Source organism: Bradysia coprophila, unplaced genomic scaffold (assembly GCF_014529535.1).
Source record: "Bradysia coprophila strain Holo2 unplaced genomic scaffold, BU_Bcop_v1 contig_248, whole genome shotgun sequence".
Taxonomy (NCBI): Eukaryota; Metazoa; Arthropoda; class Insecta; order Diptera; family Sciaridae; genus Bradysia; species Bradysia coprophila.
In genome coordinates, this window is record NW_023503509.1 from 887,045 (window position 1) to 947,992 (window position 60,948).

General features: G+C 37.8%; 6 protein-coding genes and 3 long non-coding RNA genes across 10 annotated transcripts; 4 read left to right on the forward strand and 5 right to left on the reverse strand.

The window, feature by feature from the left end:
• Positions 1 to 30: 30 nt before the first annotated feature.
• LOC119078266 (cytochrome c oxidase assembly protein COX11, mitochondrial) lies at positions 31 to 1,131 on the reverse strand. Its single transcript, XM_037185764.1, has 4 exons — positions 755 to 1,131; positions 542 to 697; positions 307 to 474; positions 31 to 246 (listed from the first exon to the last, which is right to left on the reverse strand). Exons 1-4 carry the CDS (start codon positions 980 to 982, stop codon positions 94 to 96), a joined length of 705 nt encoding a protein of 234 aa, XP_037041659.1. The 5' UTR covers positions 983 to 1,131; the 3' UTR covers positions 31 to 93.
• Positions 1,132 to 4,805: 3,674 nt separating this feature from the next.
• On the forward strand, positions 4,806 to 19,348 carry LOC119078276. The gene is made up of 4 exons (XR_005087971.1): positions 4,806 to 4,930; positions 6,747 to 6,753; positions 6,926 to 6,930; positions 19,339 to 19,348. It is a non-coding gene; the product is annotated as an uncharacterized LOC119078276 (long non-coding RNA).
• Positions 10,167 to 13,585, forward strand: LOC119078232 (kinectin). The gene is made up of 8 exons (XM_037185692.1): positions 10,167 to 11,587; positions 11,670 to 11,930; positions 11,997 to 12,190; positions 12,247 to 12,353; positions 12,419 to 12,544; positions 12,618 to 12,791; positions 12,849 to 13,004; positions 13,060 to 13,585. Exons 1-8 carry the CDS (start codon positions 10,254 to 10,256, stop codon positions 13,564 to 13,566), a joined length of 2,859 nt encoding a protein of 952 aa, XP_037041587.1. The 5' UTR covers positions 10,167 to 10,253; the 3' UTR covers positions 13,567 to 13,585.
• LOC119078263 (aldo-keto reductase family 1 member B1-like) lies at positions 13,624 to 16,249 on the reverse strand. Of its 2 annotated transcripts, XR_005087963.1 has the most exons (7): positions 16,075 to 16,249; positions 14,787 to 14,929; positions 14,393 to 14,729; positions 14,171 to 14,317; positions 13,903 to 14,111; positions 13,730 to 13,831; positions 13,674 to 13,698 (listed from the first exon to the last, which is right to left on the reverse strand). XR_005087963.1 is itself a non-coding variant. In XM_037185761.1 (6 exons), exons 1-6 carry the CDS (start codon positions 16,147 to 16,149, stop codon positions 13,789 to 13,791), a joined length of 954 nt encoding a protein of 317 aa, XP_037041656.1. In that variant the 5' UTR covers positions 16,150 to 16,249; the 3' UTR covers positions 13,624 to 13,788. The 2 variants fall into 2 exon arrangements, 1 of the variants encoding a protein (XP_037041656.1); XM_037185761.1 differs by having other exon boundaries at positions 13,624 to 13,831.
• Positions 19,349 to 21,835: 2,487 nt separating the features above from the next.
• On the reverse strand, positions 21,836 to 41,582 carry LOC119078275. Its single transcript, XR_005087970.1, has 3 exons — positions 41,073 to 41,582; positions 27,485 to 27,487; positions 21,836 to 21,866 (listed from the first exon to the last, which is right to left on the reverse strand). It is a non-coding gene; the product is annotated as an uncharacterized LOC119078275 (long non-coding RNA).
• Positions 29,402 to 31,066, reverse strand: LOC119078249. Its single transcript, XM_037185727.1, has 2 exons — positions 30,232 to 31,066; positions 29,402 to 30,169 (listed from the first exon to the last, which is right to left on the reverse strand). The coding sequence occupies exons 1-2, from the start codon at positions 31,015 to 31,017 to the stop codon at positions 29,465 to 29,467; spliced, it is 1,491 nt and encodes a 496-aa protein (XP_037041622.1). The 5' UTR covers positions 31,018 to 31,066; the 3' UTR covers positions 29,402 to 29,464.
• Positions 33,207 to 36,439, forward strand: LOC119078235 (puromycin-sensitive aminopeptidase-like). Its single transcript, XM_037185693.1, has 7 exons — positions 33,207 to 33,455; positions 33,568 to 33,854; positions 33,920 to 34,341; positions 34,402 to 34,524; positions 34,589 to 35,904; positions 35,969 to 36,091; positions 36,176 to 36,439. The coding sequence occupies exons 1-7, from the start codon at positions 33,339 to 33,341 to the stop codon at positions 36,389 to 36,391; spliced, it is 2,604 nt and encodes an 867-aa protein (XP_037041588.1). The 5' UTR covers positions 33,207 to 33,338; the 3' UTR covers positions 36,392 to 36,439.
• Positions 41,583 to 43,090: 1,508 nt separating the features above from the next.
• Positions 43,091 to 43,370, reverse strand: LOC119078273. Its single transcript, XR_005087968.1, has 2 exons — positions 43,307 to 43,370; positions 43,091 to 43,257 (listed from the first exon to the last, which is right to left on the reverse strand). It is a non-coding gene; the product is annotated as an uncharacterized LOC119078273 (long non-coding RNA).
• A 315-nt stretch (positions 43,371 to 43,685) lies between these two features.
• Positions 43,686 to 46,031, forward strand: LOC119078254. The gene is made up of 2 exons (XM_037185748.1): positions 43,686 to 43,819; positions 44,158 to 46,031. The coding sequence occupies exon 2, from the start codon at positions 44,159 to 44,161 to the stop codon at positions 45,470 to 45,472; it is 1,314 nt and encodes a 437-aa protein (XP_037041643.1). The 5' UTR covers positions 43,686 to 43,819; position 44,158; the 3' UTR covers positions 45,473 to 46,031.
• Positions 46,032 to 60,948: the final 14,917 nt, after the last annotated feature.

Below are 60,948 nucleotides of genomic sequence, written 5' to 3' on the forward strand. Positions count from 1 at the left end.
CACGACAACAGTGCAGTCAAAAGCGTTTCATCAACTATTTCGCTTTAATTAAAACATTAAATAATAAAAGAAAACTGTAACAACATTCGGCATCTAGTGACTTTTCGCATAGCTTGGTGGCATCGGAACTGTGAAACCCTCTTTCGATTCGAAAAATGTGTACGACAAAGTGATTTCTCTGACAAATTCCATTTTCGGATCGGCTACGATTTCTGGATCTATGTAGAAGAACACTGGCATGTCGACCTGGAAGAAAGATTGTCTAAAGCATTAGTACTGAACGCACGAAAGTAAAATGCGCTTTACCTCTTCGTGAGGATTCAGTTGCTGTTCTTCGAAACAGAAACATTGAATTTTATTGAAATAGGCTCCGGCCTCGAATGGTATAACGTTGTAAGTGCTTATGCCGACTACTGGTACATCGGTGGGATTTTTGGCCGTATAAAACGCTAGAGCAGTTTCACCAGGTATCACCTAAAGAGAGTCGGTTCGGGTCATTAATCTGATAAAATGCATGAAGTTGAGCACTCTGTCAATCTACCTTGATTTCATATTGTTGTGGTCGAAAGTTCCAACGCATAGACGCTCCCAGATCCGCATTAAATTTTATGGTCAAAACTCGGTCCTTAATTTTCTCCATTGTTTCCACTTTGTCGCCATCGTGACCTACCCCAGTTGTTCCACCATAACTGTAGGCCTGCAGATAGAATCATTGAAAATGAACCGTTTCCCACATGTTGTGTTGTAAACATACCTGACAAAACATTCGATAGAGTGGCACGGCTGCATAAGTCAAACCAACGAACAAGACTCCAGCTGCGGTTGCATAATATAGTGTTGAACGGTTTTTCAGTTTTTGTGATGCATTGTCCGGTTGGCCACTGCTTTTGAAGCGAACGAATGTGGATGCACCGGTATTACTTCGGCTCAGTAAACTAAGCCTGGCCACAGGCGTTCGCAGAGAATTAATGAATGACAACATACTCGTTCGTACGTTGGTCAATGCAGTGTCATTTCGGTCACAGAATTCCAAAACAAATACGAATTATTTGCTCGTCTTTAACATAATTTTCTAAATTCGAATGTTCTATGGGTTATGTTTACGAAAAACACAAAAATATTTTGACTGAAGGCAATTTTCACTGACAGTTGTGACAGCTGTATGCGTAATATTTCCTCTATCGTTGTACAGATGTCGGGCATGACGAAATATTTTGTGTGGAATTTGTTTCTATTTACAATATTTGATGCAATTCGTAAAATAGTTGTTTTCAAAACTGATGCCGAAAACTGAATAAATATAGCTGTGATGGATTGTTATGCATCTATTTGCTGTAAGTGCATTTACGTTTGCAATTGACATTCTATCTCACCACATACGCACCAACTTATCATTTCTCTGATAATGAGAGAACCAATTCCTTTTACTCGACCCTAAGTACTCTTTTCACATAAATCGAGTAAATCTCAACCGATTTTGCTAGTTTTTGTTTCATTTGAGAGGTAATTGAATACCCAATGGAAAGTTGGCAAAAAAGTTTGGGTTTCTAAAATAATGTCGTAAATTGTTGGTTTTATTTGAAAGGTACTTCGTACGGGCTTTCGTAATTGCGCTATGCGCAATTAAAACAAGGCATCAGAACAGTCGGAGCGTTTGCTGCGACTTAGCCCCGTACGACCCGTAATCCTATTTTGTTCGTAACCATAATACGTCCGTAGCCGTAATACGCCCGGAACCCTAATACGTCTACAACCCTCTAATGCGTCTGTTACCAAAATGCAAGTCAAGTTGGGCATGGTCAAATTTACTGAAAGTGTTCATTTTTAAAATTGCGCAAATTACGAAAGCCCGTACGAAGTACCTCTCAAATAAAACCAACAATTTACGATATTATTTTCTATTGGGTATTCAATTATCTCTCAAATGAAACCAAAACTAGCAAAATCGGATGAGATTTACTCGATTTATGTGCAAAAAACACTTAGGGCCCAATAGCGGCCTTAGTCCAAGGGCCCAAATTTGAAACTTTTTTCGCCACGTTCTTTTCGGTATTCAATTACCTTCCATAAAAACTAAATCTAGCAAAATCGGATAAGATTTACTCGATTTATGTGCAAAAAACACTTAGGGCAGAGTAGCGGCCTTAGTCCAAGGGCCCAAATTTGAAACTTTTTTCGCCACGTTCTTTTCGGTATTCAATTACCTTCCATAAAAAACTAAATCTAGCAAAATCGGATAAGATTTACTCGATTTATGTGCAAAAAACACTTAGGGCCGAGTAGCGGCCTTAGTCCAAGGGCCCAAATTTGAAACTTTTTTCGCCACGTTCTTTTCGGTATTCAATTACCTTCCATAAAAAACTAAATCTGGCAAAATCGGATGAGATTTACTCGATTTTATGTGGAAAAAACACTTAGGGCCGAGTAGCGGCCTTAGTCCAAGGGCCCAAATTTGAAACTTTTTTCGCCACGTTCTTTTCGGTATTCAATTACCTTCCATAAAAAACTAAATCTGGCAAAATCGGATAAGATTTACTCGATTTATGTGCAAAAAACACTTAGGGCCGAGTAGCGGCCTTAGTCCAAGGGCCCAAATTTGAAACTTTTTTCGACACGTTCTTTTCGGTATTCAATTACCTTCCATAAAAAACTAAATCTGGCAAAATCGGATGAGATTTACTCGATTTATGTGGAAAAAACTCTTAGGGCCGAGTAACGACCTTTGAGCCCTACCAACAAGCTCGCGTTGCATCCTACACAAAAACAATGTTCAGCAACTTTGTTCTACTCGTCAATACCTTTCATTTGATATATCACAAGCATCTATTGCGTGCGTATTTCGGTAGATATCGTCGAAAGACTGAAAAACACCTATAGGGCCCTAGCTCTGGAAGGGCCGACCCTACCATGCCCATTTTCGAACTTGACCTTACTTTTGTCGATACCAATCGGGGAAAAAAAGAATTTTGAAAAAAGGTTGTGATTTGCTCAAGCTAGAGGGGTCACGGACGGACGGACGGACGGACGGACGGACGGACGGACATTTTTTAGCCCCGTACGAAGTACTGGGGGCTTATAAGATTAATATGCCGTTTGTAACACGTCGAATTGGAAGCAGACAGTAAGGGCAAAGCTTTTGGTTATGTTCATAGATGACGAATCCGCAATAAAAAAAATGTCCGTCCGTCCGTCCGTCCGTCCGTCCGTGACCCCTCTAGCTTGAGCAAATCACAACCTTTTTTCAAAATTCTTTTTTTCCCCGATTGGTATCGACAAAAGTAAGGTCAAGTTCGAAAATGGGCATGGTAGGGTCGGCCCTTCCAGAGCTAGGGCCCTATAGGTGTTTTTCAGTCTTTCGACGATATCTACCGAAATACGCACGTAATAGCTGCTTGTGATATATCAAATGAAAGGTATTGACGAGTAGAACAAAGTTGCTGAACATTGTTTTTGTGTAGGATGCAACGCGAGCTTGTTGGGAGGGCTCAAAGGTCGTTACTCGGCCCTAAGTGTTTTTTCCACATAAATCGAGTAAATCTCATCCGATTTTGCCAGATTTAGTTTTTTATGGAAGGTAATTGAATACCGAAAAGAACGTGGCGAAAAAAGTTTCAAATTTGGGCCCTTGGACTAAGGCCGCTACTCGGCCCTAAGTGTTTTTTGTGTTGTGGTGGGGAATCGTTTATAAATATAATGTATATTATTAAAGTTAGTTCAGTTCAGCATAAACCACGGTCGTTTCTACTTCTCGTTCTCCAATAGGTTATGGGCCCAGAAACGCCTACGTAAACGAAAAATAATATCGTGAATTTGCAAAATAATTCTATTGTGAAATTGAAAGGCCGGGAGAATTTCGACCAGTGGAAAATTTCAGCACAATCATACTTGGTTATAAAAGGATTATGGAAGTTTGTTGAAACGACGTTGACAAGTACAGCTACTGAAGCGGATAAGGAATCCGACTTGAAAGCTAGATCTGAACTCATTTTGCTTATCGAACCGGATAATTATACCTACATAGCGGGCAAAAAAACGGCAAAGGATTGCTGGGATGCGTTGCATGAAGCTTTTGAAGACACTGGAACTACTCGCAAGGTGGCCTTACTTCAACAATTGGTCTCACAAAAATTGGAACAACATGACTGCATGGAAAGTTATGTCAACAAAACTTTACTTTTGTCGATAAAAGTAAAAAAGGTTGGTTTCAATTTGGACGATGAAATCCTCGGTTCACTATTATTGGGAGGACTCTCGTCAGACTACCGACCAATGATCATGGGTTTGGAAAATTCTGGTAAGAAATTGACCATCGATTACGTGAAAAATATTCTTCTTCAGGAAGTCGAAGATAATCAGATTTTTCGAATGAAAACGAACTTGCATGTGTTAATATTGGAACAAGAAAAAAAGGCATGAGGAATGCAATTTTGATGCATCGTCGGTTGGGACATGCTAGTTTCAGTAATGTTTTTCTTATGAACAATTTTGGACAACAGGTGAAAGACCTGAAGTGTGTTACGTGTGTCAAGGGAAAGCAAAGTAAATTGCCATATCTGAACAGTGATACTCGTGCTACGAGAATTCTTGAGTTGATACATAGTGACGTATGTGGTCCGATGTCAGTAAATTCATTCGGAGGGAAGAGATATTTCGTGACTTTTATCGATGATTTTTCAAGAAAATGTTTTGTTTATGTAATTGCTCAAAAGAATCAAGTTTTCAAATGTTTCAAAGATTTTAAATTGCTTGTCGAAGGACAGTTGGAACTAAAAATTAAAACATTGAGATCTGATAATAGATGTGAATACAAATGCTGAAATAATTGTCAATCGAAATAAAAGGTAACAGCGAGTAACGGCGCTGGGTCAAGAGTTTATACTCAAGACGAAAATCCGTCCAGATAACTTGAGGAAATGCCAGTTATGTAACGGTTGGACAATTTAGAAGCCTATGGTATATCATGTTTTAGGAAAAAGGTTGACTGGTCACTCAAGTAAGTGAAGAACCGATGTGGTCGCTCAAGCAAGCAAAGAACCAAAGAACCAGTTTCCAGTGAAAAATGGTCAGTGACGTACCAGTGGCGGTAAGCTACAAAACGTTGGCTATGTGCCGTAAAAATAGGTTATTGACGGACCAGTGGCTGTGTGCTACAAAGACGTTGGTTTTTACGCAGTAAAAACAACTTTGAGATGGATCATTTACGTAAATTCTAAATGGCTGATCAAAAGAATGCTGAGGAAATCGTCATCAGAGTTTCGCATTAAGGTCCAGGATGGATGTTGCGTGAGAGGGATTCAACAGACAAAAGGGTTAAAATCTGGCGTGATTTTTGGAAGTTTTAGTCAAATGAATGAATCACGAGCAAGGATCAAGGATACGGCAATGCAAACGGTGAATTGGATTTCGGCCGCTCAGTTGTTCAACGTGGAGATTTGGCTGTTGGCATGGAAAACAAATTAATCAAAAATTGTCATCTATGGCCTGTGGAATGGTCAAGAAGGTTGGGACAAAAGGATAGAAAATTTGTGATGCTGAAACAGAAATTTCATTGAGGATTGCCAACCGTAATGTAGAATGCGCTGGTCAAAGTGCATGGTGTAGCATTGGAGGTGAAAAATCTGGACAGATAAAGAGAAATCTGAGGAGATATAATCACTGAGCTACAAAAGGAGTTAACTTGTCTGGACAGTTACATGAAATCTGTAGAGATAGTCATCGAGGTCAATAAAAATGCTAACCTGAAGAAGTCATAGAAATGACCATGTTGCAAGTGAACGTACATGGAATGGAACTAGATCAGGACGAGCTGGACATAAACGAGATTATTGGACAATGGCTGTACAGTGGGGTCAAACGTTATCCTGAAATGGGGAATAACGTGGTAAAAAAAAAAATAGCAGCGAGCTCAGGCGCTGTGTTAAAAAAAAAAAAAACCTGCAACGCGACTAAAGGAAATGTTAGTTGTGAAATAGTGCTGTTCCAAAAATTGGTTGGTCGTCGGACGCAACACAAAAATTAGCAACAATGGGTTTGTATGTACAAGCAACAAATTGGTTGGCACAAGCAGCAAAATTGGTTGGTACAAGCAACAATTTAGTTGGCACATGCAAAAATTTGATGATAAAACAAGAACTGTGTGGACGTCGAGGTAATTGAAATTTATTAATTTAATACATTGGTGTATCGTTTTAGAAAGCAAGAGAATGTCTACTATATCTAGTATATGGGGCGAGAACGAACATTGAGTTTTACACCAGACACACTAGACATACAGATAACATTGGTCAAATGCAATTGATCGAATCAACAGTGGGCAGGTCAAAGACATTGGGCTGTTGTGTTTAAGCTATCCTGTTGAATGATAACTGAGGATAGTAATGTTGCATCTAATAGTGTACTGAAGATTAAATGAGTTTAATATCCATTATGGGAGACGTATTGATATGCAACATTTGTTGAGGTATTCGATTAAAGGGCATTAAATTGATGAAAATTCGCGTAATCGAATCGATTGAAAATTGAAAGCGGGAAGTAAATTCGTAGAAATTGTATTTGATTCAGGGAAAGTGATTGCAGAATGGATCTGGGAAAAATTGAGTTTAAATTTGTGAATCTGAATCACTGGAATCTAAAGTAGTTCTAAATTTTGAATGGTATCAGATTTTCTGTGAAAATAATGAAATATGTTAGAACTGATATTTGCATTGTATAATGAAACATTTTGAAGGATTAAAATATTCATTAAGGGAAAGTGTTGAAATATCAATCGTGCAATATTTCATTGTAAGCAAAAGCTATATGAAGAGTGCCAAAGAATAGTTCTGAGTGGAAACCGGTATTGAGTCTAATGGAGTTGGTTATGATTTTATGAAAAGTTTTATGAAAAGTTTTATATTATCATTATTGTTTGTTACTCACGATTCAGGGAAAGTGTTGTGGTGGGGAATCGTTTATAAATATAATGTATATTATTAAAGTTAGTTCAGTTCAGCATAAACCACGGTCGTTTCTACTTCTCGTTCTCCAATATTTTGCACATAAATCGAGTAAATCTCATCCGATTTTGCTAGATTTTGTTTTATTTGAGAGATAATTGAATACCGAATAGAATGATGGCAAAAAATGTTTCAAATTTGGGCCCTTGGACTAAGGCCGCTACTCGGCCCTAAGTGTTTTTTGTACATAAATCGAGTAAATCTCATCCGATTTTGCTAGATTTTGTTTCATTTGAGAGATAGTTGAATGCCGAATAGAATGATGGCAAAAAAGTTTCAAGTTTGGGCCCTTGGACTAAGGCCGCTACTCGGCCCTAAGTGTTTTTTGCACATAAATCGAGTAAATCTCATCCGATTTTGCTAGATTTAGTTTTTTATGGAAGGTAATTGAATACCGAAAAGAACGTGGCGAAAAAAGTTTAAAATTTGGGCCCTTGGACTAAGGCCGCTACTCGGCCCTAAGTGTTTTTTGCACATAAATCGAGTAAATCTCATCCGATTTTGCTAGATTTAGTTTTTTATGGAAGGTAATTGAATACCGAAAAGAACGTGGCGAAAAAAGTTTACAATTTGGGCCCTTGGACTAAGGCCGCTACTCGGCCCTAAGTGTTTTTTGCACATAAATCGAGTAAATCTCATCCGATTTTGCTAGATTTAGTTTTTTATGGAAGGTAATTGAATACCGAAAAGAACGTGGCGAAAAAAGTTTTTAATTTGGGCCCTTGGACTAAGGCCGCTACTCGGCCCTAAGTGTTTTTTGCACATAAATCGAGTAAATCTCATCCGATTTTGCTAGTTTTTGTTTCATTTGAGAGATAATTGAATGCCAAATAGAATGACGGCAAAAAAAGTTTCAAATTTGCGCCCTTGGACTAAGGCCGCTACTCGGCCCTAAGTGCTTTTTGCACATAAATCGAGTAAATCTCAACCGATTTTGCTAGATTTTGTTTCATTTGAGAGATAGTTGAATGCCGAATAGAATGATGGCAAAAAAGTTTCAAGTTTGGGCCCTTGGACTAAGGCCGCTACTCGGCCCTAAGTGTTTTTTGCACATAAATCGAGTAAATCTCATCCGATTTTGCTAGATTTAGTTTTTTATGGAAGGTAATTGAATACCGAAAAGAACGTGGCGAAAAAAGTTTAAAATTTGGGCCCTTGGACTAAGGCCGCTACTCGGCCCTAAGTGTTTTTTGCACATAAATCGAGTAAATCTCATCCGATTTTGCTAGATTTAGTTTTTTATGGAAGGTAATTGAATACCGAAAAGAACGTGGCGAAAAAAGTTTACAATTTGGGCCCTTGGACTAAGGCCGCTACTCGGCCCTAAGTGTTTTTTGCACATAAATCGAGTAAATCTCATCCGATTTTGCTAGATTTAGTTTTTTATGGAAGGTAATTGAATACCGAAAAGAACGTGGCGAAAAAAGTTTTTAATTTGGGCCCTTGGACTAAGGCCGCTACTCGGCCCTAAGTGTTTTTTGCACATAAATCGAGTAAATCTCATCCGATTTTGCTAGTTTTTGTTTCATTTGAGAGATAATTGAATGCCGAATAGAATGACGGCAAAAAAAGTTTCAAATTTGCGCCCTTGGACTAAGGCCGCTACTCGGCCCTAAGTGCTTTTTGCACATAAATCGAGTAAATCTCAACCGATTTTGCTAGTTTTTGTTTTATTTGAGAGGTAATTGAATACCCAATGGAAAGTTGGCAAAAAATTTTGGGTTTCTAAAATAATGTCGTAAATTGTTGGTTTTATTTGAGAGGTACTTCGTACGGGCTTTCGTAATTGCGCTATGCGCAATTTTAAAAATGAACACTTTCAGTAAATTTGACCATGCCCAACTTGACTTGCATTTTGGTAACAGACGCATTAGAGGGTTGTAGACGTATTAGGGTTCCGGGCGTATTACGGCTACGGACGTATTATGGTTACGGACGAAATAGGATTACGGGTCGTACGGGGCTAAGTCGCAGCAAACGCTCCGACTGTTCTGATGCCTTGTTTTATTGCGGATTCGTAGTCTATGAACATAACCAAATGCTTTGCCCTTACTGTCTGCTTCCAATTCGACGTGTTACAAACGGCATATTAACCTTATAAGCCCCCAGTACTTCGTACGGGGCTAAAAATGAACAGTTTCAGTAAATTTGACAATGCCCAACTTGACTTGCATTTTGGTAACAGACGCATTAGAGGGTTGTAGACGTATTAGGGTTCCGGGCTTATTAGGGCTACGGACGTATTATGGTTGCAGACGAAATAGGATTACGGGTCGTACGGGGCTAAGTCGCAGCAAACGCTCCGACTGTTCTGATGCCTTGTTTTACATGAAATCGATATTTCCTCCGGCTTGTATGGACAGACCATCTGGTTTGTACATTCATTGATACCGAGTAGGTAGAACAATTTTCTGTAGAGAAATAGAAGTTGTACCAACTAAATACACCAATCAGGATTGAAGGAAAAAGCTATACCAAGTTGTACCTAATTTATAGTAAAAAGAGCTGTACTAAGCTAACTTCAGGCACATCAGGTAAGGGAAACCGAGTAAAAAAGAAACATCGTCAAGGAAGTAATCATATACGTTATTTTACGCTGCCGTGATTTTAATGAGAAACATCCAAACAAAATAAGAGGTAGGACAGTTCAGTTGTTGTTTACATGTCGGCAGCTTGTAAAAATGTAAAATCAAAACCCACTGCTGACCGGTGGCGACTCGCTTGACGAACGATTAATGAGGAAACAAATTCCTATAGTAGCATTTAGTCACATATGCGTCTAGTTGCAAAACCACATTAATCTAACTTTTTAATTTTACTCAGCAACATGAGCTATAGCTTTTAAAAGCTTCTTTTATACCAACAATGAGACTTTACATTTTGAACTACACGGTTTTCGACCACCCATTATTACCCATTCATAAATGGTATGATGTATGCTTTGCTTATGCTATACACCTTGAATACCATACCCTCAGAACTGTTTGTTAGCGTGTTATTACTTGTTTTGAAGAATATAACGATTTTTTATGTGACAACGTGCATATGGCATGAATGAAACTGTTTCATTCATCGAAACGTATAAGTTTCCATGGCGACAAGAAATCGTAAACAAATTTTGTTTTGGAGACGAGACTATTAAGTATTTCAGTCGGGACGCAATGTTAGAGTTGAGTGACTGTGTGTGAAAGAAAATTGCGAATGTTTTTTAATAAAATATGACCTGTGGTAACTGCTGTGAATAAACATAATTTCCAAATGGTTGATTTCAATCTCGACGATCCTCTTGGGGATCTATTGAGCGATGGAAGCAACGATAGTTTCTTCGAGACAAAACCAAAAATTGCTCCGCCCAAACCAGCTACAACCGGCTCAAAATCTGCGTCTAAAATGGAAGATTTATTTGGAATCAAAGATGAAACCAGATCAGTTCCAAAACCAGTTGAAGTGGCACCACCTCCAGCTTCCAGCGTTCAGCTAATAAAAAAACCAGAGCCTCTGCCGAGTACCACATCAAGATCGGATGCGAAACGGGTTCCAGCTACTACGAAAAAACCGACTCAGAAAGAGACCATCAATTTCGACGATGATGACGATCCGCTATTTGATTTAGGCTTTGACCCAAAGAATGTGAAGTCCGCAAGTAAAAAGTCCAACATTCTGGACGATTTGTTAGGTATAAGCGAAAAGGTCGCCGTTAAGCCTAAAACACCGGTTTCTCGACCGAATACTAGTGTTTCACGACAGTCAACCATCGAACAACCTGAACCAACTGACGGGCTTCAATCCGGTAGTTACATCTCATCTGTAAATCGTCAACGACCATCTTCGATCAAGAGACAAGGAAGTGCCACCGCTAAAGATCCTTTGGGATTTTTCACTAGTAACGAACCCGATAGGGAAATCAAAAAGGAAGCAAAACCAACGAAGAGCTTAACTACAGATTGGCTCGGTATAAATACAACTGCAGCAAGTTCTGTTGAAACAAAAACAAGTGAAGCGACCCAAAATGTTTCAGTGGCAGGGTCTCAAACACAGCAAGCCCAACCTATAACAGAAACTCCAATCGCAAATCTTCAGAACATTTTCCGGCCTGATATCCAACAAACTTCCCAACTAATTGCCACGGTGAAGGTAGACCAAGACAATGCTTTGCAAAGCTTACGTCAACAGGAAACGCAACTGTTAATTGCCAGCCAAATGAAAAATCAAGAAACAATACTGATGGATATGCAGAAGCGACAGCAGAGTCTTCTAGCACAGCAAGAACAGAATTTTAATGAGTTGCTGCAGAAGCAGCTACAGCGTCAGAGTGTACTTGAGGACAACATCAAAAGGCAACAGGAGCGAATAAATTCTCATATTCAAATGTTAATGGTTCAACCACCCGATACAGCATCTTCGGTGTTAGTGGATCATGAGGAGAAGGAAGAAGCGACAGTCAATTCAAAAGTGAGCAAAGGGAATGTGATCATTGAATTGAGTGCTGATGTTAAGAAGCTTGAGCTGGAGAAGCTTCGGTTGGAGGATCTTTTGCAAAATATTAAAACTAATCACGAGCAAGAGTTGGAAATATTAGAACACAGTTACAAGTTAGTATCGCGCATATTGATGATTGGGTTACAGATTGGATCTCTTCTCTACTCTATGCTAATTTCACTTCAATAATTTCAGAAAGCAAATCTCATTGTTGGAAGAAAATCTGGAAAAATTAGAAAATCGTTTGCGTAGCGAGAACAAGAATCTCGAGGAGTTCTACGAAAAGAAAATCGAGACTTTAAATGAGGAAAAGGTGAAAGTCTTGGAATTGTACGAAGCGAAAATAGCGGAATTGAGTTTGAGCAACGAAAAAAACTTGGCTAAAGTTCGATCTGACTATGAGGATGAGTTGAAAATTGTCCGGAACGACTACAAAGTTTCCATTGAAATTATGCGGTTGGTGTGTCCACATTCTCAATTAAAAAAGCAAAAAATTTCAGGCCAAAAATTCGATTCTTTTAGACAATCAAAGTTGCTGGAGTTTGGCGTAGTCCAGGAAAACTCATCGTATCTTCAGACGTTGCAATCAGCATCGGCTTACCTAGAAAGTGCTGGTGGAAACATTGAAGCAATACGTGACGACTTGCATAAGAAACTTGAAATTGCTCACGCAGAAAGGGAAAGGCGTATCAGCGTTGAAGAGAAAAAAATCGAAGGTAACTTCAAGCAAAGCTGGCCCAACGGGACTCTTTAAAGTTTGCATTTCATTTAGAACAAAAGACCCGATTCGAGAAACTGAAAGAAAATACTGAGGCAGAACGTATTCAGTTGCTGGAAGTTGTCAAAACTTTGGAAACAAAACTAAATTCCATAAGTCAGGTGCTGAGAATTTCTTGCCCACCTCACGATTCCCATTTGATTAACGGTACAACTTATGCATTTAGACATCCGCAGAAGAACAATGGTCACTGAGACAGCAGAAAGCTTCGCTTGAAGTGGAGCGCACCTCATTCGAAAGAGAACGGAACTTTGCTCGAGAACAAATTGCAAGAGACGAAAAGCGTATTGAAGTGAGCACCTGTGCCCTCCATACTATGGAGTCCATAGAATCGAATCCGTAACCAAAACTTGGCTGTATTTCAGGACTTGAAAATGTTCGAATCACTTGAAGTCCAAAGAAGATTGAAACAATTGGATGACGATCGCCAGGAATTGTTAGCAGAGAAAGCGAAATTCGAGACAATGGCTCGGCTGAATCGACCTGTAGAGTCAACAATATCACGAACGGAAATCGACACAGCCATTAAAATTGCTCAGGTTAGTCGAGTTATCCCAATTTTCAATTATCTTTGGTCGCATGTTTCGTTCCTCAAGGATGCTGCTCGCCAGTCTGATGTCGAAAGAGAACGTTTCATGGAAATGCAACGACAATTTGAAGTGAAGAGACGCGAATTGGTCGATCTAGACAGTAATATTCGAGCGAAAGAAGCTGAACTTGAGCGTCTGAAAGATCACGCTTTTGCGCGAGAGGTAAGGAGTCGGGTTGGAATCTGAAGCGGATGATATTTTTGTGTCGTTTTCTTAGAAATCTGCCGAAGCTTCTACAAAGGCAACCAGTGTCCTGCAGCAAAAATTGAGAAGCAAACTTGAAATTCTGCAACAACAATCCAGGGATGTTATGCACCGTGAGCAGAATTTATCGGCACAGAAGCTGGAATTAAGCAAAGAACGACTGGAATTGCAGTCCATTCAGCGAAAACTCTACCAGTCCCGGTGCAGTCTCTGCAAAATCGGCGATCGAAGTAAGGAAATATCGAACCTGTTGTCCCAGAAAGATCAACAAGCCGAAAGAACTGCGTTTCAAGTGCCAAACACAATCGACGAGATAGCTGAAGAACCATTCAAAGAATTGTCGAATTTCGATGAGATAATCGACGCCGAATTGGCTCAGTCATTGGATCATATCAACGATATGAAGCCGTTTGAAATCAACTTGAACGACATACCAAACTTGACCAATACCTCAGATCATCTGCTGGACTCGGACTTATTGATGTTGAAATTTGACGCGCTGCATTCGAATTTTTTGTAAGTTTCCCTATTGGAATAAACTCGCGCCTCTGTCTGTAAGTCTGTATGCGTTCGTTTGTTAGTTTAATTGTTTCGCTTTATTAGGCTGAATGAATACTGGCATCAATACAAATGAACTTATAGTTTAATCATAGCACTGTCGAGAGTTCTATGGTTTAATAATAAAATGACAAGGCTAGGTGCTACCACGATAAAGTCAGAAAAACCACCTTCGATTAAGTGCTTAGTACTCATCGTTGAATGGCCAGTCTGGGTGCGTTTTGTAGCTGAAAGGATTCAAAAAATGTTTGTCTTAGTTTCGCAGCAAAAGATTTGATTTGATTTGCAATCGACTCACTCAGTTAATGGACAAATTCTGCCGTTGCAGTCAAAGCTATCGATCTGCGTGATGTCATCTTCACTCAGTTCAAAGTCAAACACATTGAAGTTTGAAATGATTCGAGCCTTCGTCACCGACTTCGGGATGACCACATGTCCCCGTTGGATTTGATAACGGATCAAAATTTGGGCTGCCGTTTTCTTGTATTTGCTTGCAAGTGCAACGATCTGTTAGAATTTTTTGTTGTTAGTGAAATTTCAATGAACTCGTTGTCGGAAAAAAGTACCTTCGGATCTTCCAGTAAAACGACATCATCGTTCGTAACCCATGGACGATTCGGCGAACCCAGCGGACTGTACGCTGTGACTGTAACTTTTTGTGACTTACAATACTCACTGAGTTTTCGTTGGGGTAGATAGGGATGACATTCGAACTGAATAAATTTTCACAAAAAAAACCGTTGAGTTCAATGACCGGTAACACACAAAAAAAAGTACCCAAAATGTACCTGATTGGTAGCTGGTGGAATGCGACAGTTGGAAAGGATCTTCTGCATTTGATTTTTACTGAAATTGCTGATTCCGATGCTTTTAGTAAGGCCATCATCAACACACTTTTCCATAGCCTTCCAAGTGTCCACAAAATCAACGTACGAGTACACTGGATTGCCTTTGTCGTCCTGAGGAAACAGCGAGTCCCCTTCTTTTAGAGCGAACGGCCAATGTATCAGATACAAGTCGAGATAAGAAGTTTTCAGATTTTTCAGAGTGGTTTCCAGAGCACCGCGTACCAAATCAGGTCGATGAAATGTATTCCAAATTTTACTTGTGATGAACATTTCTTCCCTGTTTTTTTTGGCAATGTTATACGAGGTGTTGAACTGTAGAAAATTTGTCGCTTACCTCTTAACGACTCCTTCCTTGATTTTCGCACTTAAACCGTCACCGACCTCATGTTCGTTTCCATACACATGAGCACAATCAATGTGGCGATAACCGGCATCAATAGCATCTGCAACAGCCTGTGCAACTTCTCCGGGTGGAGACTAGTAAATATTGACTTTAGTGTTATCCAACAATCTCCAAAAAAATAGGCAAAAACCGACAGAATTTTGAAACAATAAAAGGGTAGCCAAGGCAGTAAACTCCAAGGTTATAGCCTCGAGAGAGGGAAACATATCTAAAGATGAAGTCTTTTATGCATTGGCATTTTTAAACTAATTAACTGCCCAGCTCGTTTTGACAATTAGGACTAAAGTCGTACATGGAAATTATGTTTTCTTCCAGGAAATTGACCCTGGGTCATGCGTCTAAAGGATTCAAGGTAAATAAAAAAAAATCGATTTCTCAAAATGATTCCTGCTCTGGCTGGGGTGTTCTGTTATACTATCAAAAGTATGTTAAAACTAAGGAAGTAACGGATTTTGCAACAATCACTACAAAATCGTTTAAATAGCAGAACTTAATTATTCAATTTTAGAAATTTCTTGAAAATTCTGCAGGGACTACATGAATCGTTAAGAGGAATTGCCTTTTTGCATATTTGTAGCCTACATTTTGACTGAAAAATATTTGTTTTTTGATGATTTCTCTGAACCAAAACGTTTTTTTAAAAAAGGGAAAAGGCAAAAATGTGTTACTTTTAAAGGACAAATTGGTTTGTGGGTGATAAATTATCCCACTAGGAAAAACCTGTGCAGATTACACAAATTCACACAATCTGCAAAGGTTTCTCCAAGTGGGAAAAGTTATCACCCACAAACTAATTTTTCCAACGGTTAAAGATTGTGAGTCAGAGAAATCATCAAAAAACGAATATTTTTCAGCCAAAATGTAGGCTACAAATTTGCAAAGGGTCCATTGATCTTAACTGTTTTTAAAACGAAACATCATGATACCGAAAATTAAGTTTCACTTTCAAACCAAGGAATAAGCATTTTAATTTCAAGAGACTTAATTCCGATGTAATTTGTGGAATTTTTTCAAATGCAACCCGGAAAAGTATTCAAGGATTTGTTCAAATCGAAAATTTTCCACTTCCCTAAAGCTTTGACATAGCGAAACTGAAATAAAATTCAGAGGCTTTTTTAGCGTTACAATTTGGCAATTTGGCCATTTCAAATGAACGAAAAAAAATCGAACTTTTCACAACATTAACTTTATTGCTTTGCAGACAAATAGAAATACGTACACCCCATGTTCCGAGTCCTAGGATCGGCATACTTATGCCATTATTCAGTAACACATTTGGCACTTTCGATAACATTTTTTTAACGGTTTTAGGATAATAACGATAAGTTAGGCGAATTTAATGTTTTGATATCCGTTCACAACAACTCTTCTCGAACAACTGAACCAACTGAGGAATATTCCATCTCAATTTATAGAGTCGTCGACCAGTATAAAGCACTTAATATATGGATGCATATACATTGGATGCTTAAATCATTCAAATATGTTTATATACACTGATGGAAATTGTGCAATGCATAGAACGAATACATACAATTTATAGGTAGACCACATGTTGACAACACGTGAACTCACAATGTAAACGATTTATGTTACTTTGGTAGTGGTTGTATAGCTTATGCAAAAATTTGCCTCAATCCAGGTGCTTGATGAATGTGTTTCTAGTGGTTCGCTCATATCGACCTAAAAGAGGACGTTTTCTGTCCTAAAAATTTTATATGGACAAGATCCTCTAAATCATCTCGAATCATCTCAATATACTGTTTCTGACTAGCATCACCTTTCACAATTGATTTAAAAGGAAGAATTGAATGCTTATGCTGACCTTTTTTTTACTTTCTTGATGGACTTTGCAAAACATTTTGGCCAATTGCTGCTGGTCTGCTAATTTTTCGTAACATATCTGAAACAAAAATTGCATTATGCTTCTGATACTAATAACATCTCACAATTTTTGTTTGTCTCACAAGAGTTTGCTAATTGTATACGAAGTGAAATCGTTCTAATTAATCTATTATGGTACTTCGTATTGGGCAGCTAATTGCGTTCTAATGAAACACGAAACTAGATCCAGAATTATCATCAACAAAACATATTGGGCTGGGGTTCTGTTAAAGAATATTTTCTTGCGTAATACCAAATACACTGCATTTCAATGGCATTGAAATCAAAGTAAATGTAAATCAGCAATTACGCACGGATCACTACTTTCAGGTGAATAAATGATGGAATTTGTTTATGTACTGTCCGTTTGACAAGAGGATCGCCACGGTTCAGCAGGGGGTTTTGAACATTTGTCTTTTACACGTGCTCTTGTCAGATTCAAGATTCTTTTTACGAAGGTTACGTTGATTATACTTTGTGAAAAAGGCCAATACCTTGCAAATATGTCACTGCAATATCTGCAACATGAAAAAACTAAATGTTCGAAACCCCCTGAAACCCCGTGCTTCCACCTACGTAATATACACAAACTAGGTGAGCCAATCTTAATTTATTTAGTTTATTTGTTAAGAGGCTCCGAGCGTTCAGCTCAGACACAAACCAAAAATTGAAGAAAAAATAGCAATATTTAGGAACATAAATCTGTAAGACTAAAGTAGGAAAACACATTCTGATGAGGGGAAATACTTAATTTGGCCTTACTTTAACGAAATGTGGTCTCACATTATCACTTTTTAGAGTTCTATTCAATTAATTTTGCTATTTAAATCACCTCTGCAAGAGGACAGAATTTAAACTTTAGGTACACACTTCTATGCATTTAATTAAAAAATTCACAAACTAGTAACACTAATACGTTGTTGCACACATTTTTCACTGAAATTTGGTTCGACATTCTTAAAATTTGAGCATTTACCGTCACTATTAAATTTAAAAACTGTTTATTGTGTTAAAATCAGCCATTTTTCAATTTCGACACCGCGTCCTTGTTCACTTCGAAAAATTTCGTGAATGCTTGATGACATATTAAAACTTCGAAACGTGAAAACTAACCGTACTTTTAAAAAGAAAAACGGAAAAATAAAAATTTGAAAATGACAACAAAGAAATACATAAAATCTCATGTTTCAAACGTACGACGGATGAATGTGCGGTGATATCCGAGTTTTTGCTTAAACAACCGTAAAAATTGTTAAAATTTCTAGAAATCCTAATTAAGACAATAAAGACATATGAGCACGACACAGAAAATTCCTCGTTTACAATTTCCGGTCGGCATATAGTTGATCTGAACCTTATATTGGGCGAGGTTCAGAGAATGAACTCGCATTCGTCTACATGCAATCAACTATTTTCTTCTTCCCCATTCACTTGCATGAAGGCCATGTTACCGATTCTTCGTTCGTAACTAACATTACTTCAATATTCCGAAGATACAGAACTTTATTTTACCTGGAAAACATACTAATTCCAGAGGTGGTGTTATCAGAAAAAATTAAGTGAAAACGAATATACCAAGCCAAACAAACAGAGTATAGAGCATAGTTACTCTTCCCTTTCCCATGGATCGCGTGAAGCGAGAGTGGAGATAAAATGCTGTTTCGACCTCCGCATACAGTCGCGGACAGAGGTTAGCGTGGTCTAACCATCTTCAGTCCATAATTATCCAAAATTGCTAAATTGTTCTTTAGCCATGAAGGCCATGTTATTAATTTTATTTTAGTCAGTTTGCCCGTATATAAAGTGAGGCTCGAAATACCAATTCATTTTCGTAATAATCTAACTAGCATTGTTATATAGATTGAACGCATTGTAATTAATCTAATAATTTTTTAAATTCCTTTCAATGGCTTATTATTCGAAACTATCCGCGCAAAGTTTTAAACTTCGAAATACATAGATGGAACTGGGAGCCATAAAACTAATGTTCGAATTTTTATTGTCATTAAGGATAACCCATAATATTATTAAGAATAATCACAAGCGTTTCATTCGAATGAAACGAGATGGCGACATAGTATTTGGTTTGTATCAAAACTGAAGACTCGGAACCTCTTAAGATACCCATACATTGAATTAGTTTGCGTTAAGTTGCGGCTAGTGGTGATTTGAATTCGATTCCATACAAACTTAGCACGTGCAACAACATTAGTCACAATAAAATATGACGATGGCAACATTACAAAAATGAATTCACCAGAAAGTCGGGGTCCGTATTTCCAAGGTAAATATAGTGAGGAGGTAATGCCATTCAGACGCGCGGCCTAGCACATAAGTTCGATGCCACTGACATCTTTTTTTTTAATTGGTTGACTACGATTTACTTGTATTTCACAAAAATATTTTCGCTATCTCACAACAGATGGTCCGACTTTCTATTCCATTTTTTGCTTTCAACGATGGCGTTTCTATCGAACTTTCGTTCCACCGCACATCTGATTCGGTTATATATGGCATTACTTCCTCACTATATTTACCTTGCGCATTTCCAAGGTAAATAAACATACTGAAGGTAACGCAAATCCGCGAGAACTCACAGTTGTTGGACACAGGTATAATTCACTTTTTGTTATGTTGTAGCACAAGCAAAACTCAATACTATACAATACAGGTCCAACAACATTATTATGTTAAACGTCACTGTTGCAACATAACAAATCTTATATTCATCCGAAACTTGGGGTTCGTATTTCCAAGGCTGTATACTTTGGGGAGGTCACGCAGATGCAGATACGCGCGTTACACACCACGTTTCATACAAAAAATTCACCACGCCATACAAATTTAATTTTGGTGAATTTGTTTGTATGGAAAAGGTGGGTTCCCGCGTATCTAATAAAATGATGATCTGCGTGACCTCCCCAAAGTATACAGCCTTGCGTATTTCTTGCGATTCCTTGGGGGTATGCGTTACCTTCAGTATGTTATATACCTTACCTTGGGCTTAACTCAGTATAACTCAGTATAACTCAGTTTTTGTGTGTTTCCTTTCGGCTCTGGATCGAATCATGTAAATGAAAATTTCCTAGTTGTGTAAATGTTTCAGCTGATGAATGAACTCTTATCGGACTCAAAACAAGTATCGAAAAAAATGTACCAACCGAAATGACTTAATTGGCTGATATATGAACAAAAACAAAATACTTAAGAAAGAGTAACCAAAGTAACCATCATTGCTAAAAAGAGCCGAGTATGTCTGTTAATTCGTTGATCATTCATTTGATACATGACTGAAGCGAACAAACAAAGCAAAAGTGTTCTCATTTGCATGAAATATATATAAAAACGGTTACAATACACGCAATGAACATAGATTAATGGAAAACTCCATTCGCTGAATCAACCACCGACGACCACGAGTACCAAACATGTTGACAATATTTTTTAGTCGCTTAACGATTCAGAACATCTATTATGTTAACCTTGGTCATTGAATTCACTTTGGAAAGTTTTTGATGATGATGATGATGATGATTTCCATACACCAGCATATCAGTGCATGCAAAACATAATTTGTTACATTGAAGAGTTCTATTAAATTAATTAATTTTGATTAGTCTTGAAAGTGTAACGCGTCTGACAATTTTCGTACACACAGATGCAGTGGATGGGGTCATCAATTTATTGTTTAGAACTTGGTTGAAAATTTAGTTTGTTGTTTGTTGTCGATTGTAAAGTGGAAGCGGAATATTTGCCGACAAAGAATACAAATATGAACCAGTGCTCGTATAACCGCATAATTAGGATTGGTTGCTACTAAGAAAGAGGAAACGAGAAAATATTTTGCGTTCCTGTTTCTGCATGTATTACATATAACATGTTTTGACTCTTTTGGCCAACTGTTAATGTTCGGAACCAACTTTTACCTGATCTGAATCTGAAAAATGACAAATTTTCTAATCTGAAATATTCAGATCAGTTTCAGATTCAGATTATCTGAAATTTTCATTCAAATATTTCAGATAATCATATCAGATCCGTTTTTACCTGAACTGAATCTGAAATTGGGCTACCTGAAATTTTCAGATTCAGATCAGATTGAACTCAATAGTAACCTGATCTGAATCTGAAATTTTCAGATTATGTTAAATGCAAGAGATATATATTTTATTTTAAATGCGACAAAAAAGACTGCTCACAATTATGGCGCAGCCGGTAAAACATCGATCTTTTCTCAAAAATTAAAAACTACAGTAAATAAATATCATCGATCTTCTTCTTCCCTAATGTTCCCAAAATACAAGCAGCGTTACCACGTTGAATTGCGATGGAAATTCTTTGCAGAAGGTATTCTTTTGATTTTACCTCACCCGTTGCCTTTTTCATTAAAGAGCCCAACTTATCAATAAATTTCTTCGTTTCCGGACCCATGCAACCTAAAGTCTCGAAAGCAAGTGGGGTTAGCAAATAGTTTTGTTTCAAAGAAACGTAATGGTTATGCTTATGTCTCTCTGCTTTTTCAGCAATGGACCGTGCTTTCTTTGATGAATCATTAATATATGATGCAGCCATGGTATCCCGGACGGTAACATCCCACAAGAGTGATCTCCCATGACTCCATGGTATGAAAGTAATACCGTCAGGTCTTTTACCGTCATCTTGAAATACCTGGAGGCTGTACTATATTTGGAACACCTGCACTAGAGAAAGCATATAAGCGAATATGTTATTCATAATATCATGTCTAACGTATTTTCCTTCTGCGCATTTCACAAAAGATAACCATGCAATCCATCTTTTTCGACTGTTTTACCGCAAAGACATTTATGTTCCTCACATATTTGAGTGCCTAATCGAAGACCAACAGCAATTCTAGCAGAATTGTTATCCAGTAGTAATCCTAATTGACTCGATGCACTTGCAACCACGGCAGAGTAAAATAAACCAGGCAGGAGCGGTTCATTTTCGAAACGTCAAATAAGGGACCTAATGCATTGTATGAAAATGAACTCAAATGAACACTGACATAAATTGAAAAATTTTGTTCGCAAAAAATATTGGACTACTAGATTATTCAGGTCCCTTGTCAAATCAGCGCTCCTGCCTGGTTAACTTTACTCTGTCGTGCTTGCAACCACTTTGAAGATTCTTTAGTCGATGATGCAAGTAGTCTGGCACGAGTTTTCAGGTCACCATTTTCAAACAATTCATTAAATTGATTTTTGATCTTCGGGATGTCCCAATTCTTTTGTTCCTTTTTAAGAGTATCGTTTTCTGGAACAAATTCTTGAGGAATTTCATTAATTAATTGTACAATCTGTTCATCAATTACTCGTAAATCAAATCTTTGAAGAATCACGTCACACAAATCTGATGAAGAAAAGACTGACGACAAGTAGGCCGGTATTGCTAAATCCACAACTTTTCTAATACCCGTACCTCCGAAAGACAATGGAAGCGACGCTTGATCCCAAGAAAGGCCTTCTACCCTATTATTAGTAATCGACTCCAAAGCTGACCTAAAAACTTCGTCAACAGACCTCAGCTTATCCGGAAGCAAGTAAGCTCTAGAAGCGCGCATCAAATAACTGAACCTACAACTGCTCAAAGATTTCCTAAAAACACACAAAGCAGGATGTACGTCCATCAACTTCAATCAAACACCGGCGAGCCTAACAACTCAAGGGTAGACTCATCCACCTTCTTAATACCCGGCAACAAAGCTGATATCTCAGCATACATACGAGCTTCTTCATCATCAGTCGCATTGATAAAGAAAACCTCGCACTTCTTAGCATTAAGCCGCAAACCTGACACCTCACAAAAAGACAAAACTTTCTGAATATCATCTAACACTACAGACAACTCATCACCTATAGTACCGTCATCCAAATACCAACCATTAAACCGAGACAAAAGAGCATGCGTCATCTTCATGATACCTATACAAAAACCTGGCGGACCTAACGGATCTCCCTGCTGAAATCCTCTCTGAGACAATAGAGGATCACCAACAAAGTACAGATTCGACACGAGCCTATACGCTTGTTGCAGCAAAGGAAACAGCTCAGGGCAAACATCCCGCACTTCACCTAACATAAACTTCCTAAACAGCATATTGAACGCATTCTCAAAATCAAGCTTAACAAGAGCCATCGGCCTATCATGATCAGCTTTACAAAACTTACGCACTGAATGAACTAAAGCCTCCGCTCCTCCCTGAATACCGTAACCAAACTGAATTGGTTTCAGCTTCTCAACCAAAGATTCCCTAACCTTAAAATTCGATATCTTTCCCGCCATACGCCTCCAAACAAGACCAACCGCTATTGGTCTTACATCTGCTTCTCCCTTATTGAGGGCAGTCAAAGAAGCACCAAAAAAATTTTTCGCAACATCTTTTTCTACCTTACCCGACCTAATCACATCCACCAAAGAAGAAACAGCTTTAAGCAGATGACTCAGGGTGCTTAGCCCGTAACTTCACTGCCGTCTCAATCGTCTGAGGAGCCACAGACTCGTTAGAGCATAAAACTCTAATCGCACCACTAATATCTCCCTCGCTAACTTTTCTAGTAGCCGCCTTAACAACAACACTATCTTTATCCACAGATTCCTTGATCCTAAAGGAATTCCCTTTAGTTTCCAAAACATTATTCAACGTATCATTAACATTGACACAATCTTTGAAAACCTTCAGATTAGACCTAATCACATTAACCCCATCAGTTCCCTTAGACTTACTACCCAGAACAATAAACGGAAACGCAATCAACCTCATCCAAGAATCAACGTCATTCTTCATCACTAAATCCTGAATCACCTTAGTTAGTTCCTGACATACAACAGTTCTAACAGACTTTTGTATCACACGCGTCAAAGGAACCGATAACCTACACTGATTAAGCAGCAATCCAAACTCTTGCAAAACCGTCGAAATATCAGGTTTCACAGAAGAGTCTGCACAACCACTTTCACTATCTACAGGGACAGAGCAAACCACATCCTCAACACTAACACGCTTATGCACCCTCATGTGAATGCTCAGACCACGACTATTTTTAGCCAAAAATCCACACACATCACATGATACTCTATCTACATCATCCTCTTCTAAGTATACCCCGGTACTATCTTTAGGCCTCTCTTTACACTTCCTACCAATACGTCGTCGGCCTGATTTACCATTCCCATCCTCAGTCAAACACAAACCAGACAACTCCTGACACTCGCAGTCTATGCAATACCAACTCTCCTTGTTATTTTTTTCTTCACGCATTAAAGTACATAATTGATGAAAATACTTGTTACATCCCTTGCATAATGTCCAATTTTTCGTGTCTATGTTTTGCGCATTCTTGTCATTTTCTTTAACTGGGCAGAAACAAACATGATCCGGATTGTCAGACATTCCACCAGACGCCTGTCCCATAATGTTGCTTTGTATTTGTAAATTCAAACAATTAAGGCTCAATTTCCATCAATAAATTCAATTTTTAGCCCCGTACGAAGTACTGGGGGCTTATAAGATTAATATGCCGTTTGTAACACGTCGAATTGGAAGCAGACAGTAAGGGCAAAGCTTTTGGTTATGTTCATAGATGACGAATCCGCAATAAAAAAAATGTCCGTCCGTCCGTCCGTCCGTCCGTCCGTCCGTCCGTGACCCCTCTAGCTTGAGCAAATCACAACCTTTTTTCAAAATTCTTTTTTTCCCCGATTGGTATCGACAAAAGTAAGGTCAAGTTCGAAAATGGGCATGGTAGGGTCGGCCCTTCCAGAGCTAGGGCCCTATAGGTGTTTTTCAGTCTTTCGACGATATCTACCGAAATACGGACGTAATAGCTGCTTGTGATATATCAAATGAAAGGTATTGACGAGTAGAACAAAGTTGCTGAACATTGTTTTTGTGTAGGATGCAACGCGAGCTTGTTGGGAGGGCTCAAAGGTCGTTACTCGGCCCTAAGTGTTTTTTCCACATAAATCGAGTAAATCTCATCCGATTTTGCCAGATTTAGTTTTTTATGGAAGGTAATTGAATACCGAAAAGAACGTGGCGAAAAAAGTTTCAAATTTGGGCCCTTGGACTAAGGCCGCTACTCGGCCCTAAGTGTTTTTTGCACATAAATCGAGTAAATCTCATCCGATTTTGCTAGATTTAGTTTTTTATGGAAGGTAATTGAATACCGAAAAGAACGTGGCGAAAATTTTTTCAAATTTGGGCCCTTGGACTAAGGCCGCTACTCGGCCCTAAGTGTTTTTTTGCACATAAATCGAGTAAATCTCATCCGATTTTGCTAGTTTTTGTTTCATTTGAGAGATAATTGAATGCCGAATAGAATGATGGCAAAAAAAGTTTCAAATTTGCGCCCTTGGACTAAGGCCGCTACTCGGCCCTAAGTGCTTTTTGCACATAAATCGAGTAAATCTCAACCGATTTTGCTAGTTTTTGTTTTATTTGAGAGGTAATTGAATACCCAATGGAAAGTTGGCAAAAAAATTTGGGTTTATAAAATAATGTCGTAAATTGTTGGTTTTATTTGAGAGGTACTTCGTACGGGCTTTCGTAATTGCGCTATGCGCAATTTTAAAAATGAACACTTTCAGTAAATTTGACCATGCCCAACTTGACTTGCATTTTGGTAACAGACGCATTAGAGGGTTGTAGACGTATTAGGGTTCCGGGCGTATTACGGCTACGGACGTATTATGGTTACGGACGAAATAGGATTACGGATCGTACAGGGCTAAGTCGCAGCAAACGCTCCGACTGTTCTGATGCCTTGTTTTATAATATTTTGATGGAGCAAGAATTTTTCGTGCCGTTCACTTGCAGAGCCTACTTACTTTCAGATTATTGATTTTCAGTTTCAGATCAAATCTGATCTGAAAAGTTTCAGGTCAATTTGAAAATAATTCAGATTGATCTGATCTGTTCCGAGCTTTACCAACTGTTGGCTTTTCTCAAGAGCTGGTCAAACTGCAGCCAACAAATCTATTTTTGGTTTAAAACTAACATATTCCCGGTCGTTTATGGTTTCATATTTTTCAAAAACAATTTTTGTAAAAAGCTATTAAAAATTCAATGGAAAACGCACAAATGTAGGCTTTTCAGCTGAGCATCATTTACTCTTGGCTGAAAAGCATACATTTGGGCGTTTTTTTTAAATACTGGATTTTAGTTTACTTTTGACGTTATCTTTCCAACAGAATCCTTTTTCAAAAATGTAATAGTGACCCCGAATGTGGTAGCTTTGAATGAAAATTAGTTTTGGCTATAGCAGCTATACCAGCCCTGAGAAAACTGAGCAGTTTATGAAAATTTCGTTAAGACGATTCTACACATGGCTAAATTGTTGTCTACATTTCGGGGCAAAATTATTATTATTTTGATGATAATTTTGGACTCGAATCCTTTTTCGAAAAAGTGCCACCGACGTTTGGAGTTAAAATGTGTTAGTTTTCTGCAAAAATGTAAATGTTTGTGGTTATGTAACTCCGAGACATGTCTAAATTTTCGTGAGTTTTCTCGGACTGAGGTTACATCATCACAAACATTAAAATTTTTACTGAAAGTTAACACATTTTAACACCAAAGATGGTCGTACTTTTTCCAAAAAGAATGCAGGTCCAAAATTATCATCAAAATAATAATAATTTTGCCCCGAAATGTAGGCAAAAATTTAGCTATCTGTAGATTCCTCTTAAACTGCTAGCGTTTGTCAGAGCCGGTCAAAAGACTCCAATCAAAATTTTTATTTAAAGCATTCGTGGTCGTTATTGCGGTCGTACATTTTTCGAAAAGGATTCTGATGAAAAGATGTCATCGAAAATTAAATACATGCAAATGTAGGCTACAATTTTAGCTAAGCATCTATGCCTGTTAATTACCTTTAGAAAATATGATGGTATCATTTTGGTAATGTCTTTGGGTACCACTTATTTTAATTTCATTTTGGTAAGTTGGTTTTCCCCGCGAAAATTTTCTTGAAATGTGTGATGCGAAGAAGCTGTGACACTCCTCAGGTCATAGGTTGTCACATTTCTGGAGGTAATGAGTGCTAATCTTTCAGTACCGCTGAATTGGAATTGCTTTTTCCTCCACTTATCGGAACCTGCCAATCTAATTGGAGATGTAACTTTGGATGCCTTTACTGCTGTATCAATATGTGTATTGGAAAGTTCAGGTCTGGGCAATCGATTTTTTTAACGTTCAGCTGTAGCAACGGACCATTAGAATACATGAGTGAGTACGTCGGCATGTAATACAAAACTATAAATTGGTACCCACCCAGACCCACAATCTTCACTTTGATGTAAAAACGAGCCGTCAGAACTGTCGGAGCGTTTGCTGCGACTGAGCCCCGTACGAACCCGTACATCTATTGCGCACGTGACCCTAGTTCGTCCGTCGCCCCACTCTTACCGTAAGTCTACTGCGCCCGTAAACGTCGGTAAAGTAAAATTCTTATGAAATTTGTACGTCTTAAAAATTGCGCATAGCGCAATTACGAAGCCCCGTACGATGTTCCTTTCAAACGTAACACAAATTTCAAATTGACCTAAAATTTCCTCAGCTCTATATTAACCTATATTTACCTATAAATAAACAATTTACTGATAAATATGCTAGTATATAGCTCAAAATAACTATCTATACCGTTATATAGCTCAATATAGCTAGATATATTTATATATAGATATCCATATTTGGGATCATTGAAACACCCCACATACGTAACCACTCACTTCCCACTGATCAGTGACTTTGTAAGTATCATTTTCACCGATTTATATTGATTTAACAAAAATCCAAAATGGCGGTCGACGGCCATTTTGTTAGGAAGTGGAAAATAGGTAGTACGACTGCTTTACATTCGTTAGTACCTTTCAAACAAAAAAAAAATCATGAAATTCGGTCAAAGTTTACTCGAGATATTAATAAACGAGCCGTCAGAACAGTCGGAGCGTTTGCTGCGAAAGAGCCCCGTACGAACCCGTACATCTATTGCGCACGTGACCCTAGTGCGTCTGTCACCCTAGTTGAAGTCAAATTATTATGAAATGTGTACATCTTACAAATTGCGCATAGCGCAATTACGAAGCCCCGTACGAGTATTGAGTATAAATACACATAGGGCCTAGTATCGGCCTCAGTCCGAGGATCCAAATTTAATTTTTTTTTTCAACTACATTCTATTCGGCCTTTGATTACCTTCCAAATGAAACAAAAAATACGGAAAACGGATGAAATTTGCTCGAGTTATATGTAAAATACACATAGGGCCCTAGTAGCGGCCTAAGTCCGAGGACCCAAATTTAATTTTTTTTCAACAACATTCTATTCGGCCTTTGATTACCTTCCAAATGAAACAAAAATTACGAAAAACGGATGAAATTTGCTCGAGTTATATGTAAAATACACATAGGGCCCTAGTAGCGGCCTTAGTCCAAGGACCCAAATTTAATTTTTTTTTCAACAACATTCTATTCGGCTTTTGATTACCTTCTAAATGACACAAAAATTACGAAAAACGAATGAAATTTACTTGAGTTCTATGTAAAATACACATAGGGCCCTAGTAGCTTTTCACTTCTAAGGCCCTAACTCACGGTCCACTCACCCGATTTAAAAAAAACTTTTTTTTCCTGGATTGGTATTGACAATGCCGTGTCATTTACATTTCCATCGTTTATTTTGCCATAAATATCACCAAAAGACCTTAAATCACGTAGGTGGCCCTAACTCACGAAGGGCCGACCCGAATATGCCCATCTTCGAACTTAGCCTCACTATTTTGACTATCTAAAAAATTTTTGAAATCGGATTTGATTTACTCAAGATATCGACGTGACAGACAGACGGACAAACGGACAGACGGACAGACGGCCCAAATTTTTATTGCGGATTCGTCATCTATGAACATAGGCAAACACTTTGCCCTTACCGTCTGCTTCGAATTCCATCAATTACACACGGCATCGTAATCCTATAAGCCCCTTCGTACTTCGTACGGGGCTAAAAAGTTTTTTAAAATCGGGTGCGTGGACCATGAGTTAGGGCCTTAGAAGTGAAATGCTACTAGGGCCCTATGTGTATTTTACATAGAACTCGAGTAAATTTCATTCGTTTTTCGTAATTTTTGTTTCATTTGGAAGGTAATCAAAGGCCGAATAGAATGTTGTTGAAAAAAAATTAAATTTGGGTCCTCGGACTATGTGTATTTATACTCAATAAATTAAAATTTTTGAAATTTTTGTTTCATTTGAAAGGAACGTCGTACGGGGCTTCGTAATTGCGCTATGCGCAATTTGTAAGATGTACACATTACATAATAATTTTACTTTAACTACATTAACCGGCGCAATAGGCTTACGGTCAAAGTAGGGAGACAGACGCACTAGGGTCACGTACGAAATAGATATACGGGTTTGTACGGGGCTCAGTCGCAGCAAACGCTCCGACTGTTCTGATGGCTCGTTTTATTCGATTTATTCGATAAAATCGTTCTATTGAGTTTCCAAAACCCTAAGAGTTTAGTTTCTTTTTCGATTGCTGAGTAGAAGAAATCACAGCGTTGGGTGCTTCAGCATCTTTCAAAAGATTCGGTAAGATTTCCTGTGTGTACTATTACAATATTATAAAAAACGATCGTTTGGTGTATTCAAAAGAGGGCTCGCTCCTCTATATTTATTCACTCTATGCTCCCATTGTGATGAGCGATTCACTTTGTTTTGTGTAACTCAATGTATCTGGCCATTTCATCCTCGATCCCTGCGACGAAATCGTCCAGAAATCCGGGCAATTTTCTTATTACTCGATCTGGCATCACCAAACCTAACGTTACTTCCTCACCATAAGTGTATGAGTCGATAGCGACCACTTCTTCGATAACAATTGGACTGAACACATACATTGCAGTGACTAAATCACCGCCAAAAATCGTGAAATAGTTCTGAGGGCCAACCATATTCGAAATGTATGTGGATTCAGTAAGTGATCCTGACAGTTCAAACAGTTGTGGAATGAGAGAAATGACTGCTCCCACGAGATTAGTGGCAATCTTCAAAAGACGCATTCCCAAACGAGTCGTGGCATGCCTTATACGTGTATCAATTAGCTGAAGTCTCTCTTGAAGAGGTTTGACATTCAATGGTAAGTCGAACCATAGCGTGTATACGTTAACGCAAAGTTCTAAACTCTTATACGGATAGTCTGCTTCAACCGTGCCTGCCAATATTGTGGATGGTTTTTCCAATTTCGATGAACTGATAGCTCGTTCAAATGCTGCTGATACAAATGCGAATAGTACTGATACTAGGCGGACCGGATTCTCTTTACTTAGTTTTCGTTGTATGGTCTTCAGTTCAGTCAAATTAAGTGTCACAGCGCGACAATGACTCCTTCCTCGCATTTCCGTCAGGTCGTTCTAGAAAAGGTGAAGGTTCATTTCGTTATGATTATTCAGGATCACAAATATTTTTGCCTTACCTCTCTCACATGTGCCTGACCAAGACACTGACCGTAAACGCTAGCAAACCATCCAGAACCAATACTACAGAGCAGAAGTGTTTCAATCACAGTTGTAATTTTGCTGCAGAAACTCGGTTCCTTTCTGTTCCACTCTAATGCATCTATCTTAATCGGAAACAGATCATCAGCAAAAGCGTATCGGATCGCTTGTGTGAAACTGGTTCCGTCAGTATAAGAATGATGAACGCTCCAAACGATAGCATATTCCTTCGATTCATCGCGGTCCAAAATATGCATTTCCCACTGAGGCTTGTGATTTGCATAAATTGTGTCTGTCAACACCTCGCATCTCTCATGAATCTCGACATCCAAACTCCTGTTCACCTTATCAATCACCAAATGGTCTTCTGCTCGAAAGTTGTGATTGACATTCCAACAGAAGGTCCCAAGCTTTTTAACGATGCGGTAGCCAAGTTTCTCAAACGGTCGGTACGGTGTGTCAACACGACCACCTGACACTAACGTTGTTTCATAGTTTACGAATCGGTAAAGTTTATCCACAATTTTATCAACATTTGGAGTTCCCGTGCATTTCAAAACGTACAGAACATTCGACCCTTTTGTGTCTTCAGCCATGATTGTCTCAGATCCCGGTTCCATCATTCGGTACTCATTTTTGTCCAATAGAAAGTTTACTATAAATCGCGATGCAACGACGATCAGATATGCCCCAATGGAAATCAGATGGGCTACAAAGCCAAGGAATAAATAATAAAATTTGTCGAATAAGCCGTGCAAATTCATGATGACTTCGATGATTTTGAATTCCAGCGGTGAAGTATATTCGTTAGTGATGCGCAAACTGAAATCGAAAAGAAAGTACTCAAACAGTGACGTCATTCGGCTGATGTTATTTACACGCGCGTGCGAATAGTTATTTCACAGTGGATGTGACTATTCGCACTCGCGTGCGAATAGCCAAAACAACGAGTACTGTCTATTCGTGATCGAAAAGGACATTTTAGTTTGTCGATTCAATGTCAATAAAGCTATTGTTGTTTGAGTTTGACCACAACATTTACTTAATGGATAGGTTGGATACTAGAGATGTGCGGACCGCTCGAAAATGTCGGGCTGTTTGAGTTTTTATCCGGCCCGACCGGACTCGGGCCGGACGCGCTTTGAAAATGGAAATATTCTGTTCGTGAAATAACTATCATATGCATGCATATACCATCATCGACTATCAAACACGAACTTGACTACAAAAACGACGACGATTTCATCCAACCTCAATTTTTTTTGTCGAAAATTGTGACGGATTTAACAAATTTTGCAAATTAAAGCCGCTTCGCGCTCATTTAGGTGGCTCATTTGACATAAAAAAATTGTTCAGGTTGTTATGTCCTGTGGATGAAATCTGCCACTTCATGTTTCCTTGGAACAGACATATAACACAATACTGACAATACTCCTTCTTGTTCTTATTAGAATATACAGTTTGATATGATATTTGTCATAATTTGTATTATTTTTTCTATACCATTGCGAACATTGTAAATTTGTGAAAAGAAAAATGCAACGTACCCGCAGAATTTTTCTTTTCACAAAGAATCATATTATATAATCTTAGTGACATATTTCTGGCCAAAACATTCTTTAAATCGATTTTTTACCATGAAGCCATGATGGCTAATTTTTGCCCAAATGGAGAAAAATGTAGATCTGGTTCTGTTCTACATTTAAAGAATGTCTTGGCCAGAAATATGTCACTAAGCTTTATGATTCTTTGCAACTTCTTTGAAATTTTTCGTACGTTTCGTTAACATTCAGTTGAACTCATTTGAACTTGTAGAATGTAATCAAAACATATCCGACTAACGTCTAATGCTACTTGAAAGTGCGACGATGGTATATTTGATATACGTCTGCTTTTTCAAGGACTTTTTCAAACAATTGAAAATTTTCGGGCTTTTTCGGACGGCCCGGAAAAAGCCCAGTCCGATCCGGCCGGGCTCGGATCGGGTTGGGCCACAAATTGGTCGGGCCAGTTTGGATCGGGCTTTCAAAGTGAATTTCGGGCCGGGCTTCGGGCAGAACGGGTTTCAAAAAAACCTCGGCCCGCACATCTCTAGTTGGATACTACAGTCGATCTCAAGGGCCCTCTCAATAGAACAAACTGACAAATTAAAATGAAAAATCATATATTTAAATGTGTGTGTGACAGCTTCGTGTACAGACAGTAAGAGGAACTCTTAATGTCAAAAGTAAAGGTACTCAAAATGTCAAAAGAATACTAAGGTTGACGTTTTCGTTTTATTGGTGTGTGTGATATAATTTTTCAATGAATTTCGAGTCATAATTCCTCTAGGTAGTCTACCTCTATGGTCGATCTTACCACTTGGTTTCCAATGTCATCATCAAATTGCAATCCCACGTAACATTGCGGAACGACGAGAAACATTTTAGCCTTTGAAAGCTCAAGTTGTTGTTGAACCTTCCCTCGATCCCATCCCTGTACGGTTAAGTTACTAAGAGTTCTTGCGAGTGATTCTTCCCTTGCAATCCCAGTTAGTCAGAACTGTATGGATGCAATCTACTTCAGGTCAATTCGAGAAAAAAAGTTTCTCAAAACTTCTCTTACATCGGAACTAAATAGTGCCTTCAACCATGTCTTCTGTCTTGTGAAGGGATACTACGGAACAACTGATGATGTGCAGTTCTCTACTGCCCTATACCAAAGTATCCTGAGTCCAAAACAGTCTTGTGGGGCAACGAACTCGTGTAATTACAAGAAATTTTGAGTCGGTCTTCGGGACGAAAACATTATATTCACGCCCGTTGAGCTCACCAATCACACTGTCGCGGTTCATTTGAAATCGAAACACGAGCGTGTATATGGCTCAGTATTATGGCATGACTGATATTCTTCTTTTTCTGATAAAATCATATGGAGACGTCAACAATTTTGACAGTATACGTTTTGAATAAAGTGTTTGAAAACAATCATTTTCTTTCCGGTTACCCCTAATAAACCGATTTCGGACATTCAAGAGTATCATTTTTGATCAAATTAAAATCGATTTGTCGTCAATCAAATTGATTAAAAAGGTGAAATCGAAGAAATGAAACCCGAATTCAAACGGCTGCCGACAAATGTCGTACCAAAACACTATAATTTGGAACTGACACCGTGTTTGACTTCATTCACATTCGATGGAAAGATATCGGTTCAGTTTAAGGTTGGTTACAATCCCAAATAGAATCAGTATCAAATGCAAATCAGATCAAATATCAAGAGTGATTCAGAGCTCTCTCTCGCTCATAAATAACGTCGTTCAACAATAATTCTAGATCCGAGAAGAAACGGACACCATTGTTTTAAATGCCGTTGATTTGGCGATCAAAGATGCGTCAGCACGATTAGATGGAACGGATGAATCACTTGAATCGTCCGGCATCGCATTCTGTTCGGAACAAGAAACGGTTACCCTGAAATTTCCTAAAAGCCTATCCACTGGTTCAGAAGGGGTTCTCGATATTTTGTTTAACGGCTGTTTGAATGACAAAATGAAGGGTTTCTATCGGAGTAAATATCACGCACAAAGCGGTGAAGAACGTTACGCTGGTGTCACGCAATTGTAAGTCATTCAATTCAAACGACATTTCAAAATATTCATTTGTGTCGGTTGTTGTTTTATTGCAGTGCGGCTACAGATGCACGACGATGTTTCCCATGCTGGGATGAACCAGCGATCAAGGCAACATTTGACATAACACTTGTCGTTCCCAACGATCGAGTTGCACTGTCAAATATGCCAGCGGTAGCTGAACGAAGCGTTGGCGATTCGTTACGTGAAATTCGATTTGATACAACACCAGTCATGTCGACGTATCTGGTGGTGGTTGTTGTTGGCGAATATGATTATGTCGAGACGAAATCAAACGACGGCGTTTTGGTTCGTGTGTACACACCGGTTGGAAAGAAAGGACAAGGTCTGTTTGCCCTTGAAGTGGCCACGAAAGCATTGCCATACTACAAGGAATACTTTAACATTGCGTATCCGCTGCCGAAACTGGATCTTATCGCAATTGGTGACTTTGCTTTTGGCGCTATGGAAAATTGGGGTGAGTCTCTATCTGTTGCTGCGGCAGTCCATGTATTAAAGTGTGACAAACTCTTCGTAGGACTGATTACTTATCGAGAAACCACCGTTCTGGTTGATCCCGAGAACACTTCGTCGATTCGGAAGCAAATGATTGCATTGACTGTTGGTCATGAGATCGCCCATCAATGGTTCGGGAATTTGGGTATGAGTCGCCGTTTTATTCACCTTTCGTCATCGCCTTAATAAAACAAAAATTCTGCCCTTAGTGACAATGGAATGGTGGACGCATTTATGGTTGAACGAGGGATACGCCTCGTTTGTTGAATTCCTGTGTGTCAACGAACTGTTCCCGGAATACGATATATGGACGCAATTTGTGGCTGACGTATATACACGAGCCCTTGCATTGGACTGTTTAAAGAACTCCCATCCTATTGAAGTTCCCGTTGCGCATCCATCCGAAGTAAATGAAATTTTCGACGTCATCAGCTATTCGAAAGGTGCCAGTGTGATTCGAATGTTGCATGAATACATTGGTGACGATGATTTTCGCAAAGGAATGAACATCTACCTGACACGTCATCAATATCGCAACACGTGCACTGAAGATTTGTGGGAGGCATTGAGCGCGGCGAGTAACAAACCGGTTGCTAATGTTATGTCAACGTGGACCAAACAAATGGGCTATCCGGTAATCACAGTATCGGCCAGGCAAGATGGTGCTAAGCGACGAATTTTAACATTAAATCAAAGTAAATTCACAGCCGATGGTGTTGAACCAGCCGAAGACTACTTTTGGATGGTACCAATTACTGTTTCAACATCGAAGGCACCACGGGAAATTGCTGTCGCGAAAATGTTCGATATCAAGACCGTGGACATCGAGGTCGATGATGTGGGCGACAATGATTGGGTGAAAATCAATCCGGGAACAGTTGGATTTTATCGGACACATTACACACCGGAAATGCTCAATTTACTAATGCCAGCCATAAGGAATCAGTCGTTGCCACCGTTAGATCGTTTAGATTTGGTCGACGATTCATTTGCACTGGTGCAGGCTGGTCGTGCATCTACACGTGAAGTGCTTGAACTGATCGACGCTTACCAAACGGAGACTAACTACACGGTTTGGTCGTCGATCACGAATTCAATGATTAAATTACAGACACTGCTGTCGCACACAACCGTTGACGAACGGTTCGACAAATATGTGATTGCACTGTACGAACCAATTGCCAACCGATTGGGTTGGGACTGCAAAACCGGCGAAAATCATTTAGATACACTGTTGCGGAGCCTGGTTTTAAATCGGCTCGTTTCGTGTGGATGCCGTGCGACCATCGACGAAGCAAGAAGGCGCTTCAAACTACACGCAAGCGGTGAACAACTTTTAGCCGCTGATCTTCGTTCAACTTGCTATATGGCTGTCATGCGGAACGGTGATACGGCAATTTATGAAGAAATGTTACGTTTGTATCGGCTGCACGATTTACAGGAAGAGAAGGATCGGATTTCGCGAGCTCTCGGCTCGTTCCGTAATGTCGAGATTCTGAAGCGTGTGATTGACTTTGCTGTTTCGGTAAGCGAAATTTTCCATCAAAACCGTCTGTCAGAATTGAATTTCCGTTTTCATGCGATTACAGACGGAAGTGCATGCACAAGACACAGTTTTCGTTATAGGATCCGTGGCAATGAATCCGAAGGGACGTGAAATGTGCTGGGATTATTTCAAGGAGAATTCAGTGAATTTGGCGGCACAATTTAGGGTATGTTTTGCTATTACGTAAGCCATAATAACCAATCACTCTCTCACACTCTCTCTCTCTTATCCTGCACTATCGCCATTTTAGGGTGGTGTTTTGTTGGCACGTCTGGTGAAATTTTTGACCGAAAACTTTACATCCGAAGAAAAGGCACACGAAGTGGAACAGTTCTTTAAAGAGAACAGTTTCGCCGGCACCGAAAGAACCGTATCACAATCGGTTGAAACGATTCGTTTGAATGCAATGTGGTTACAGCGCGATCTTCAAAGCATAACTGAATTTTTGGACATCGCATCCAACTAAACGATCGATAATGGAGAAAAAAATTAAATAAAATTTGACTGAACAATTTACGTGCATCAATGTTTCACAAGAGAAATTATGTTTACTTCGCGAGCCCGAAACAAACTAAAGAAAACTTCCATTATTGGGTGGAACGCATCAACGATTTTCTTTGTCGGAGACTTTTTTGACGAAAGTATTCAAAACAACAGGAAAAATAAACAATTTCCATTTTTCGTTTGGTTAATATTCAACGAATCCGAATGGGATATAGAATTCGATTTTCTTGTAAATAGTACTCGTAGGATGGACCGATTTTCTCCGGAAAATGCAAAATTATATGGTTTTTCAGGCAGCACAGAGTTGAGAAACAGGGTGAATACATAGCCTGTGATGTATCATGAGATTGTAAGTTGGATGGACTCTTCAACATTGAGCTCGCGTATCTGTAAGGAAATGCTACGTAAGAAGCCACGACAACTACATAGGATACGGAACAGCTCCTCGTCATGCCTCAAGACAACATCTTCAAACAGCTTATGGACCCAGACGTCGCTATTTGTTGCAAATATAGTGAACTTAGTATAAAGCGCTCAAGACGGTTTCTTTTGTGAAACAGCCCACCGAAATCGGACATGTCTTCCTGTGGATTTTTTTTGTGTGCCTCGATAGGTGTTAGTCAGTAGAAGACAGGTGGAAATTTCTCCTAGGTCATGAAAGGTATAAGGTCGTGTGGGGTGTCATTAGAAAGGTTATTGCATGTACTTTCGGGGTAAATAGGTTCTTGTTGGGTCTAGAATTCATCTACACTGAGTTATGGAGAACTCCTAACGGCTTCTGTGCACCTGAAAAGCACCTAAAAATCAATAATTCCCCCTTATTGCTACTGGTCTTAGCTTTCCAATGACACTAGACATGCATGGGGAGAGTATCGATGAATGTGGTTTTGGAATGTAAATTTGATGCTGTTTCGCTACTTGTTTTAGATAAAACTACTTCAAAAAAGTGTGAGAGAATTCGGAGGAGGTGTTTTACATTTCCCAGTTTTAACAAACAGTCTATACGGTCTGCATTCTATAAACAGTATAATTTATATTTATGTACGTAAATTAGCTACATGCGATCTGTTTTAAATTTTTTATAAATCATTTAGCTTTGTCATAAAATACACAACTTTTGTCGTCAAACTTTATGTCTGAACTTTCAGAGCTAGTTGAAACCACTAAACTCACCGTATATTTTTGTTAATAGATCAGCTCACGAGTACTACGTATCTATATGTATAGTAGGTTCCGACAAATTCACAGTATAGGCAATAAAGCGTCACTTTTTTTTGCTCAACCTCAAACTGAAGATTTTGCAGCTCAACTGAAATAGAACATCATTGTTCATTAAAAATTGATAAAAACAAGGCATCAGAACAGTCGGAGCGTTTGCTGCGACTTAGCCCCGTACGACCCGTAATCCTATTTCGTCTGTAAACATAATACGTCCGTAGCCGTAATACGCTCGGAACCCTAATAAGTCTACAACCCTCTAATGCGTCTGTTACCAAAATGCTAGTCAAGTTGGGCATGGTCAAATTTACTGAAACTGTTCATTTTTAAAATTGCGCAATTACGAAAGCCCGTACGAAGTACTCTCAAATAAAACCAACAATTTACGATATTATTTCAGAAACCCAAAATTTTTTGCCAACTTTCCATTGGGTATGAAACAAAAACTAGCAAAATCGGTTGAGATTTACTCGATTTATGTGCAAAAAACACTTAGGGACGAGTAGCGGACTCAGTTCAAGGACCTAATTCTAGAAATTTTTCCACAACACGCTATTTAGTGTGCAAGTACATCTCAGATTTTACAAAAATTGGCGAAAACGGATTAATTTCACTTCATTTTTACCGATTTATATTGTTTTTAATAAAATCCAATATGGCCGTCGGCAGCCACTTTGTTAGGAAACCGGAAATATTAGTAACGCTTTGCATTCGTCAATACGTTCAAACAAAAAAAAAGTTCATGAAATTCGGTCAAAATATACTGAAGATATTGGCAAAAAACACCTCGTTCACTGTACGGCCGAGTAGCCGGATATGAGCTCACTCCAAGGGACTCACGCTCCGGTCAACCAAATTTAAATCCTGATTGGTACGTCCAATACCTATCTAATAAAGCAAAAGTAGTCGAAATCCGTTCAAATTTGGCCGACCTACAAGCAAAAACTGCTTCCCGCCCTGTACCTGCAATGAAAGTGAATAGATAGGTATGGCCAAACGTTCAAATTTGTTCTAGCCGGAGCACATACGGATTTGCATGGCGCCACCTCAAACGAACTCATTTCTGGTGCAAATTTCCACTAGAAATGAGTTCGTTTGAGGTGGCGCCATGCAAATCCGTATGTGCTCCGACTTGTATGGACTGGCCATACCTACTTAAATTTGATTTTCGTACTTAAACGCACTCATTTTCATATTATTTTGACATAAAATGTGAGTGCGTTTAAGTCGAATTCGCCGATCGACCATACCTGTTCTAGACTTTCATTGTCATTAACAACTTCAGTGTTTAAATTTCCGGAGATATCTTCGAAAAACCCTTATGACAATACCAAACGGGAAAAAAAAAGAATTTTCAAAAAAGGTTGTGATCTACTCAAGTTATAGGGGTCACAGACGGACGGACAGACAGACAGATGCTTTGCCCTTACCGTCAGCTTCCAATTCAACATGTTATACAAACGGCATATTAATCTTATAAGCCCTCAGTACTTCGTACGGGGCTAAAAAGTTGCAAGATTCGATATAGAAACAAGTGTAACGAAAAATTCGTCATTTTCATTAGAAAAAAGTAGCGATACATTTGAATTAAAACCATTTATTACTAACAAATTGCTGACTGCTGGTTTTTCATTAGATCTAGAAGGAGACAATTTTTGTTAAATTTGGAGCATCGTTGCGCCTTGCATCATTGAGCGGTTAAAATGATACGGAGATTGAATATCATTATTTGTTCAAGTGCATCTTAGTTAAACACATTCATTACGGATTGATATTTGTGTGAAAGTTGACGTCACGAAAGTGTTTTTAGCCCCGTAATTTTATCCGTTTGTAATATGTGGAATTCGAAGCAGACAGTAAGGGCAAAGCATTTGTCTTTTTTCCTGATAGGTAATGACAATTTTTAGACCCCAGATGATGGGCATATTTGAGTCGGTCCTTCCTGAGCTAGGGCCGGCTAAGTGTTTCAATCGAATCGCAAATGAATTCTACGGTTCAAGCTCGTAAATGAGCTCATCTGGCCGAGAATATCCGGATTGGATGTATGACATGTCTGTATGTGAGGGCAGGCAGTTGAATGCTTGGAAACACTCTAGATTACGTAATTTTGGTTTCAATCGAATCGCAACTGAATTCTGCGGCCTAACTTCGTAAATGAGCTAGGCCGAGTAGATCCGGATTGGTAAATGACATGTCTGTCTTTGAGGGCAGGCCTGATTGTTTTTGGTTACGAAAAAAATCAAAGTTTCACACAAATTAACGAAACTTTGATGAATTTTGCGCCAGCTTAAAAATATTTATGTTAGCATGCAATCCACGAAACTTTATAACTTTTGCAAAAAAATCACCCTGTAATCGAGGGGTGACGCACCATTTAATCCATTAAATCCATTTAGCCACAAAAAAAATAGTTTTAGCGAAATATTTAGACTATAAACCTAAAAAAATTGGTAAACTAATTTGGAAAATTAGATTTGCATCATCCCCAGGGCGTTTAAGTACTCGTGAGATATAGAAAATAGTATTTTACATTGGGTGCTGCGGAGGTAGTTCATTACATGAGGGATCAATTTGTGATACGAGCGGAGCTCACAAGTGTGTGTTTAAGCGCCTCGGTTTGAAAACTGTTATTTTGACAAGGGTAGAGCCGAAGGCGAGGTATGCATCTACCCAACTCAAAATAACAGTTTTAAACCGAGGCGCTTAAAACACACGCGTGAGTTCGCGAATTGATTCCGAATGTAATGAACTACCAAGCAGCGCCCAATGTATATAGTTTTAATGCATGCCCCTCCGGAAAATAACATTACATGGCAAATACTTTTCCTTCTCACAAAAAAAGTGAAAAAACAATCTGTTTTTGCATTGAAATGTTACATACACGAATCTAGCTCACTGGCGAAATTGGCTCACACAAACACACTTCTCTAAAAATATTGATCCCAAAAATCAGTTGTCACAACGTGCTTAAACAATATTGTAACAATAGGTTTGTTCCAAGGCCATATGAATTGTCAAATTTCATCCATATAACCATAACCTCAACAATACCTCTGTGTAAATCGCGTAGGCGACGTTGGTCGATTTGTATGAAATATCACGTAAGCGACGTTGCTGTGGATGAAATTGTCGTTGTTCGGGTTGTCAAAGTTCGTGTTTACAGTTACTTGGAACAAACCTATAACACAATTGATTTAGTGACATCATAGTGTTTTGCGAAGATGTTACATGCAAATTTTGTGTTTTGTGTTGCTTTTGTTAATTCTGTTGATATTAAAATAAATTTTGCAGTGAAGTGAAGGAGACCTAATCACGTAAGGAATGTAGTGTTCTAGAAAATAAGTCAAAAACTCGCAATTTGAATTGTTTGGCCATTAGTGTTCGTTGACGACATTGAAACAAATTCTAAAACAAATATGGCCGACATATTCAATAAGGGATGTGACCCACCCCTAACTAAAGGTGTTATTATAAAGCTCATGAAAAGTAGTTGCTTTCGCACTAATTTATTTTACCGGAAACGGATACACATTTAAAGCAAAACGTTTCCGCTAAAACGTAATTTTTAAGATTACCGCCGTCATTTTATTTCTACTGGGTCATCTCTTCTGCAACTCACGTCCCACCAAACGACAATATTGTTGTTTGTTTACATGATTGGTCATAAATTTTTTTTCATAATTTTGGTTGCTTCGACGAACATTTTAAGTCAACCGATAAGTGAACTGTTAAAAACAACACAAGAAGCACATTTCCTCACAAAATCTGAATTAAATCACACCGAAATCACCGAAATTATGACATTTTCACAAAAAACACTACATTTTTGTGTTGGCGATTTGACGTTTGAAAAACTATAATCATGTTCCGATGAACGACTTTTACGATGATTTTCTTTGTTAAACCATATTTGACTAAGTTCAAGGTGGATGTGATTTGGGTGTGAAATTGAGTGGGAAGTGCTATTTTCATAGATTTTCTTTTTGTAAAATCTTTTAAATGAGACAATATTTTGAGGATGTACGAGTTTCTTATTTTTCTTCGATAAGTCCCTCCCTTATTCTGCGTTTCTAAAAATTGATTTTTTATTGAAAGTGCTTGCTTGTTGTGCATTAAATTCAAGCCACAATTGCTGAAACTTTTTTTAGCATCAACACGAAAGCAACAACAACCGCTTTTATTTCAGTGTTTGAGAATTACAATGATGTATGTAAGATGTATGTAATGAACTATGACCTCTCTAAGGAGGTAATAAACTATCCCGATCGGACCCAAAATGTGTCCATAGGAAATAAACGATTTTCGAGGGGCATACATACATGTAATGTTTATTTTCTGGAGGGGACATGCATCAAAATTTATTTAATCCATTTATTCCACTTTTCGCCAAAAACTCATAAAAGTGGAATTTTACGCTTTTTAACTTTGTAGAGATAATGAGACACGAAGAACGAAATTTCGGAAATATAGCACGCATACAAGTGCATACAAGTGTTTCAATTATTTTCAAATATTTGTTTGACATTATTTCGCGCGCTTTCTCAAAACGTAAGTTACGTTACACATACATCCATATGTGATCTTTCCGCATAAAGTTGCGTTAACATTACTTATCTACCCTATATTATATCGATGGTTGTAGTACGTGTCGATCAAAATAATGCCTTTTTAAGACTTCTAAAGCATTTGGTAAAATGTACTTTTTTCCTATTAAATCCATTAAATCCTATTTTTATTCCATTTAATCCATTAAATGCAGAAGTGCGTCACCCATTGTCTATAATGTTAAAAATTCTGTTCCGCACCCAAAAAAAGTTCTACGTTTCAATCGCCCAAAAACATGATAAGACCAATGGTTTACTTATCCGTACACTATGTACGTTTAAAACGTACAGTAAATGTCAGACTGGCAATGACGTTTAAATGTTTATTTAAGAATAAATGCAACTTAATTGATGATTTGTTGATACAATCATATCACATCATCCAGGCCCGGACTGGCCATACTGGGCGATCGGGCGAAGCCCGATGCGCCTTTCACTTCCAGCGGCCCTGGGATTTGATCGCCTTTCGCCGAAACGTAAAATGATAATTGTTTCACCAATCTATTTCAAAAAAATTTGCCTGCGGTGCTTCCTACTTTTGTTACCTTTTATTCATAGTTCAGATTCTATCTAGACTGTGATTCCATTTAAGTTACTATATTAGAAAATCTATGTCATTCGCTTCGCTCTTTTTGTTCCTACAAAGTCAAAGTCAAAGAAATTTATTATAATCAAAATAATTCAGTAAGCTTAACATAGCAATGCGAGTCAATTATCGAGATTCAACATTTCGGTTTTACAGCGAACTAATTTCATTAAATCAACGTTCCGCTACATCATCAAACAATTCGAAGGAAAAGATCAACAAAAACCTTCACATGATCAATTGTAACTTTGTTCCTACAATTTTCTTTCACTAGAAGCGTGATTGAATTGAACGCGACTTGAAAAAGAACTCGCTACTCTCGCATTGTAGCACAATAACTTGATTTCACACCAAATGTTTCAGTTACCATAAGTGAAAATCATTATTTCAGATTGTTTTTCAGAAATTGGTCCAAGATTTCTGTGTGTCCGGGGGCTCGTATATTAATAATAGTTGAAATAAAATTTACTGAGGATTTTTGTGTAAGAACTAAAGTCCTCAAACCGAATCTTTTTCTACTTTGTCGATTTTTTCGAAATTTCATTCATCCGAAAAATTTTGAGATATTCTACAGTTTCGGGAAGCTGTTTGACCGTCAATTTAGCCTTTATTCTTTAGCCCTTGATACCAGCACTACTCAGGAACACTCATTTTTCCAACGTCAAAACGCCTCCCAATTTCAAACATAGCATGTGTTGCGTGTTTTTATTCACACCCTTTACGAAAGAAATGCGAAGCAGAGCTGTGATTCTACACCTCCATCCTATTTCAATGCTTATTGCACTCACGGCTGAGCAAAGAGATTCTGACAGTTTGTGCTACGCGTACTCAATCTCATAAAGGACAAAGATTAAGTTGACATAAAATTCATGAGCCATCTGTCACGTCTGATGTAAACGCTCATTTTTTCCGGCAGTTTGCATGGGCTCACGAACCGTTGCGTACTATCATACATAACATAACATAATTAATTTAAACTAAGGTAAGCGACGCTCAAATTTATCGTTCTAATCTTCTGATTATCATCATTAAATTCGTCGTGAAAACTGTGCAAATTGCATTTAGATATTACAATGGAATGTTGTACAAATGTCAAGTATTTAGGGAAAGCGTAAGAACGCTCTGATCTATGTTAAGGCTATGTTTATAGATAAAGTTTCAGTGTAACCTTGTATTGTGGTGAATGTGAGGTTGATAAATTTTATTTTCAATTTTGAACGCATCTATGGTGTCAATAATCTTCGTAACTTCCAATTGATGTTTGATCTGAACTCTCCCGTTGCTCTGTAACTAAAAATCGAATTTTTTGTTACCTTCCAGAATGACGATGTATCTTCAGATTGAGAAAGACTTCAAAGAAATTTTTGTCAACATCTTGTCACGCTGCGAACAAATTTTGTTTGCTGATGGAAAAGATCCTTTCGAGTTCCTAGATCCTATCTTATCCGATACGCAGTGTCACATCCATGCACTGTTTATCATCAGCAAATTGACTCAGCTGGGCAACAATAGTCAGACTTGTGATTTTAAAAATCTAAAAACATTGCCAAGCACCGAACGGACTCTATTATCTTATGTCGTCCTACTCAGCATATTAAAATATGAAGAGATTGATGAAGTCGGTTTCGTGAGAGTCAATCGGCTGATCGACTATTTTGGTATTCTGACTGGTCGAACGAATGCAGAAAAATTATTTATCGCCGGATTGAAAGAAACCTTTAATTCACATTCCACGCAAAACTTAAAAGATTTGACAAGTGGAAAGTTGAAACAAGTGTTAGAGGAGTGCGATGCAAGTTTGCGGATTAAAAAATTTCGACTTCAACTTCAACCGTGCTACGCTAGTCTTTACACAGTGTTAAAGTACATGGGAGACAATAACTTGCCAATTATTATACCATTGGTACGATTCAAAACGGGACAACTTGATGACAAACTGAGCATAGAAAGCAAAACCCTTTTATACTTTGAGTTTCAAAAAAGTAAAAACTCATTTGTCTACAAGAACGAGAAGAATTTGACTGAAGAAGATAGGACCAGGCCAACGATTGTCATCACCTGTTACAGCGTCATTACCAATAACTATCCGGAATATTTCGAGGAGTTCATGGACGGTTCACAATTGCCTTCAGACAAGTTTTTAACGGAAGACGTCGATGTTAGAGAACTATTACTAGTGACTGCGGCTGGCCATGCACAGTTAGCCGGAAACAACAATGAAAATCGTACGGACGATTACGTAAAGGAACTCTACAAAAAAAATTCGAATCTATCCATGGTCCCCAGTTGCACAGCATTTGCAGGAAACTTTGATTTGATTGAGGATAACATTTACGGCTGCTATGAGCGTCATTACAACATGGCGCAGAAGTACGGTATTGTCGATGCACGCTATTCGTACAGGTTGAAATGTGCCGATGAGCAAGGTATGATCGAAAGCTTTGCATTCGTGATTCGGAGGAACGAGAATACCCTCTTCAACGTGGATCATGTAGCTGTGTCAACATTTAATCGGGAATTCAAACGTATGAATACGTATGTGGTTGGTGCAGCGGTTCCTTTAAAAGAACCGGAAAATTTCTGTAAGGCAAAGGCTCAAGAGTATGTAACATCGAAATTGTCGGAAATTGCGTAAAACTAATTGATAAGAAAATATTTTTTATGTTTAAAACTAAGGATAGGTACGGGCACAACGTCTCCAATTTTTGTTCTTTTGTATCGGCAAAGGCTCGTTGGGCCTTTGATATCGGTTAATTAGAATCGTATGCACGAACGAGAAAATAATTCAAAACTGACAAGATCTAAAATTGCTTGAAGATTAATTATTAAATTATTAATTGTAAAGTGTCGCATGTAAAAAAAACAAAATTCCGGTATCGAACTCATTTAATCAGAATTTTATGTATAGACCGTTATAGACGTAAGCTTTTCATATTATTTGATGCCTTTCGCAATTCTTTTTAAATGTATTCGTGTAAGCCTCTGTGGCATAATGTATTCTACCTCTATGGTAAGCAATGAAAGTGCTGAAAATTTTACGAAAATTGATCATGTAAACAAAAAACAATAATCTCGCCCTTGTATGCTCAATATCGGTGTAATGCGAGTTACAGGAAAAAGGCCTAACATAAACTGGGAATAAAATTTTGACGGAAATTTGTAAATAGTTAACAATTCAATAAATGTCATTCCTTGCTGCTTTTTCAACTGTTTCCATTGTAACTTGTAATGTATAACTTCAGTGCAAAGCGGATGAGCGAAATTTTGGTTTATTTTTAGCCCCGTACGAAGTACAAAGGGGCTTATAGGATTACGATGCCGTGTGTAATTGATGGAATTCGAAGCAGACGGTAAGGGCAAAGTGTTTGCCTATGTTCATAGATGACGAATACGCAATAAAAATTTTGTCTGTCCGTCTGTCCGTCACGTCGATATCTTAAGTAAATCAAATCCGATTTCAAAAAAAAAAAAATCCCTGAAAGATAGTCGAAATAGAGAGGCTAAGTTCGAAGGTGGGCATATTCGGGTCGGCCCTTCGTGAGTTAGGGCCACCTAAGTGATTTAAGGTCTTTTAGTGATATTTATGGCAAAACAAACGATGGAAATGTAAATGACATGCCAAATGATAGGTATTGTCAATACCAATCCAGGAAAAAAGTTTTTTTAAATCGGGTGAGTGGACCGTGAGTTAGGGCCTTAGAAGTGAAATGCTACTAGGGCCCTATGTGTATTTTACATAGAACTCGAGTAAATTTCATTCGTTTTTCGTAATTTTTGTTTGATTTGGAAGGTAATCGAAGGCCGAATAGAATGTTGTTGAAAAAAAATTAAATTTGCGTCCTTGACCTAAGGCCGCTTCTAGGGCCCTATGTGTATTTTACATATAACTCGAGTAAATTTCATCCTTCTTTCGTAATTTTTGTTTCATTTGGAAAGTAATCAAAGGCCGAATAGAATGTTGTTGAAAAAAAATAAATTTGGGTCCTCGGACTAAGGCCGCTACTAGGGCCCTATGTGTATTTTACATATAACTCGAGCAAATTTCATCCGTTTTTCGTAATTTTTGTTTCATTTGGAAGGTAATCAAAGGCCGAATAGAATGTTGTTGAAAAAAAAAATGAATTTGGGTCCTCGGACTAAGGCCGCTACTAGGGCCCTATGTGTATTTTACATATAACTCGAGCAAATTTCATCCGTTTTTCGTAATTTTTGTTTCATTTGGAAAGTAATCAAAGGCCGAATAGAATGTTGTTGAAAAAAAATTAAATTTGGGTTCTCGGACTAAGGCCGGTACTAGGGCCCTATGTGTATTTTACATACAACTCGAGTAAATTTCATCCGTTTGTCATAATTTTTGTTTAATTTAGAAGGTAATCGAAGGCCGAATAGAATGTAGTTGAAAAAAAAATTAAATTTGGGTCCTCGGACTAAGGCCGGTACTAGGGCCCTATGTGTATTTATACTCAATAAATTAAAATTTTAGGGCGATTTGAAATGTTTGTTTCATTTGAAAGGAACGTCGTACGGGGCTTCGTAATTGCTCCATGCGCAATTTCTAAGATGTACACATTCCATAATAATTTTACTTTAACTACATTAACCGGCGCAATAGGCTTTTGGTCAAAGTAGGGTCACAGACGCACTAGGGTCACGTACGCAATAGATATATGGGTTTGTACGGGGCTCAGTCGCAGCAAACGCTCCGACTGTTCTGATGGCTCGTTATGGGTGGTTCCAGGTGTGGTCCAATCGGAAAGTGATCTATGGATGGTGCCCTTTTTTGATAACGAACAAATCGACAATAACTTTGTCGGTATAACTTTGTATGAAATTGAACCTTTACGCGGAGTTTCACGCATTCCATTTACTAGCATATGTATGGAAACACTTTCAATGATTTCGTTTTCAGCCCTTCCCCAATATATAGAAATCGGTCTGTAATTTGAGTAATTCATGTCAACGCACTGCAAACATGAGTGGTACTCTAAATCAAATTGCATAAATGCATACTCTCAGCGGAGCACACGGAGCACCCAAGTTTCGTATGAGCATGAATATAAGATCTGCGATGTTTCATCCATTATGTTGTTGGAACTGTGTTTGTCAGTATTGAGTTTCGCCGGCTTGTGTTGTTGAAGACACCAAAAGTGAGTCACAGTGTTTTAGCTCTACTCTCACCACAGCTTCATCATATAGTGGATTATTAAAGCTCGGTACAGATGTGGGTTCAGATGTGGACCGGAATAATCATCGAGTACCAAAAGAGGTTAAATTAGGTTTGTCTATACATTATCACCATGCGGCGTCGAGGAATCTCGCACACGCCTTAGAGTAATTATACCTAGAGAGGTATTTCGTGCGACAAAATGTGGTCCCGACATCAGTTTGTATAAGATTCACATTTCGTACAATTTTACGTAGAGCTTTTCACTAACACATGCAGGCGTTGAAAATTTTGATAGTTGTCAGTTTTGTATTTTCTCAATCGCGTACCACTATTTTGGAATTTTGTTTAAAATCATTCGCAATAATAATTATTATTAATTAAATAAAGTGCAAATGTGATTCATTACGGGATGACAAAGTAAAGGAGTCAAGGGCAATGCCTGTTCATTTTTCCGGTAATTTAACCGCATAATAAAACATTGATGCATCTGTTTGTTGATTTGTAATTTTCCTTCAAATGAGAGTTAAGCCAGTTAGGCTGGAGAAAATTTTCCAATTTGCTGCATAAAACAACACGGGTCAATTTATATTTTTTTCGTTGTGTCTGTTGATATCAGTTCATATCGGTGGTATGTAAAAGGTTCTAATTTTTTTTTTTTAAAGAATCCTTTTAGTAGGCACATTCAAATATTTTGCGCTAATTTGCCCACCAATTTAGTAGGGAAAAACTCACACTATCAAATATTACGTTTTTCATGTTGGGACCACAAATTTTACGTAATTCTGTTCGTAATTTCCTCTCTAGGTATAATTACTCTAAGGCACACGCGAATTATAGTATGCGTCCTTTTACGACATAACGAAAAGTCATGATTGTGCGAGATTCACCACTTAGGGGTGTCTCGGACACCATGAATTTGTGTGATGTGCGAGACTACCCTAGCGCTCATGGAAAACACTAAATCCGATGATAGAGCCAAAAAGTACTTAAGACGCCAGTTGTTAGCTCACTATTCATACACACTTTTTAGTTTTTAGCTCACTATCCACTTACTTTTATCGTAATTCTATGCTCATTTCTCACTATTTCTCTCTAGCTCTAGCAATCAAACTACTTTTTTTAAGAAGGTGAAAGTGCCGAGTAGCCTTTGGAATTTACATGTAAATTACAGCGTAGTCAGTCAAAATGTAGAATAGTGTTTGTAGAATACAAAGAAATAAGGTGCGAATCTGATTCTGCGAATTTGACACAGAGAGCTGAGATTTTGTTTGCTATAGAGAGTATTGGTCAGGCGTAAAAATAAAATGAAATTTGACCCACAGTAGTCAAGATATCGTGTGTTCTGTTTGACTTGCTACATTCGTTAATGTATTTATTTTTACTTCACTAAGCCTTCGGCTTAGGACCATAATCACCAACTCGTCAAAATAAACATTTGGACACAGGTGCATAATATTTATTATCTGCGTGTGTGAGTATTCACTTTACCTTCTGAAAAACAGAAAGGTAATCGATAATCCATACAGCGTCAAATTACACACATTTCCAATAAGTCAAACCAAGGTGACAATGTTTAAGAGGCATCAGTGCTTTGTTGAAAGGCATTAGGGCGATTTTTAAATACTGGATTTTAGTTTACTTTTGATGATATCTTTCCATCAGAATTCTTTTTGAAAAATGTACGACAGCAATTCCAACCACGAATGTGGTAGCTTTCAACAGAAAATGCAGTTGGTTGTGGTAGTAGTAGTAGTAGTTTGAGCGGCTCTGGGAAACGTGAGCAGTTTATGAAAATTTCGGTCACACGACTACAACCAAGTGTATTTTCTGTTGAAAGCTACCACATTCGTGGTCGGAATTGCGGTCGTACATTTTTCAAAAAGGATTCTGATGGAAAGATATCATCAAAATTGAAATATGAGGCACACAAATGTAGACTACAATTTTAGCTAAGTACCGGTGCCTCTTAACTTTGAACGTCATTTTATTAAAATCCTTTGATATCCAGGAGTAATGGCTAACTTCATTATGAAGATTGCACATTGGTCTTCGTAGTTAATCAATGAATTTATCTAATTAAGTTCAATATGTTAATTGGATCGAGAGTTGTATTACGGTGTCCTTGATTCTTGGTATTATATTGATCCAAAAAATGTAAGAAAGAAAATTTTACAAAAAAAAAATGCGTCACAAAATGGCAGAGGTAGTTTCCTCAACATCTGACACAATTTTTATTGTAAAATTTTCTTTCTTAAATTTTTTTGGGTCAATTTTTTGTTGATAAAACTTTAGCGTTGAGACGCAGAATGCGTCACCCTCAGCGATATCAGTTATTTTGTCAGTAGAAACAAGGACCAGCGTCACACTTTCACCCTTTGGGTTTTTTTGGCGGATATGATACATATGTCTGAATTTGAGTATTTAAATTTGGACATCTTCACTATTTGAATATTTTTTAGGGACCATCGGCCTCATCCCGCTTCCCCACATTCATACACTGACACGTAATAACGAGCCCCCTTCTCCCCATTTGTGTGACGTAATTTCTGAACGTTCCCTTAATGCTTATATCTATTTCCCTAATAAACAAAACAATACTCAATGCATACATAGCGCCACAAATTGCAATTATGCCAGTAAACTCGTCGATGTTAAGTTGCGTGGGATGCTTATCTTCAACATTGTTGACGGTTTTTGTGTAAGATTTTTGCCAATGCTGAACTAGACCACTGCTGAGTAGAGCTACTATTTGACGACCAATCGATGGTTTCAAAAACTTTCGGAGTCTCATTACAATATGATACATTACAATGTATTCTTTCGTCGTCAGAAGTTTTGGCTTTTGAAAATTGAGTAAATCGTTGTAATCAGCAACAGTTTTGAGTGTTATGTATACACCGTCCAGATTATCATCCGAAATAGCATCTCTTATGTCTTCCAATTTGCGGTTGGAACTTGTCATACTACAATTGTATGAAAACGTAAGATCCTGTGGATATTATTTATAAAACAAAATTGAATTTGATATACCGATCGCCAATAGCTGGAATGTCACGATCAATCCGGATATCTCTTAATGAATAAATTGAAACGTCAGATTCAAGAACTTCCTGTACATAGTTCAGTTGCTTCATTCGCTTCTGTGTTCGCAAAAAGTTGAATAAATTGCCAAGATAAGCATTCCTCAAAATCAAAGTCGTTAGGAGTAATATTGCCAGTATCGTACGCGCGAAATTCTTTTGTGGCAATTGATGTGTGGTCATTGATCCACCAACAACAATCGACAATAAATTTAGATATGGAGCATCGTTGTTGGGGCCAATGACAATTTCACATTTCTTTATGGACATAAATTTTAGAATCAAAACCGCTACCACCATCACTAGAAAAATTGAAGAAGCGCCGATCCAAACCTCCATTTTGAATGGAAAAAACAATTTTTCCAACGACGAATATGGTTTGCCACGTGGAATTATAAATAGTGCAAAATCGTAACCGTAAGGAAACGAATTCACGCGTCCATATCTTTTTAAAGCGTTGGGGCCACAAACCGATATATTTACCGAGTCGTAAACCTAAATAAAGTAAAAATCAAACGGTGGTTAATAGACTCATAGGCCATTTAAGTAGATTTTAATTTTAATACTCTCTCTAGCAATTACTAGCAATTAATGGTTATTTAGATCACAAGGGACGAAAGTAAAAAAATTCAACCGCGTGCGAAGTTTGCAGCCCGTGGCCGAAGGCCAGATAAGAGCTCACTCCAAGAGACCTAGCTCACGCTCCGGAGAACATAATTTCAAAAACTTTTTTTTCCCTGATTGGTACGGTCAATTATTATCTAATAAAGCTAAAACAGACGAAATATGTTCAAATATGGCCGACCTACAAGCAAAAACTGCTTGCCGCCCTGTGCCTGTTTCACACCAAGGGGTTTAACTCACGAGTCGGTCATCCGATTTCCATAAACTTTTTTTTTGTCGATCGGTATTGTAAATACCTTTTTTTTGACGTATCACTTACAAATGTAACGTTTAAATGTCCGGAGATATCTTCGAAAAACCGTAAAGCACTTATTGGGCCACAGTTCGGGAGGGGTCGATCCAAAATCACTCATCTTCGAACTTAGCCTGTCTTTTGACATTACCAAACGGGAAAAAAAAGAATTTTCAAAATCAGATGCGTTTTACTCAAGTTATCGTGCAGACAGACGGACAGACGGACATTTTTTTTTCACTGATTTGGCATCTCTAGACAACCACAATAGGTTTCCCCTTACTCATGGAGTCCAATTCGACATGTTACAAACGTATGCGTAAACCTATAAGACCCCAGTACTTCGTACGGGTCTAAAAAGACTGGGTAATGTAAGTAAAAATTACCTAACATCTAACATAGCTTTTCAGCAGAGAAGAAAATGAAGTAAAAGAAATGAAGAGTTTCACAGTAAAGGCTTTTGATACGAATAGGTGTTTCGTACGGGTCGGCGTTAGCTATGTTTTTATGAGTGGTTCTGTCAAAAGTCTGCAGTACGACTGCACTTAATGGCGTCTCCAAATGATAATTTATGTGGCAACTTACAGAAATACGACTCTATAAAGTCGTAAAGAAAAGTGACGTTAAAACCATGGTTGTATACTTTGGGGAGGTCATGCAGATGCAGATACACAACGTTTCATACAAAAAATTCACCACGCCATACAAATTCAATTTTGGTGAATTTGTTTGTATGGAAAAGGTGTGTTCCCACGTATCTAATAAAATGGCGATCTGCGTGACCTCCCCAAAGTACACAGCCTTGGTTAAAACACACAATATTACCGAATATAACAGAATATTTTGCAGTCGCTCGCATAACTAAAGCATCCAAAGGTGTTGGTTTACCGTTATAACCGATGAAACTAACAAGTATAGAGCGAATGAAAGTCACGATCATGGCATCGAAAATTGAAAAGGTTTGTACACACATTAAGGAAACCCGAAAGGAGATAAGCATAGCACCAACTGCAATGGACTGGAATCCTGAGGGCACATGAAAAGCGAACAAAATATGGTTGATCGTTAAGCACTCGCAAGGAACCGGATCCGGTGGCGACAATTTGTAGAAGATCTATGCCCCAGGGTGGTTACGGGTGGTCTGAGGTAAGATTTTTTTTTTTAAATCTAATTGATCCCAAAGACAAATTGTAGGACAAGATAGATTAAAGTAAAGTTCATCTAAATAAGTCATTAACCACACCCCCCCTGAACCAAAATAAAGTTTTACCGAAAATGCACCCAAAAATTGATTGCTGTTCTAAATAGAGGGACCCTAGGGGAGTTCAAAACGATGGTCCTTTAAGCTGGACCAGATGCTACCCCAACCCCATACAACTAAGAAAAAAATGTATCACGATGAGCTTAAGGAGAGGTTAAAGAGATTGACAATACTAAGTTTGTAACTACGCCATCTATTGACAGGCGGCAAAATGTCAGTGTCACATGCATAATTTTATCGTATATTTTTTGAAGTAGCAATGTTGGACTCATTTTGTCAAAAATTAGCAGAATTATCTTTCACATATAAGTACTTACCTATGCAATTTCTCATCTAAAATGTTTCAACGGCTCAGCTACTCACAGAATTCTAATATTCAGATTGTAGGTCAATTCCATGAAAACATCCACCATCCAGTCATTCATTCATTTATTCTCATGTATCACGTCACATAAACCAACAATCAACCAACCAACAATATTTGACCGTATTTCAGATACGTTTCCATTAGAAATAGTTTTTTTTTCTGAGAAATTCCAAAAAACAATTCAATTTTCACACAGCGATTTCTTTTCCAAATAAAAAACGTTGACACGAAAGAAATTGGTGAACTAAGGATTGCTATGATATGATTTTCATAAAAGTGTACTAGAATCATAACTCCTACGATCAAGGTATGCACTAAAGGAAAAAATATGTGTTGGTATTAGTACAAATACGCGTTGGTACGTACAAGTACGTGTTGGTACGTATGAATACGTGTTGGTACGTATGAATACGTGTTGGTACGTACAAATACGTGTTGGTACGTACAAGTACGTGTTGGTACGTACAAATACGTGTTGGTACGTACAAGTACGTGTTGGTACGTACAAGTACGTGTTGGTACGTACAAATACGTGTTGGTACGTACAAATACGTGTTGGTACGTACAAATACGTGTTGGTACCTACAAATACGTGTTGGTACGTACAAATACGTGTTGGTAAGTACATATACTTGTTGGTACGTACAAATACGCGTTGGTACGTACAAATACGCGTTGGTACGTACAAATATGAGTTGATACGTACAAATACGTGTTGGTATTAGTACAAATACGTGTTGGTACGTACAAATACGTGTTTGTACGTACAAATACGTGTTGGTACGTACAAATACGTGTTTGTACGTACAAATACGTGTTGGTACGTACAAATACGTGTTGGTACGTACAAATACGTGTTGGTACGTACAAATACGAGTTGATACGTACAAATACGAGTTGGTACGTACAAATATGAGTTGATACGTACAAATACGTGTTGGTACGCACAAATACGTGTTGGTACGTACAAATACGTGTTGGTACGTACAAATACGTGTTGGTACGTACAAATACGTGTTGGTACGTACAAATACGTGTTGGTACGTACAAATATGTGTTGGTACGTACAAATACGTGTTGGTACGTACAAATACGTGTTGGTACGTACAAATATGTGTTGGTACGTACAAATATGTGTTGGTACGTACAAATACGTGTTGGTACGTACAAATACGTGTTGGTACGTACAAATACGTGTTGGTACGTACAAATACGTGTTGGTAAGTACATATACTTGTTGGTACGTACAAATACGCGTTGGTACGTACAAATATGAGTTGATACGTACAAATACGTGTTGGTATTAGTACAAATACGTGTTGGTACGTACAAATACGTGTTGGTATTAGTACAAATACGTGTTGGTACGTACAAATACGTGTTGGTACGTATAAATACGCGTTGGTACGTACAAATACGAGTTGATACGTACAAATACGAGTTGGTACGTACAAATATGAGTTGATACGTACAAATACGTGTTGGTACGCACAAATACGTGTTGGTACGTACAAACACGTGTTGGTACGTACAAATACGTGTTGGTACGTACAAATACGTGTTGGTACGTACAAATATGTGTTGGTACGTACAAATACGTGTTGGTACGTACAAATACGTGTTGGTACGTACAAATACGTGTTGGTACATACAAATAAGTGTTGCTACGTACAGATTCACACCAAATATGTGCTGGTACGTACAAATACGTGTTGATATGTACAAATACGTGTTGGTATGTTCAAACACGTGTTGGTACGTACAAATACGTGTTGGTACGTACAAATATGTGTTGGTATGTTCAAACACGTGTTGGTACGTAGAAATACGTGTTGCTACGTACAGATTCACACCAAAAGTCCGCTGCAAATTCAAAATGAATCGCACAACAACCAAATCAAAGGCAGCGTTGTGTTTGGTTAACTCGCTTTATTTTCATATAAGAATGCGTTGAAATTTATTTTTAATTCATCGATTCATCGAAAATTCAAATTCTGCAGCGCACTTATGGCGTGAATACGTGTTGGTGCGTACAAATAAGTGTTGGTAAGTACATATACTTATTGGTACGTACAAATACGCGTTGGTACGTACAAATACGCGTTGGTACGTACAAATACGCGTTGGTACGTACAAATACGCGTTGGTACGTACAAATACGAGTTGGTACGTACAAATACGTGCTGGTACGTACAAATATGTGTCTGTATATACAGATATGTGTTGGTACAATTAAATCCGTGTCGATACATACAGATACGTGTTGGTACGACGTGTTGGTATGTACTAATACGTATTGGTACAAATAAATCCGTGTCGGTACATACAAATACGTGTTGGTACGTACAAATAGGTGTTGGTACGTACAGATACTTGTTGTATGCTTCAAGTCAAGTTCAATTTTTGCATTGATCAATTGGTTTTGTTGATCTTTGTAGTTTACACACATTTAATAGTTGCTTTTGTTATTCAATACACAAAACTTATTCTACAAAGCCAGTACATTCAGCATTCAGCCAACATATATTTTCTACTAAAATGACAACTGCAACAGTGCAACCATTGATTTATGATGACGAGAAAGTACATTCATACCGCAGAAATTGTACTTTTTCTGTTTTGATTATTTTTTTATATTTTAACAAAATCCTTCATATTATTCATGATAACTCAAAATAAATACAAAAATCCAAAAAGTCAATCAAAACACAAAAAGTAATGAAAAAGTAAAATTTCTGTGATAAGAATGTACTTTCTCGTCATCATAAATCAATGGCTTTGATGTTATTTTGACAATTGCCATTTCAATAGAAAATGTATGTTGGCTGAATGTACTGATTTTGTAGAATAATTTTTGTGCGTTGAAAAGCAACTATTAAATGTGTGTAAAGTGGAATACGTGTTGGTACGTACAAATACGTGTTGGTACGTACAAATGCGTGTTGGTACGTATAAACACGTGTTGATACGTACAAATACGTGTTGGTACATACAAATACGTGTCGGAAAGATACGTGTTTGTAAGTACAAATTTGGAAGAAACCAACACATATCTGTGTTTGTATGTACCAACACGTATTTGTTACAAAGAATATGCTTCACGAAAAAAAGTGGTTATTTTCAAAAAATATGCGGCACTCATATCGCCTGTATTGTACAACATAACAAAGATATTGTGTGCCAGCAATACAAATCGCTACAACTAGAAGTGATGTTTTTTTTGTAAATTCTAATACGATATTCTAGTAAGAAAAATAAAGTTTCATCGCCGTATACGGCCCGCAATTTCTCTGTGTACACTCACACTTGAACATTGAACTAAGAAGAATTTCGTTTCGACTTACGACTTTACATGAAATGTCTTTTGAGCATATACATCAACTTTCATATTCACTTCCGTAAATATTCGCTATACATTGTCACACATTGAGATATTTATATGATTTGCTGTTTCCAAATGGAAACGTAAAAAAAATACGGTCAAAATAAAGGCCGAAAAGCCTTTATATTTTGATACATTTTTACAAAGTGTTCGTACCATTTTACAGTACGAATGCACACAAAGTTTAGCGAATCGAAAGGAAATTGAAGAAATAAAATGTTTCATGTTAGTTGAATGTTCATGTGTGAATGTATACACAGAGTTTGCAGAGTTTATTTAGTTCAAATTTCATTTAAACTGTGCAACAGTTTGTGTATTTTCAGGAAGCATTAGGAAACTGCATTTTTGAGGCATGTTGATAAGTTTTCGAGCCTTGGAAAATCTCTTTGTCAGAATTGATGAGACACAGTGTAGAAATTTGAGAATTTCTCATTTTTCCCGTCTCTTTTGTTTTGTCAGCATAATTTCATGATCCCAACATCATCGTAGCGTCAAATATTTTGAAGCGAAAACGGAATATCTTGTAGTTCTTCTGTAATTTATTGGTGCAGGGAATTTCAAGTTTCCATGCCGTTCTCATCAATTGTGACAATTGATGTCGATGTCGATGAGTGTATACAAAGATATTGATTGATTTAGAATTTTCTCAGATTTTATATTGACGTTTGAAATAATCAAAGTAAATTTTGACCAATTTGCTAGATGCCTACACATTTTCTAAATAGTTTTAGTTTGCTATATTTCGTTACTAAAAATACCCCATAAACACTTCATCCTAAATATTTTCCTGGACGCAAACGTTTTTTTATCAAATGTACAATGTGTTTAGTCTTACCTTTAGTGCATACCTTGATCGTAGGAGTTATGATTCTAGTACACTTTTATGAAAATCATATCATAGCAATCCTTAGTTCACCAATTTCTTTCGTGTCAACGTTTTTTATTTGGAAAAGAAATCGCTGTGTGAAAATTGAATTGTTTTTTGGAATTTCTAAAAAAAAAAACTATTTCTAATGGAAACGTATCTGAAATACGGTCAAATATTGTGTGATTGTTGGTTTATGTGACGTGATACATGAGAATGAATGAATGACTGGATGGTGGATGTTTTCATGGAATTGACCTACGATCTGAATATTAGAATTCTGTGAGTAGCTGAGCCGTTGAAACATTTTAGATGAGAAATTGCATAGGTAAGTACTTATATGTGAAAGATAATTCTGCTAATTTTTGACAAAATGAGTCCAACATTGCTACTTCAAAAAATATACGATAAAATTATGCATGTGACACTGACATTTTGCCGCCTGTCAATAGATGGCGTAGTTACAAACTTAGTATTGTCAATCTCTTTAACCTCTCCTTAAAAAAATTTTATTCGACCTCTCGTGGACATGAAATGTTTTTAGTGGTTTTTGTAGAGGGCGGCACCACGAGTAAGAATAACATAACAAGAAAATATTTCGATGGGAAAATTTTTAACTAGATCGATTTTTCGTTTTTCTGTGCCCTGCAGGAAGCTTCGAAAACTGTTTGGACCCTACTGGTGACTTGTTTGATCACAAAAATATAGTTACTGTTTAGCCTGAGGTCTAAGCTTTACAGCGATACCAATCATGAAATTCATGACTACCAACAAACATCTTTTATGAAGGAAAGTCATTCTGCTATGTCGATGTGAATTTTAAAGGCTGTATCATACGTGGATTACTTATATTTTCTCTTATAAATTATTTTTAGTTATTTTACATAATTTAAGGCGTTAATAAAAGGTCGAAAGAAGATTTTTAACTCGAAATAGGTTTCTTTGTAAATTGCACCCATGAGTAAACTGCATTATCTCGAGTCAAAAATTAACAAACCTTTCTTTTGTTTCGTTCGTAGTTTCTCCAATAGTCATTCTAAGCTAATTCTGCAACATTTTAGTTGTTTCCACTAAAAAATGAGACATTATACGAAGAAATTTGGGTGGTCGTTCAGGTGCACCAACAAAGATTTTGTCAGAATGAAATCCAAGCTCATCCTTTGACCTTTTATTAACCCCTTAAATTATGTTAATTAACTAAAAATACTTTTTAAGAGAAAATATAAGTAATCCACGTATGATACAGCCTTTAAAATTCACATCGACATAGTAGAATGACTTTCCTTCATAAAAGATGTTTCTTGGTAGTCATGACTGTCATGAATGGTATCGCTGTAAATCCTAGACCTCAGGCTAAACAGTAACTATATTTTTGTGATCAAACAAGTCACCAGTAGGTTTCAAACAATTTTCGAAGCTTCCTGCAGGGCACAGAAAAACGAAAAATCGATCTAATTAAAAATTTTCCCATCGAAATATTTTCTTGTTGTGTTATTCTTACTCGTGCTGCCGCCCTTTACAAAAACCACTAAAAACATTTCATGTCCACGAGAGGTCAAATAAAAAAAAATTCAAGCTCACCGTGGTATGGGGTGGGGAAGCATCTGGTCCAGCTTAACGGACCATCGTTTTGAACTCCCCTAGGGTCCCTCTATTTAGAACAGCAATCAATTTTTGGGTGCATTTTCGGTAAAACTTTATTTTGGTTCAGGGGGGGCGTGTAACCTTGAACATCAAAATAGGTATAGATAAATGACAATGTATATTTACATGATCACGATATCCTTTATCTTCTGAATATAACGGCATTATCCTCGGTTTAAAATTCAACCTGGTCGCAATTTCTTTGATGGACAAAGCATCGAGTCCACGGAAATCGTCATATTCAATGTCATAGTCTGCGTTATTCGGTATAAGCGTATATGGTGGATCGTTGCATACGGCCACATGCATGATGCATTGATGAAAGTTGGCGAATTTATCGGGAAAATGTGATAAATTGCGATTGAACGAATTATTTTCGAAATAATTTCGCAAAACCGGTTGAACTTGTTCGCAGTGTTCTTCTGAATATGGGAAGTAAGTGTACAATAGCACTCTCTCGTAGTTGCGTGTTGGCAGCAATATCAGCACATTTGTAGCATGATTTGCCCAATAATCGGAAAATATTTTTTCAAGATTTTCGTAATGGCTGCCTTCGGAATTTGTTAACACGATTATAAAATGTCCATTGGGATCGATGTTATCCTTCACTGATCGGTAAATTTCTCTAGATGCAAAAACGTGTAATTTATAATGACGGTTACGTTGACCTGAAAGTTTTCGCAATTTTCTTCTTAAAGCGCTAACTTCAGATGATTGCGCTAGCCTTTTATTTAGAGAAAACTTTCAGGTCACGAATAACGTCACGCTTTCCTTTCGAATTTTCGACATCCCACTCACCTGAAACTTTCCCAACCATCAACAATGAATAAATTACTACGAAATTTCTCATCCTCATTCTTAACATTACCGACAAGAAATGTTATTGTGATTCTATTGCCCATAAATAGAAGAAACTCATCGAAGAGTTCACTCGGTTTTAATTCATTTTGAGATAGCGCAGCTGATCCTCGGCATACAAGTAACGTTTTACTTTGTTTGCTGATAAAATCGTCCAAAATTCGATCGATTGCGAGTACCATTGTGTGCGATTTATTGAGAATTTCTTCTGTTTTCACATCAAATAAATAAGACGATGCCGATGTTCCGCACAAAACTTAGCGAAATCGAGGTATCAAGTCATTCAATTTAGCCTGATTTTAACGACTTTCTTACCAATAATTAAAATGTGCAGCATTTCAGATACGGGAATCACTCAAAAGACAAATGTTTGTAAGCTAGTTGCTGGGTACTTAAAGTTGATGAGACTAAAGCATACAGAACGGAATTTTTTCAGCTTGCAATCGACGTATCAAATATTAATATTTCATTCGTATAATTATTTGGTGGTTATGTCGTGCTCTAGTAATCAGGTCTAAAACTAAAACAACGTAAATTGGGTAAATTGTGAGTTGCGTAATACAATAAACGA

What these genes read in the sequence shown, in the direction of transcription:
- LOC119078266 (XM_037185764.1), bottom strand. Translation starts at nt 982, where the DNA reads ATGTTGTCATTCATTAATTCTCTGCGAACGCCTGTGGCCAGGCTTAGT. An exon ending in TCTATCGAATGTTTTGTCAG is followed by an intron (nt 698 to 754) that starts GTATGTTTACAA and finishes TTCTATCTGCAG; the next exon opens with GCCTACAGTTATGGTGGAAC. An exon ending in AACTGAATCCTCACGAAGAG is followed by an intron (nt 247 to 306) that starts GTAAAGCGCATT and finishes TCTTTCTTCCAG; the next exon opens with GTCGACATGCCAGTGTTCTT.
- LOC119078232 (XM_037185692.1), top strand. Translation starts at nt 10,254, where the DNA reads ATGGTTGATTTCAATCTCGACGATCCTCTTGGGGATCTATTGAGCGAT. An exon ending in AACTAAATTCCATAAGTCAG is followed by an intron (nt 12,354 to 12,418) that starts GTGCTGAGAATT and finishes TTATGCATTTAG; the next exon opens with ACATCCGCAGAAGAACAATG. An exon ending in CAGCCATTAAAATTGCTCAG is followed by an intron (nt 12,792 to 12,848) that starts GTTAGTCGAGTT and finishes TCGTTCCTCAAG; the next exon opens with GATGCTGCTCGCCAGTCTGA.
- LOC119078263 (XM_037185761.1), bottom strand. Translation starts at nt 16,149, where the DNA reads ATGTTATCGAAAGTGCCAAATGTGTTACTGAATAATGGCATAAGTATG. An exon ending in TTCCACCAGCTACCAATCAG is followed by an intron (nt 14,318 to 14,392) that starts GTACATTTTGGG and finishes AAATTTATTCAG; the next exon opens with TTCGAATGTCATCCCTATCT. An exon ending in TTTTACTGGAAGATCCGAAG is followed by an intron (nt 14,112 to 14,170) that starts GTACTTTTTTCC and finishes AAATTCTAACAG; the next exon opens with ATCGTTGCACTTGCAAGCAA.
- LOC119078249 (XM_037185727.1), bottom strand. Translation starts at nt 31,017, where the DNA reads ATGAATTTGCACGGCTTATTCGACAAATTTTATTATTTATTCCTTGGC. An exon ending in GTCAGGCACATGTGAGAGAG is followed by an intron (nt 30,170 to 30,231) that starts GTAAGGCAAAAA and finishes CACCTTTTCTAG; the next exon opens with AACGACCTGACGGAAATGCG.
- LOC119078235 (XM_037185693.1), top strand. Translation starts at nt 33,339, where the DNA reads ATGAAACCCGAATTCAAACGGCTGCCGACAAATGTCGTACCAAAACAC. An exon ending in TCAATGGTTCGGGAATTTGG is followed by an intron (nt 34,525 to 34,588) that starts GTATGAGTCGCC and finishes TTCTGCCCTTAG; the next exon opens with TGACAATGGAATGGTGGACG. An exon ending in ATTTGGCGGCACAATTTAGG is followed by an intron (nt 36,092 to 36,175) that starts GTATGTTTTGCT and finishes TCGCCATTTTAG; the next exon opens with GGTGGTGTTTTGTTGGCACG.
- LOC119078254 (XM_037185748.1), top strand. Translation starts at nt 44,159, where the DNA reads ATGACGATGTATCTTCAGATTGAGAAAGACTTCAAAGAAATTTTTGTC.